The sequence below is a fragment of the Heterodontus francisci genome, chromosome 20 (genome assembly GCF_036365525.1).
Source record: "Heterodontus francisci isolate sHetFra1 chromosome 20, sHetFra1.hap1, whole genome shotgun sequence".
Taxonomy (NCBI): Eukaryota; Metazoa; Chordata; class Chondrichthyes; order Heterodontiformes; family Heterodontidae; genus Heterodontus; species Heterodontus francisci.
Genome location: NC_090390.1, coordinates 37677427 through 37749515, shown reverse-complemented (window position 1 = coordinate 37749515; position 72089 = coordinate 37677427). Strand labels below are relative to the sequence as shown.

General features: G+C 43.3%; 1 protein-coding gene across 1 annotated transcript; it reads left to right on the top strand.

Moving 5' to 3' along the window:
* Positions 1-11888: 11888 nt before the first annotated feature.
* cep55l (centrosomal protein 55 like) lies at positions 11889-53837 on the top strand. The gene is made up of 8 exons (XM_068052618.1): positions 11889-12161; positions 18281-18559; positions 30408-30461; positions 32186-32312; positions 33594-33907; positions 38881-38952; positions 49801-49926; positions 51284-53837. Exons 1-8 carry the CDS (start codon positions 11991-11993, stop codon positions 51470-51472), a joined length of 1332 nt encoding a protein of 443 aa, XP_067908719.1. The 5' UTR covers positions 11889-11990; the 3' UTR covers positions 51473-53837.
* The last annotated feature ends 18252 nt before the right edge of the window (positions 53838-72089 follow it).

The following is a 72089-nucleotide window of genomic DNA, read 5'->3' as shown; positions in this document are numbered from 1 at the left end:
GAATTCCAGAGGTGAGGTGAGCGGGACTGCCCTTGTCATCAAGGCAGCATTTGACTGTGTCTGGCACCAAGGAGATCTAGCAAAATTGAACCGCATGGGAATCGGGGTTGGGGGGGGGGGGGGGGGGGTGGGGAGCCCTCCATTGGCTGGAATCATACCTAGCACAAAGGAAAATCATTGCGCTTGTTGGAGGCCAATCATGTCAGCCCCAGGACATCACTGTAGGAATTATTCAGGGCAGTGTCCTCAGCCCATTTATCTTCAGTTGCTTCATCGATGACTTTACCTACATCATAAGGTCAGAAGTAGAGATGTTCATGGATGATTGCATTGCTCAACTCCATTTGCAACTCCTCAGATAATGGAGCAGTCTGTGCCCACATTCTGCCAGACCTGGACAGCATTCAGGCTAGCACTGATAAGTGGCAAGTAACTTCTGCATCACACAAGCGCCAGGCAATGACCATTTCCAACAAGGAAGAATCTAACCATCTCCCCTTCAAATTCAATGGCATTATCACTGACAAATCCCCCACCATCAACATCCTAGGGATTTTCATTGACCAGAAACTGAACTGGACCAGCCACATAAATCTTTTAACTACAAGAATGGGTCAAAAGCTGGATATTTGGTGGCAAATGACTCACCTTCTGATCTCCCAAAGCCTTTTCACCATCAAATAAGTGCAAGTCAGGAGTGCGATGGAATACTGTCTCCTTGTTCGATGAGTGCAGCTCCAACAACACTCAAGAAGCTCAACACCATACTGCACAAAGCAGCCTGCCTGATCGGCACCTTAAATATTCACTCCCTCCACCAGCAGCGCACAGTGCCTGCAGTGTGTACCATCTGCACTGCAGCAAATTGCCAAGCCTCCTTTGACAGCCACTTCCAAATCCGCAACCTCTACCACCTAGAAGAACAAGGGCAGCAGATGCATGGGAACACCACCACCTTCAAGTTTCCCTCCAAGTTACATATCATCCTGATTTGGAACTATATCACCATTCCTTCACTGTCGCTGGGTCAAAATCCTGGAACTCCTTGTTGTCAAATCCTCCAGTAATGACACTTAAGTCTGAGACTTAACTTGCTTCACAGACTTTATTCAGCCATCTTCACTGTACAGATAGTCCTTCAATATGTGCTATCTGACCTTTCACCCCCAGGTCAGATGACCTCCTAACTTGTACAGAAAGTACCTTATAGTATTGAATATGTGAGTACCATATTGTATCTAATATGCAAGTCCACATAACACTCAATTGTCATCATGACATCCCTTCCTTATCAGACTGAAAACATGTCCACCATTTTCTGGCATTACACAAATGAATACATTGTCATGCTCGGCCCCCACCTGCCAAGAATGAGGCACATTAATTTTGTCATGAACATTTATTTTAAACTGTATTGGAGTGAGGGGAGGACTTGTTGAACAGATCAGCCGTGGCTGGAAAAGACATTTGCATATTAACAGATGGTGTTTGGAATCACAAAGCAGTCATTCCCTGACATTCAACCCACAATAGACTTTTGATCATCAGACGTTGAAGGTGGGGGAGCTCGCATTCCAGGTTGACTGCTAAGATGGCCGAATACACAAATGGACATGCTCAAACCAGCTAGTCACATGACTAACCTGCTGGGCAACGTGAGTTTTTTGAATAGAAGTGACTCCTGACAACGCAGTGGCCCGCTGATGTCATCAGAGTGCTCCAAGCTGCGCACATGAGCAGCTACATCTTGCCAGGACTAAGTGGCGCATGCGTGCAATGACATCATCATGCAGCGCCAACATCATCGGGTATCCGCGCCAGGTTCATCTTCGCGCATGCGCGATAAAGTGTCATCGGGTATCTAGCACCCCCCCCCCCACTCAGGTAGAGGAAGAAGCTGAATGGGAGACTTTGAGGCTGGAACTCTCCCCTCTTGGCAGCTTGCTCCAGGCCTCAATGCTTCCTCCCCTCAGCTGCTCGTTCCAGACCTTACTGCTCTCCTGGCCAATTGTTCCTCGCTTTGTGCCACCCCGCTCTCCGGCTGCTCGCTCTCCGCTTCCCGCTCCCCCACTCCAGCCGCTAGCTCTAGGCCAAGCCGCTTCCCTCCTCTCGGCCACTCGCTCCTACGTCACCCCTTGCAGCCCGCCTTGCTTCTTCGGGCGACGCGAGGAGAACGATCAAACGTGGGAGTGAGTGGGCTAGAGGAGGGAAGGGGCGCCATCTATAACTAGTGGCTGGGGGAACGACCAACCAACCGGAGAGCAGGGTGGCGCGAGCAGGGAACAATCGGCCAGGGAAGTGGGGGGGGGGGGTGGAGGGGAGCAGCGAGCGGCTGAGGAGAGAAATGGCCGGTGGGGAGGAGGGGGAGAAAGTGAGTTGCCGAGGGGGGAGACCGGCCAGTGGAACAGGAGCTAGTAGCTGCATTCGGGTGAAATCAGTCTTGCTCAGTCATATAAACGAATCACAACAACAAATTGGCAGCACATTTTATACTCGGCCCGATTTCCTTTTCCATCGATAGGGGTGCCAATTCACTATCTTCTAATGGAAATTTAATCATAAAATTCCTTTTGTATTTAATAGGATTACTGGAATATTAAATGGATCTGAGGATTACAGTTAGTATCTTATAACTACATAGCATATTACTGGGCTTCCATCCAACTTAATGTAATGTTAGTTTGCTAGAACGATCCAGGCATAAGCATTTCCTGTGATAAATTGAGCAGTGCCATCTTTAATCCTGGCAGTTGCCTGAACGTCGCAGACACTGAAGTTCCAGTTGAAGAGCCTGCATTTGCGCATGTGCAAGTACTGCACCACCTAGTGGTTGCATTGTCAGCAAACTCTAATTCGGTTAACGCCTACAGATACACGCCGCACCCCACGCTAGCATGCATACGCGATACGCACATGGTATCAAACCTTTTGTTCATGAATAATGTCGCTGATTTCCGGTACCTTGGAGCAGATTTTACATCCAAGCAGCAACTCTGCTGGGTTCTTCCCAGTCATAGCATGTGGAATTGTTCTGTATGCAGCCATGGATGACAGAATTACCTCCTTCCAGTCTTTGCCTTCAACTTCGGCAATTCTCATCCGCTTCTCTAGAGATTGGTTCTGACTTTCCACCTCTCCATTAGCTTGTGGCCATTTTGGCGTCACCCTGTGATGATGATTCCTTGTAACCTGCAATTCGTCAGCAAACATCTGTGAGATAAATTATAGCCCATTGTCTGAGTACAATGTAACTGGCAAACCATGCCTTGCAAATATCTCAGTCAGTGCTGTCACTGTTTTCTCTGCTGTTGGAGGCTTCAGCACAACATACTCATAGTACCGACTATAATAGTCAATCACAACCAGAATTGACTCTCCTGATGGAAACAGACATAAAAAAAATCTATGGCTACATCTTCCCATGGTCCGAATGGTAGCAATATGCTACGTATTGGTTCAGGTAGGATGGGTCGGTTAACAACTTGATATCCATGACAGGATTTGACAAATTTATCTGCATCCTTCTCCATTCCAGGCCACCAAACTTTGGTTCTCAGGTTCTGCTTCATACCTACCACTCCTAAATAACCTTCATGAACCAATGCCACCATTCTATTCCTTAGCTGCCTTGGCACTACAAGTCTGTTGCCTCTGAGCACACATTTCCTCATTGTGGACCGTTCATACCTCACAGCAACATTGGACTTTCATGCACACTTCTCCCACTCTCCTGTCTGTATCTTCTGCCTGATGTCTTCTAGTTCTGGATCTCTGTCTGATTCTCTATCTGTCTCCCTAGTTATCATTGCTGTGGGTGTCCAGTGTACCACTACAAATTGTACAAACGATTCTGTTTCCTTCTCTAACGTAGACCTTTCATCCTGCCCACCTTCAGTAGTTTTGATAGCGAATCTGCAATGCTCATCTTCCCTGAAATGTGATCAACCTTGCACTTCTACTGCTGAAGTCTAAGTATCATCTTTTTCCTAACACATTGTTATGATCAGGTAAGAAAGGAGTCTAGGGCTCCCTCTCACCCTTCACCTGGTCTTACTGTAACAGGGTTTAATTTTAAACACACTGTGTTTTTAGCTCCCCTTGGTGAATCCTTGTTCATTGCTTTCCAATTATAAGGCAAAGGAACCAGCCAAACAGGTTTCTTAGGTTTAAAGAAGAAAGGTTGAAATTTATTAAACTTAAACTCTAATGCGGTTAACGCCTACGGATACATGACACACCCATGCTAGCATGCATATGCGATATACACATGCAGATAGAGAGAAAAGAGAAGAAATAAAGTGGAAAAGTTTGAGACAATATCTGAAGATGGTTTTGGTTGCTGTTCTTCAAGCTCGCTGTAGAATCCTTGATTGTAGGTCTTGCTTTTCATTGGAGCCCAGTATTCTTCTTAAACCTTGTTCGATGTAGCAGACCTTTCTCTCTTGAGGTTCACATCTTCAGTGGATTTGGAGTTCCATGAGAAAGAAATGGGAGCAGACAGGAGAGGCTGTGGCAAGCCAGCCAGGAGAGGTCATTACGGTCCAGGAACAAACAGTCTCTCTCTCTCAAACTGTCTGTACAATTCAAAAAAACTCAGGTTGCCCAGCAGGTTAGTCATGTGACTAGCTGGTTTGACCATGTCTGTTTGTGGATTCGGCCATCTTAGCAGTCATCCTGGAATGTGAGCTTCCTCACCTTCATTGTCTGATGATCAAAGTCCTGTTTGGGTTGAATGTGTCAGGGAATGGTCCTTTGTCTCCACAAGCACTGTCTGTTAGTATGCAAATGTTTTTTTTCCAGCCACCACTAATCTGTTTAACAAGTCATTTCCTCGCTCCAGCAACAGTTTAAAATCAATGTTCATATGACAAAATTAATATGCCTTATTCTTGGCAGATGGGGCTCTGCATGACAACATGGTTTTGACCTCAGAGAGTATATCGCTTCCAGTGGTTTATGCTCTGTCAGCAACTAAATTCATTGCCAAACAAGTATGCATTAATTCTTTTATGCACCCAGACCATTCCCAAGGCCTCTTTCTTTGTCTCAGAATATAGCCTCTCCACAGACTGGCTTGCGTAAGCAATGACTCTTGGTCCTCTGTTATGTCTGCACTAGCACTGCTCCTAGTCCCACTGGACTGGTTTCTGCAATTACCTTAGTTGGTGCTTGTGGTTTGTAATATCCAAGAGTGTAAGCGCTCATTAAACTTTCCTTCAGTGCTCTGAATGCATCCTTCTGCTCTTGGCCAAACACAAATTGTTCATTCTTCCTCATTAATTTCCTCAATGGATCAGCCATTGTAGCAAGTTTGGTATGAATTTTGCACAATCATTTACTAAACCAAGAAAATTCCATTCTCACTGGCATTTTGTGTTTCTCTTGCCTCTGCCACTGCCTCTCTTGCTGGATTAATGCCTTTGCTTCTCAACTTGTGGCCAACAAATACCAGCAATGACACTCCGAATAGGCATTTGTCTGCATTCACTGTTAGCACCACTGCTTGCAATCTTAACACTAGTCTCAACCTCTCGTCATGTTCCTCATGAGAGGCACCATGAACAATGATGTCATATGAAATATTGGCCCCTCCTGTGACACCTTGAATTATTTTATGGATCCCGTGCTGGTATATCTCAAGTGCTGCATTTATGCCAAATAACAGCTTTTTGTATTGGTACAGTCAACAGGGTGACAAAAATTGTCACCTTACTTGTCAACACCTCCTGGAGTATCTCATCTAAAGTTAGTATAGGATGGTGTTCTCTAGCTACTGCCTCATTAACCTGTCTCATGTCAATGCACAGACTTATGTCTCCATTTGGCTTGGCACTACCACTACTGAACTCACCCAAGGTGTTAGTCCATCTACTGGTTCAACAATATCTTGATCAATGACTCCTGGATCTTGGCTTCAACCTTGCTCTTCAAACCAAAAGATATTCTTCATCCAGGCTGAGCTTCTGGCTTGACATTGTCATCGATGGTCAGCTTCACCTGACGATCATGAAGCTTTCCTATTTCTTGGAAAACAGGTCCTCCTTCAGCTCAGGATACACCTTCACCAAGTTCACCTTCAATCCAATATGCAACACCCTTAAGACTTGAGCTGTCTCTCTGCTCATGAGTGGTTCCCCATTCTCTTCGATGACCACAAACTCTGCATCTCCCTTTTGAACACCTACTTGCACTGCAGCCTTGAAACATCCAACAGTTTGAAGTGGTATCTTGGATGTGTAAGGCATCATGAAGGTGCTTCCATTATTAATATTTTTTGAGGACTCATGTTTAAAAGATTGTGAAAATTGGTTCATTTGAAAGACTGAGGAGATGCCTGAATTTGTTTTTTTTAAAGGGTTACTGGAAGGACACTTTGGATTAAAAAAAACACTGGAAGAGACAATGAAGTGCTAAATAAACATAAGGAGTCTTGCTGGCTATTGGTGCTGTTATAGAGAGGTCACATGTCTAGGTTTATGGTTGTCAGGAGTTTTGGCTTGGACTGTTTGAGTGCTCAGTTGGTGCTAAGAGAGAAGCCACCCAACTCATCCTTTTCCACCTGTTTATGAAAAATCTTTTGAGAAGCTAGTGTGATAGCTGAAACCGCTGATGCAGTAATTCTCCTGAAAATCCTGCAAGACTACTCCTCGATGTCTCCTAAACAGAACTGCTCCAGAAAGATCAATCACAGCCGTCTACGTAGACCCAGACACCAGACCAAAGGCCATCTGGAACTTTATCCTTTTTCTTCAAGAATTGACAATATTTTGGCCAAAATATTTTTTTAAAGTTGATCTGCAAAGCCAGTTTTTTCATTTTTATTTTTTCCTGAACTGGTGTGTGTGCGCATTAGGTTATTTTAGAAGGGTAGATAGTTATACTTTCATATTTCAAATTTCTGTTAATAAGCTTTGCATCTTTATTGAATAAAGTCTTGTTTTATAATAAATCAATAATTTTGTTGTTTATTAAAGAAACCTGGTTAGCAGATTTTTATTCTGAAACTAATATAAAGTATATAATTGGCCATATCGGTAGCTGGGTAAAACTTTTAAACATATGTTGTGACCAGTGGAGTAGTGGAACTACAGAAAGACGGTGCATTCCTTCAACCTTTAGTCTTAACATGGGTACAACTTCTTCTCACATTCCCATGATGTGCACTCGATTCTCTTCTTCAATTCTTCCCACAATGTCATATCAATCACATTGCTGTCACTTCCAGAATGCACAATGATGTTCATCTTCACACCACCAAGCAGCACTGGAACTTTTACGTGTCCCTCGTCACATTCACTATCTTTGCCGCCGTCTTCCTTTACTCAGCATACATTTCTGCCTTGTTCATTCCTCTGTTTTCCTTTCCCAATGTTTGTCTCTTCTAAGTTTTGCTTCTGCACTTCCTACCTAAATGATCCTTTCTAAATTTCTACAGATCTCACCTTTAGCAGAGCAGTAAGAATCCTTCCTAAAATGTCCCAAATTTCCACCTTTGAAGCACTCTTTCTCCATTTTACTTGGGCTATCTTGCCCTCTGGAGGATCTAAGCTTGTTCACTTGGCTCGAGTTTGATTCAGGACACCCTGAAGCTTTGTATGACTTGGTCCCTGAGCTGATTATCCAAACCATTTCCATAATTACTTCCGTTGGATGCTTGGTGTAATCTAGTGATAAATTGCACAAGTTTCCCATTTCTCTGCTTCATCTGTCGAAAAACATGTTGCTGAAACGTTGCATTCATTTTCACCACATAATAATTGTTTAATGCATCTACGGCCTTGTCATAATCATCCCATTCTCCTGTGCCATTAAGTGTCTTGAATGTCTTTCTCATCCATACCCCAGCATGATAGAGCAACAAAACCCTCCAGTGCACTTGCTGTGTCGATGTCGCCCCATCGAGAAACAGGTCCCTACTGTGGCCTCAAATTCTTCCAGCCATGCGATCCATTGCACACTCACTACACTGGCTTCTCCACTGGAATCAAACAGATTTACACTTCTAATCCCAGCAGATTCCAATCCACCAAAAGCCATATCTGACTGCAACAGCTGAGCATCCTCATCCAATATTTTACTTCTCGTCGTCACCGTCTGGTCCTCCAGTAATGACACTTACTTGCTTCACAGACTTCATTCAGCCATATTCACCCTTCTAGGTACAGTCCTTCAACGTGTGCTATCTGACCTTTTACCCCGGGTCAGATGACCTCCTACCGAGCACAGAATGTACAGTATTGTATCTAATATGCAAGTTCACATAACACTCATGACACTTTCCTTACAACACTGTGGGTATACTGATACCACACAGACTGCAGCAATTCAAGAAGGCAGCTCACCACTACCTTTTGAAGGGTAATAATGGATGGTCAGTGATTATGTCCCCCGATTTAGATTTGAGGGGGGTGATCTTCTTGATGGTTGGCCCAAGAGCTCTCTTCATGCCATCATACATTCCTCTGATGTTTCCGGTGTCTGAGGCCAGCTGAATATGACTGCATAGGTGTTGCCAGTAGTCGTTTGCGCAACGCCTAGCTGTTCTTTGTGCAGTACTTCTGGCTGCTTTAAGTGCTGCGGATGTTAAATCGCTGGGGGCTTTCTTGTAGTTCAAAAGTGCAATGTGCTTAGCGGCTATGACAGGTTCCAGCTCTTCATTATGAGATTGAAACCAGTCTGCATTTCTCTTCGCACTTTTGCCGTAGGTGGTCAAAGCTGACTCATAGATGGCGTCTCTGATGTGGGCCCACTTGGTCTCAGCATCCCCTGTGGGAGTGTTTTGAAGGGCTGTTACAAGTGAATTTAGAAATTTTTGTAACAGCTGTGGGTGAGAAATTCTGCTCGTGTTGATGCGCGGGTGGCCCTTCTGCTTGGAATGATGCAACTTCTTTGGTCTGAGTCTAACCTTGCTGCACACCAGGGAGTGGTCGGTGTCGCAGTCCGCACTGTGGAAGCTGCGTGTGATTTGAACACTGTTTAAGGCGGCTCGCCTTGTGAAAATGAGGTCTAGCTGGTGCCAACGACGTGATCTTGGGTGCCTCCATGAAACCTGGTGACAGGGTTTAGTGTGAAAGAACGAGTTGGTGATGCAGAGGTTATGATAGGTACACAACTCAAGCAGTCTCTGCCCGTTCTCATTCATCCTTCCAACGCCATAGCGCCCAAGGCAGGAGGGCCATGAGTCATGGTCGGCCCCAACCCTGGCATTAAAGTCCCCCAGCAGGAATAGGTGTTCGGTGTTGGGGATGCTGCTAATGATGTTATGGAGTTGTTCATAGAACTGGTCTTTAGCTTCAGGTGCGGAGCAGAGTGTTGGAGCATAGATGCTGAGTAGGTGTACTGGACCAGAGGTGGTGAGCAGTCGGATGGACAGTATGCGTTCCGAGCCATTTGAGGGAGGCACTATCATGCTGAGCAAGGAGTTTCTGATGGCGAAGCCCACTCCATGCTGTCTTGGTTCTTCAGGATCCCTGCCCTGCCAGAAGAAGGTGTAGTCTTGCTCTGCTAGAGAGCCACTCGCGGGGAGGCGAGTCTCCTGAAGTGCTGCAATGTCCACATTGAATCTACTGAGCTCGTTGTTAATGATGGCGGTCTTCCGAGAATCGTTGATTTGTGTAAGGTCTTCCGACAGGCCAGGACACATAGTTCTGACGTTCCAGCTTGCAAAGCGAAGGGCTGGTACCTTCTTTCCTTTTTTCATGTTGTTTGGTGCGGTGTATCAGTCCACCTTTCGGGTGATCACTGACCAACGCAAACAGATGGACCGCTGGGTTGAGCACTACCTAGAACTGTACTCCAGGGAGAATGCTGTCACTGAGACTGCCCTCAATGCAGCCCAGCCTCTACCAGTCATGGATGAGCTGGACATACAGCCAACCAAATCGGAACTCAGTGATGCCATTGATTCCCTAGCCAGCGGAAAAGCCCCTGGGAAGGACAGCATTACCCCTGAAATAATCAAGAGTGCCAAGCCTGCTATACTCTCAGCACTACATGAACTGCTATGCCTGTGCTGGGACGAGGGAGCAGTACCCCAGGACATGCGCGATGCCAACATCATCACCCTCTATAAAAACAAAGGTGACCGCGGTGACTGCAACAACTACCGTGGAATCTCCCTGCTCAGCATAGTGGGGAAAGTCTTTGCTCGAGTCGCTCTGAACAGGCTCCAGAAGCTGGCCGAGCGCGTCTACCCTGAGGCACAGTGTGGCTTTCGTGCAGAGAGATCGACTATTGACATGCTGTTCTCCCTTCGTCAGATACAGGAGAAATGCCGTGAACAACAGATGCCCCTCTACATTGCTTTCATTGATCTCACCAAAGCCTTTGACCTCGTCAGCAGACGTGGTCTCTTCAGACTACTAGAAAAGATCGGATGTCCACCAAAGCTACTAAGTATCATCACCTCATTCCATGACAATATGAAAGGCACAATTCAACATGGTGGCTCCTCATCAGAGCCCTTTCCTATCCTGAGTGGTGTGAAACAGGGCTATGTTCTCGCACCCACACTTTTTGGGATTTTCTTCTCCCTGCTGCTTTCACATGCGTTCAAATCCTCTGAAGAAGGAATTTTCCTCCACACAAGATCAGGGGGCAGGTTGTTCAACCTTGCCCGTCTAAGAGCGAAGTCCAAAGTACGGAAAGTCCTCATCAGAGAACTCCTCTTTGCTGACGATGCTGCTTTAACATCTCACACTGAAGAATGCCTGCAGAGTCTCATCGACAGGTTTGCGTCTGCCTGCAATGAATTTGGCCTAACCATCAGCCTCAAGAAAACGAACATCATGGGGCAGGATGTCAGAAATGCTCCATCCATCAATATTGGCGACCACGCTCTGGAAGTGGTTCAAGAGTTCACCTACCTAGGCTCAACTATCACCAGTAACCTGTCTCTAGATGCAGAAATCAACAAGCGCATGGGTAAGGCTTCCACTGCTATGTTCAGACTGGCCAAGAGAGTGTGGGAAAATGGCGCACTGACACGGAACACAAAAGTCCGAGTGTATCAGGCCTGTGTCCTCAGTACCTTGCTCTACGGCAGCGAGGCCTGGACAACGTATGCCAGCCAAGAGCGACGTCTCAATTCATTCCATCTTCGCTGCCTTCGGAGAATACTTGGCATCAGGTGGCAGGACTATATCTCCAACACAGAAGTCCTTGAAGCGGCCAACATCCCCAGCTTGTACACACTACTGAGTCAGCGGCGCTTGAGATGGCTTGGCCATGTGAGCCGCATGGAAGATGGCAGGATCCCCAAAGACACATTGTACAGCGAGCTCGCCACTGGTATCAGACCCACCGGCCGTCCATGTCTCCGTTATAAAGACGTCTGCAAACGCGACATGAAATCGTGTGACATTGATCACAAGTCGTGGGAGTCAGTTGCCAGCATTCGCCAGAGCTGGCGGGCAGCCATAAAGACAGGGCTAAATTGTGGCGAGTCGAAGAGACTTAGTAGTTGGCAGGAAAAAAGACAGAGGCGCAAGGGGAGAGCCAACTGTGCAACAGCCCCAACAAACAAATTTCTCTGCAGCACCTGTGGAAGAGCCTGTCACTCCAGAATTGGCCTTTATAGCCACTCCAGGCGCTGCTTCACAAACCACTGACCACCTCCAGGCGCGTATCCATTGTCTCTCGAGATAAGGAGGCCCAAAAGAAAGAAAAGAAAAAAGAAAATGGATGGGCAATGCCTTAGCAGCCGTGCCCACACATTATTGAACGAATTAAAAATGAAACGTTTTAGGCTAGCTGCCGTCAGGCTGAAATAACACAACCTCCCACATGTTCGACGCCGACACTGCAACTGCCAAAGCTCCTATTCTGGCGCATGTGCAGTGCGGCAGACTCCCGAGATGCCCCGCAGTCGGGGACCGGAAGCGGGGGGAATTTGAAATTGTTTGGCGACATTTCCGCTTGGGGCGGCGGTTGGCCGCTGGCTGGGGTCAGTTAACCGGCAGCACAGGTTCGAGAAGGGCCCAGCGACAGATATGACTTCCAAGAACTTTATTAGTAGTCGTTTCGGCCTGCATAAAGCTGCTGTGTCCCGGTCAGAGGGTGACACGGACATAGTCCGGAAGGAGAATGCGTTGCTCAAAAAATCCCTGGAGGAGTTGAGCAAAGGCCAAACGTGGGAACGGGAGAGGAACCGGCTGTTGGAGGTGTGTTCAAGAACTTTTTTTTTATTTCCAAAATATACTTTATTCATAGAAATCTGTAAAAATTACATTGCCAAACAGTTTCCAAACAGCACCAAAAAATACAAACATTGCAAGGGAGATCAGTTTCCTTCAATACTGTCATGAGTTTCTTCCCAACCCTTCCGTTTCACAATTGTCATGTCAATTACAGTTTTACATTTGCATCAATTGAGAATATTAACGATACAGTTCAAGGGGTTTCCCATTGATCCAGCCCCTCAGTCCAGCTTGGTGGGGGAACCTTACACTGTGGTCTTTCCCCATTGAGCCTTTGCTGCGGCTGCCCCAAGCTTTAGTGCGTCCCTCAGCACGTAGTCCTGGACCTTGGAATGTGCCAGTCTGCAACATTCGGTGGTGGACAACTCTTTGCGCTGGAAGACCAGCAAGTTTCGGGCAGACCAAAGGGCGTCTTTCACCGAATTGATAGTCCTCCAGCAGCAGTTGATGTTTGTCTCGGTGTGCGTCCCTGGGAACAGCCCGTAGAGCACAGACTCCTGTGTTACAGAGCTGCTTGGGATGAACCTTGACAAAAACCACTGCATCTCTTTCCACACCTGCTTTGCAAAGGCACATTCCATGAGGAGGTGGGCGGCCGTCTCTTCCCCACCACAGCCAACGTGGGGGCACTGTGCGGAGGGGGCGAGACTTCGGGTGTGCATGAAGGATCTGACGGGGAGGGCCCTCCTCACCACCAGCCAAGCTACGTCTTGGTGCTTGTTTGAAAGTTCTGGTGATGAGGCATTCCGCCAAATGACTTTGACGGTCTGCTCGGGGAACCATCCGACAGGATCCACCGTTTCCTTTTCCCGTAGGGCCTTGAGGACATTCCGTGCAGACCACTGCCTGAAGGTGTTTTCCCGCAGAAACTGCTCCACGAAGGATAGGTGGTACGGCACCGCCCAACTGCACGGAGCGTTCCGCGGCAATGTGACCAGGCCCATCCTTCGCAACACCGGGGACAGATAGAACCTCAGCACGTAGTGACACTTGGAGTTTGCGTACTGGGGATCTACACATAGCTTGATGCAGCCGCACACGAAGGTGGTCATCAGGATGAGGGCCACGTTGGGTACATTTTTCCCGCCCTTGTCCAGAGATTTGAACATCGTGTCCCTCCGGACCCGGTCCATTTTAGATCCCCAGACGAAGCGGAAAATGGCTCGGGTGACTGCCACGGCGCAGGAGTGGGGTATGGGCCAGACCTGCGCCACGTAGAGCAACAACGTGAGCGCCTCGCACCTGATGACCAGGTTCTTACCCACAAGGGAGAGAGATCGCTGCCCCCACATGCCCAACTTTTGTCGTACCTTGGCTACTCGCTCCTCCCATGTTTTGGTGCACGCCCCGGCCCTTCCGAACCATATCCCCAGCACCTTCAGGCAATCTGACCTGACGGTGAAGGGGACAAAGGATCAGTCAGCCCAGTTCCCAAAGAACATGGCCTCGCTCTTGCCGTGGTTGACTTTGGCTCCCGAGGCCAGTTCGAACTGGTCGCAGATGCTCATCAGTCTGCGCACGGACAGCGGATCCGAGCAGAAGACGGCGACGTCATCCATGTACAGGGAGGTTTTGACCTGAGTGCCTCTGCTGCCTGGGATTGTCACCCCTCTTATGCTCGCATCCTTCCTAATAGACTCAGCAAAGGGTTCAATACAGCAAACAAACAAGACCGGGGACAGAGGACAGCCCTGTCTGACTCCAGATTGGATCGGGAAACTTTCAGATTCCCGCCCGTTGATTGACACTGCGCTACTGATGTTTGTGTAGAGCAGTTGTATCCAATTGCAGATTCCCTCCCCAAACCCCATTTTGGAAAGCACGTCCATCATGTAGGTGTGCGATATCCTGTCAAAAGCCTTCTCCTGGTCCAGGCTGATGAGGCAGGTGTCCACCCTCCTGTCCCGTACGTAGGCGATCGTATCCCTGAGTAGCGCGAGACTATCAGAGATCTTCCTGCCGGGTACAGTACAGGTCTGATCGGGGTGAATCACCAACTCCAGAGCAGACTTGACTCGACTGGCTATGACTTTGGACAGAATCTTGTAATCAACATTAAGCAGTGAGATGGGCCGCCAATTTCTGATTTCTGCCCTCTCCCCCTTCTGCTTGTAAATGAGGGTGATGATGCCTTTTCTCATGGACTCTGACATGCTGCCGGCCAGGAGCATACTCTCGTATACTTCCAGCAGGTCCGGGCCGACCCAGTCCCACAGGGCCGAGTACAACTCGACCGGTAAGCCGTCGCTCCCGGGAGTTTTGCTCGTCTCGAAAGACTCGACGGCCTTTGTCAGCTCGTCCAGAGTTAGCGGCTTGTCCAGTCTCTCCCTCCTGCTGTCATCTAGGACCTCTGTGATAGATGACAGGAAGGACTGGGAGGCTCTGCTGTCTGTGGGCCTCGCGTCATACAGCCCAGCTTAAAAGGATTTGCTGATCCTTAGTATGTCGGACTGCGAAGACGTTACCGAGCCATCTTCTTCCTTCAGGCTGCTGATAACAAAGCTCTCTCTGTGTACCTTTTGGAAGAAGTAACGTGAGCACGTCTCATCCTGCTCGATGGAGCGGACTCTGGACCGGAAGATGATCTTGGAGGCCTCCTTGGCAAAGAGCAAGGCCTGCTCTTCACCTCTTGGAGGTCCTCCTTGACCTCGACCCCCATTGACTGCAACCGGAGTAGATTTTGCATAATTTTCTGGAGTCGGGACAGTTCCCTCTGTCTCTCTCTCGCCTTCTGAACACCTTTGTGGATGAAGAACCTCTTAATGTTCTCCTTAATCGCTTCCCACCAGTGAACTGGAGACTCAAAGAGGGGTTTCACAGTCCTCCAACCTTTGTAATCCCTTTTGAGTTCCTCAACGTTCTCTGGGGTCAGCAGTGTCGCATTGAGCTTCCACGTCCCTCTGCCAACCCGCTGGTCGTCCTGTAAGTGACAGTCGGCCAGTAAGAGGCAGTGGTCGGAGAAGAACACCGGCTTGACGTCGGTGGATCCGACTGTGACAGCACGGGACACAAACAGGAAGTCAATCCTGGAACGGGCAGACCCGTCCGATCTTGACCATGTGTATCTGCGCTGCGCTCCGTCTGCAGGTTTGCTGAAGACGTCGTGCAGTTTGGCATCTTTAACTGTTTCTATTAGGAATCTGGACGTAGCGTTCAGTTTGCTGTCGTCACTGCCGGATCGTCCAGCCGCATCGATGATGCAGTTGAAGTCACCGCCTAGGATGACCGGCCTGGACGTCGCCAGCAGCAGTGGGAGCTGCTGGAAGACGGTCAGCCGCTCGCTGCGTTGTACCGGGGCGTACACGTTCATCAACCGGAGCGGAGCGTTGTTGTACATCACGTCTGCTACGAGGAGGCGGCCGCCCACCACCTCCTTAACTTCGGAGATGGTGAAGTTACCTCCCCGCAGCAGAATACCCAGGCCGAAGGAACGGCAGTCATTACCCCCCGACCAGATCGATGGCCCGTGGGACCACCATCGCGACCACTGCCTGTAGGTGCTGAGGTGTGGTATTCCACACTCCTGCAGAAACAGTAGGTCAGCTTTGACCTTGGCAAGGTAATCCAAGGTTGAAACACATCGCGTAGTAGATTTAATGCTACGCACATTAATGGAAGCAATTCTTACACCCATTTTTTACTAAAAATTAGTTGTTGCTTCCCATACCATTTGTCCTCGCTAGTCCCAGTCCTTCCCCTTCGGGATGTTCCTGCATACCCATCGTGTGCGCAAGCAGTTTCACGTTGGTTGGGCTCAGAAACCCCTCCTGATTTTTCCTGCAGGGTTTGTGCCGCTCGGGTGACATCGGGGGGGTCTTGTAGGCAGAGAGGATTGGGTTATCCTCAGCTGCTTCCATCTGCTCCTCCTCGAAAACATCACAGCTCCCGGTCTCCCGGAGCTCAGGTGCGCCAGACGTGCCTTTGCTCCCGGTGTCCCGGAGCTGAGCTGCGTTGGCCACGTCGTTACGTGTGGGGCATTGGGTTTGGGGCACGCCGGGACCATCACAGCTTCCAGTGCCAGGGGGCTGGGATGCTTTATCATCCATCTCGGGGTTCTGCCGCCTCTTTTGAAGGGGCTGTCGTTCCAGCATTTCCCCGTCCAGTGAAGAGGAGTTGTTGCAGTCTGATTCAGAAGAGAGCCTCCTCTTGCCACTGGTTTGGGTGGTGGCTTTGGGATGTTTTTTCTTTGTGGTTTTCCTCTGGACCACTTGCCACTGACCTGTTTGTCCATCTGCTGCCTCCTCCTCCATTGATTCTGTCTGTGGAGGAGGGGTTTCCGGGCGCTGGGTAGGTGCTGGGTCGTTGGTTTCAGCTGCCTCCCCTTCCTTCTCAGGTTGAAGTTCCTCACTGCGGAGAAAGTTGCTGGTCTCCTTTCGAACAGCGGACGCCTTCTTCGAACCTTCTCCCGGCCTATCCTTGGACCTTGCCGCCTGAGCATAGCTGAGGCAACGTTTGGGGCAGGTCTTGTAGAGATGGTCTGCCGCACCACACAAGTTGCAACACTTAGTCTGCTTACAGTCCTTGGTCTGATGGCCTTCCTCCTTGCAGTTCTTGCAAACAACCGTGCTGCAGTTGGCTGCCGTGTGACCAGATTTGCCACAGGTGCGGCAAACTCTGGGCTGCCCAGCGTAGACCAAGAAGCCTCGACTTCCCCCGATAGCGAAGCTGGAGGGAGGGTGGATGATGGCTCCACTGGGATCTACCTTCAAGGTCACCTTGACCTGCCGCTTGCTGGTCCAGATCCCAAAGGGGTCCTTGACATCAGTGCTGCTGCCAGCCACCTCGATGTACCTGGCGAGAAAGGTGAGTACATCTACCACCGGAACATGGGGGTTGTAGAGGTGAATGGTCACCACCCGGTCCCGTTGTGACGGAAGTGTGAAGAGCGGCTCCGCTGTGAGGATCGACAGTGGCGCCCGGTCCCCTTTCTATGATTAACCACCTTATCTACCTTCAGGGATCTGCGGACATTCATTCCAAGGTCCCTCACTTCCTCTACGCCTCGCAGTATCCTCCCATTTATTGTGTATTCCTTTGCCTTGTTTGACCTCCTTAAATGCATCACCTCACACTTATGTGGGTTAAATTCCATTTGCCACTTTTCTACCCACCTCACCAGTCCATTGATATCTTCCTGTAGTCTACAGCTATCCTCCTCGCTATCAACAAAGAGACTAATTTTCGTGTTGTCTGAAAATTTCTTGATCATTCCGCCTACGTTTATGTTCAAATCATTAATATATACCACAAAAAGCAGGAGATCTAGTACTGAGTCCTGCGGCACCCACTTCCAGTCGCAAAAACACCCGTCAACAATTACACTTTTGTTTCCTGCCACTGAGCCAGTTTTGTATCCAGTTTGCTACATTCCCCTGGATCCCATGAGCTTTTATTTTTTTTAAACCAGTCTGCAATGTGGGACAGTCTTGAATATAACAAGGTGAATGTAAAAGATTCCATGATACTATTTAAAGTGCTGGTGAGTTCTCTGTCCTGATCTGAGAATACAATAAGAAAATCTCCCAAATTTCTACAATGGCATCCAGTTGTACTTTAGGGCGGCACAGTGGCGCAGTGGTTAGCACCGCAGCCTCACAGCTCCAGCGACCCAGGTTCAATTCTGGGTACTACCTGTGTGGAGTTTGCAAGTTCTCCCTGTGTCTGCGTGGGTTTCCTCCGGGTTCTCCGGTTTCCTCCCACAGCCAAAAGACTTGCAGGTTGATAGGTAAATTGGCCATTATAAATTGCCCCTAGTATAGGGAAGTGGTAGGGGAATATAGGGACAGGTGAGGATGTGGTAGGAATATGGGATTAGTGTAGGATTAGTATAAATGGGTGGTTGATGGTCGGCACAGACTCGGTGGGCCGAAGGGCCTGTTTCAGTGCTGTATCTAAAAGAAAAAAATCCCAGTAGTTTTGCTTCTTTTACTTTTCTTGGTGGATAATTCCTACTATTTCAAAGAATACTCCTCCATTTGTGCATGTTCAATTGGAAGTAGAAATATTTTGCTCTCAATCCATTTTTATCATTTGCTAAAAATGAAACTTTCAAGGCATTATCTTTACAAACATTTTGTATGCAGAAAATTCTTGCACTTGAAACTACAAAACAGAAGCAGATCCAAGAACTTGACCAGAAAGATAGGCAGCTACAGACAATGAAAGATCAGCTATCAAAATCTGGAGGTAATGAGATGAATGCCCTGCGCAGTCAGCTTGCAGATAAAAATAAAGATAACAAAAGGAAAGAACAACTCTTCAAGTCCTTGAGTGAGGAAACCGAAAACCTGAAAAATAAACTGTCTGCAATCACTTTAAAATGCAAAGAACTTGAAAACAATGTTCCAACTCTTCAGCCTCAGGTAGAATGGTTTATTAAATCATCTCAATTTTATGCATTTCAGTGTTATGTAATGTGCACATTTAATTTTCCAACTTTGTTTTAAAAGTACCAACATTCTGCCAGAAACACGTTGGGTTTTGCATGATGAACTATTGCAATGGCATCTTTGGTGGTGTCCCATCTTTTGTAAAGGGCGTACTTGATGGGGAAATGTCCAAGATATTTGAATACAATATTCTTGTACACAAATTAAATATGGTCAGGTACAATACTTAATGTATGCAAAATATTCCATTATCTGACCACTGCACAACACTTTTAGGACCTCATCCTTTTTATTTATTTATGTCGTTTGTACCAATGTGTACCACGACCACTGGCTGTTCACCCTCCCCGTTCAGAATGTCCTGTAACTGCTCTGAGACACCCTTGACCCGAGCACCAGGGAGGCAACATACCATCCTGGAGTCTCTTTTTAGGGACTTCTGTAGTAACGAGGACCAGGGAAGAAGGGCCCTAGAGTAACCAATATTATTGGATATTAAGATCTTCCAGAAGGTTTAATTTAAAGGGTTAAGCCATGGCAGGAGAGCTCATAGCTGTGGTGTGCTCCTCATGCTCCATGTCAGAAGCCGGGAACATTTCCAGTGCCCGGGACCAGCATGTGTGCAGGAAGTGTCTCCAGCTGCAGCTCCTGGAAGCCCGGGTTTCTGAGCTGGAGTGGCAGTTGGGGACACTGGAGCGTCCATGCAGTGGAGAGTATCGTGGATAGCACATATAGAGAGGTGGTCACACCACAGGCAGGAGGGGAATGGGCGACCACTAGGCAGGCAGTTCAGGAATCGCCTGTGGCTGTTCCCCTGCAAAACAGGTATACTGCTTTGGATACTGTTGGGGGGGAAAGGCCACTCGGGAAAGCAGCAACAACCCAATTCGTTGCACCACAGTTGGCTCTGCTGCACAGGGGAGGAGTAAAAAATGTGGGGATTCAATTATAAGCGGAAGAGCTAGGCATTTCTGTGGCCTCAAAAGAGACTCCAGGATGGTATGTTGCCTCCCTGGTGCTAGTGTCAAGGATGTCTTAGAGCAGTTACAGAACATTCTGAAGGGGGAGGGTGAACAGCCAGTTGTCATGGTACAAACGACATTGGTAAAAAAAAAGGATGAGGTCCTAAAAGCAGAATATAGGGAGCTAGGAAGTAAGTTGAAAAGTAGGACCTCAAAGGTAGTGATCTCAGGATTACTACCACTGCCACGTGCTAGTCAGAGTAGAAATAGCAGGGATATATTGAATGAATACATGGCTGAAGAGATGGTGTGAGGGGGAGGGTTTTAGATTCCTGGGGCATTGGGACCGGTTCTGGGGGAGGTGGGACCAGTACAAACTCAACGGGTTACACTTGGGCAGGTGGGTATGATATAGTTGGGATTATGGAGACATGGCTGCAGGTTGACCGTGGATGGGAAATGAACATCCAGGGAAATTCAGTATTTAGGAGACAAAAAACAAAAGGCGGTGGAGTTGCATTGCTGGTTAAAGAGGAAATTAATGCAATAGTGAGGAAAGATATTAGCTCTGACGCTGTGGAATCTGTATAGGTAGAGCTGAGAAACACTAAGGGGCACAAAATGTTAGTGGGGGTTGTATATAGACCCCCAAACTGTAGTGGTAGTGTTGGGAATGGCATTAAACAGGAAATTAGAGATGCATGCGATAAAGGAACATCTGTAATTATGGGTGACATTAATCTGCATGTAGATTGGGCAAATCAAATTAGTCTCAGTACTGTAGAGGAGAAATTCATGGAGTGTATATGGGATGGGTTTCTGGACCAATACGTTCAGGAACCAACTAGAGAACAGGCCATCCTAGACTGGGTATTGTGTAATGAGAGAGGAATAATTGACAATCTAGTGGTGTGAGACCCCTTGGGGACGAGCGACCATAATATGATAGAATTCTTCATCAAGATGGAGAGTGAAATAGTTGATTCTGAGACTAGTGTCCTGAATCTTAGTAAAGGAAGCTACGAAGGTATGAGGCGTGAGTTGGCCATGACGGATTGGGAAACGTTACTTAAAGGGATGACGGTGGATAGGCAATGGCAAACATTTAAAGAGCGCATGGATGAATTGTAACAATTGTTTATCCCTGTCTGGCGCAAAAGTAAAACGGGAAAGGTAGCCAAACCATGGCTTACAAAGGAAGTTAGAGACATCATTAGATCCAAGGGAGAGGCATATAAATTTGCCAGGAAAAACAACAGACCTGAGGATTGGGAGCAGTTTAGAATTCAGCAAAGGAGGACCAAGGGATTGATTATAAGGGGAAAATAGAGTACGAGAGCAAGCTTGCGGGCAACATAAAAACTGACTGTAAAAGTTTCAATAGGTATGTAAAGAGAAAAAGATTGGTGAAGACAAATGTAGGTCCCTTACAGTCAGAAACAGGGGAATTTATTATGGGGAATGAAGAACTAGTTGACCAACTAAATGCATACTTTGGTTCTGTCTTCACAGAGGAGAACATAAATATCATACCAGAAATATTGGGGAACACCGGGCTTAGTGAGAGAGAGGAACCGAAATAAATCAGTATTGGTAGAGAATGGTGTTGGGGGAATTGATGGGATTGAAGGCCGATAAATCCCCAGGGCCTGATCGTATGCATCCCAGAGTACTTAAGGAAGTGGCCCTAGAAATAGTGGATGCATTGATGGTCATCTACCAAAAATCTACAGACTCTGGAACAGTTCCTACAGATTGGAGGGTAGCTAATGTAACCCCACTATTTAAAAAGGGAGGTAGAGAGAAAGCAGGGAATTATAGACCAGTCAGCCTGACGTCAGTAGTAGGGAAAATTCTAGAATCCATGATCAAAGATTTTATAGCAGAGCACTTGGAGAACAGTGGTAGAATCAGGCAGTCAGCATGGATTTACGAAAGAGAAATCATGCTTGACAAATCTAATAGAATTCTTTGAGGATGTAACTAGTAGAGTTGATGAGGGGGAGCTAGTGGATGTGGTTTATTTGGACTTTCAGAAGGCTTTCGACAAAATCCCACATAAGAGATTAGCGTGTAAAATTAAAATGCATGGATTTGGGTAGTGTATTGCGATGGATAGAAAATTGGTTGGCGGAAAGGAAACAAAGAGTGCATATAAATGGTCTTTTTCCAAATGGCAGGCAGTGACTAGTGGGGTACCGCAGGGACCGGTGCTAGGACCCCAGCTATTCACAATATACATGATTTAGATGAGGGAACTAAATGTAATGTCATCTGCAAATTTGCAGATGACACAAAACAGTAAGGCTTTTGAAAAGGTCCCGCATGGGAGATTAGTTAACAAGGTTAATGATTTGGAGGAAAGTATAGGTGGACTGATTAGCAAATTTGCAGACGACACTAAGATTGGTGGAGTAGCAGATAGTGAAGGGGACTGTCAGAGAATACAGCAGAATATAGATAGATTGGAGAGTTGGGCAGAGAAATGGCAGATGGAGTTCAATCAGGGCAAATGCGAGGTGATGCATTTTGGAAGATCCAATTCAAGAGTGAACTATACAGTAAATGGAAAAGTCCTGGGGAAAATTGATGTCCAGAGAGATTTGGGTGTTCAGGTCCACTGTTCCCTGAAGGTGGCAACGCAGGTAAATAGAGTGGTCAAGAAGGCATACGGCATGCTTTCCTTCATCGGACGGGGCATTGAGTACAAGAGTTGGCAGGTCATGTTACAGTTGTATAGGACTTTGGTTCGGCCACATTTGGAATACTGCGTACAGTTCTGGTCGCCACATTATCGAAAGGATGTGGATGCTTTGGAGAGGGTGCAGAGGAGGTTCACCAGGATGTTGCCTGGTATGGAGGGCGCTAGCTATGAAGAGAGGTTGAGCAGATTAGGATTATTTTCATTAGAAAGACGGAGGTTGAGGGGGGACCTGATTGAGGTGTACAAAATCATGAGAGGTATAGACAGGGTGGATAGCAAGAGGCTTTTTCCCAGAGTGGGGGTTTCAATTACTAGAGGACACGAGTTCAAAGTGAAAGGGGAAAGGTTTAGGGGGGATATGCGTGGAAAGTTCTTTACGCAGAGGGTGGTGGGCACCTGGAACGCATTGCCAGCGGAGGTGGTAGATGCGGGCACGATGGAGTCTTTTAAGATGTATCTAGACAGATACATGAATGGGCAGGAAGAAAAGAGATACAGAACCTTAGAAAATAGGCGACATGTTTAGAGAGAGGATCTGGATCGGCGCAGGCTTGGAGGGCCGAAGGGCCTGTTCCTGTGCTGTAATTATCTTTGTTCTTTGTTCTTTGTAAGAACTCATTGGATCCAGGGCAATTTGGCAAATTACATCCAAAATTGGCTTGGTGGCAGGAAACAGAGGGTAATGGTCGAAGGTTGTTTTTGCGAGTGGAAGCCTGTGACCAGTGGTGTACCACAGGAATCGGTGCTGGGACCCTTGCTGTTTATAGTGTACATTAATGATTTAGACGTGAATATAGGCGGTATGATAAGTTCGCAGACGACACGAAAATTGGTGGTGTCATAAATAGTGAGGAGGAAAGCCTTCGATTACAGGATGATATAGAGCGCCTGCTAAGATGGGCAGAGCTGTGGCAAATGGATTTTAATCCTGAGAAGTGTGAGGTGATGCATTTTGGGAGGATTAACAAGACAAGGTAATATACAATGGATGGTAGGACCCTAGGAAGTACAGAAGGTCAGGGGGCCTTGGTGTACTTGTCCATAGATCACTGAAGGCAGCAGCACAGGTAGATAATGTGGTTAGGAAGACATTTGGGATACTTGCCTTTATTAGCCGAGGCATAGAATATAAGAGCAGGGAGGTTATGATGGAGCTGTATAAAATGCTGGTTAGGCCACAGCTGGAGTACTGTGTACAGTTGTGGGCACCACACTATAGGAAGGATGTGATTTCACTGGAGAGGGTGCAGAGGAGATTCACCAGGATGTTGCCTGGGCTGGAGCATTTCAGCTATGAAGAGAGACTGAAAAGGCTAGGGTTGTTTTCCTTAGAACATGATGGGGAACGTGATTGAGGTATACAAAATTATGAGGGGCATTGATAGGTTAGATAGGAAGAGACTTTTTTTCCCTTAGCGGAGGGGTCAATAACCAGGGGGCATAGATTTAAGATAAGAGGCAGGAGGTTTTGAGGGGATTTGAGGAGAAATGTTTTCACCCAGAGGGTGGTTGGAATCTGGAACGCACTGCCTGAAGATGTGGTAGAGGCAGGAACCCTCACAACATTTAAGAAGTATTTAGATGAGCACTTGGCCTGTAGCCTTGTATGCTATGGCGTTTCAAGTGCTGGAAAATGGGACTAGAATAGTTAGGTGCTTTATGGCCTGCACACATGATGGGCCGAAGGGCCTGTTTCTGTACTCTGACACTATGGGTGAGAGGCTAGTTGTGAGGAGGATGCAGAGATGCGTCCGGTTGATTTGGACAAGTTGAGTGAGTGGACTAATGCATGGCAGATGCAGTATAATGTGGATAAATGTGAGGCTATCCACTTTGGTAGCAAAAACAGGAAGGCACATTATTATCTGGCTATAAACAGAGAGGGGAATATGCAGCGAGACGTGGGTGTTTTCATACACCAGTAGCTGAAGGTAAGCATGCAGGTGCAACAGGTGGTTAAAAAAAGGCAAATGGTATGTTGGCCTTCATAGCGCGAGGATTCGAGTACAGGTTCAGGGATGTCTTGCTGCAATTATACAGGGCCTTGGTGAGGCCACACCTGGAATATTGTGCAGTTTTGGTCTCCTTATCTGAGGAAGGATGTTCTTGCTATAGAGGGAGTGCAGCGAAGGTTTACCAGACTGATTCCTGGGATGGCGGGACTGACATGAGGAGAGATTGAGTCGGTTAGGATTATATTTGCTGGAGTTCAGAAGAGTGAGGGGGGATCTCTTAGAAACCCATAAAATTTTAACTAGGAAGGATGTTCCTGATGGTGGGGGAGTCCAGAACCAGGGGTCATAGTCTAAGGATACAGGGTAAACATTTCAGGACTGAGATGAGGAGAAATTTCTCACCCAGAGAGAGAGTGGTGAGCCTGTGGAATTCGCTACCATAGAAAGCAGTTGAGGCCAAAACATTGTATGTTTTCAAGAAGGAGTTAGATATAGCTCTTAGTTCTAAAGGGATCAAAGGGTATGGGGCGAAAACGGGAGCAGGTTACTGAGTTGGATGATCAGCCATGCTCATAATGAATGGCGGAGCAGGCTCGAAGGCCCGAATGGCCTACTCCTATTTTCTATGTAACACACTTAGGACCTTCACTGGTAGGTTATGTGCTTGGATAACCATGATATAAATTGTGTATCTTGAGTTGACCATTTACCCATCTACTTATCCTGGGATCCATGATGTAATGTTAAGCACTCTGGTCTCTGAATCCAGCAACCTAATTTCAATCTTGCTGAGACATGAATTTTGCTGTCCCATGATTCCCTTTAAGTGCAGCAGTGCAATGGTTTTGATATTGGGTTAGCAGTCCAAAGATTGAGATGAAATTCCGTGTTGCCATGTCTGTGGGCCTGCAGTTGGATTATTGTACAGGAGTGTTTTAATTTTCTTCTTAGACCAGAGCTGCTCATGTGAAACTGAATTCAGTAGATTCTACTAATTTGTGGGCTCTCACTATGAAAATTGCCAGCCTGTTGTAAAAACACAACTAGTTTAGCAATGTATTTTAGGAAAGTACTTGGAATTATTGCCTAAGGTAATGGAAACTTTTGGAACAGGAAAATTTCATTGGGCCTAAGTAAGTCTGTCCCTTTTTTTCCCCCCCAAAGATCAACCCACCTTCTCCCCATATCCTGCAAATATTTGACTTTCTGCAATTGAATCCAATTTTTTTTTTAGAACTTTATGCTGTCTCCTTCAAAGGCCTTCACTGATATCTAATTCTGCAACCCTACCACCATTTGGGTGGAAAAGGTTCAGCTCAATATATTTTCATCAGCTTCAAAGTTTCAATTGTGCATAACCTCCTTTTCTTGCAAAGAAACCCAATCCAATTTCTTTGAGCTTTCATCAAAAATTGAATTCCTGGTAGATATGTGCAATCCAAATGTGTACTTTCCAAGCAATAATGTCCTTCCTATGAACAGGTTACCAAAACTTTATTCAGTTCTTTGGGTGGAGTCTGGCCACGTCTTAACAGTACAACCTTTCCTCTCTAGGTTTGTATCCCTCTGGTGATGCAACAAAATGCCTTTACTGCAGCTAAACACTGGTGACATTTCACAGATTTATTCATTATAACCCATAGACTTAACATATTCTGTGTACCACTGTTTCAAAGCATCCTTTTGTTTTGGTTCATTACTTCCATACCTATTATACATATCTACAATGAATTGCATATATGCTTCTTTAGTCTATTTACCTAAAGATCAAAATTCTTCTCATCTGTTGCTTTGTTCATTTGTCCTGCCTGATGGTTCTCATTTATTGCTGCCCTGTGTTTTCTGCTTTTAAACCAGTTTTCTATTCAGCACCATACTCTGCCCACCCCTCAATTCTATGAGTCTTAACTTTTGGCAAGATACATCAGTAATTAGTTATGTCAAGTGCAGTTTCCACAGTTGCTGTGTCAATAAATCTTAGAAAAACGCCACTTCAGATAGGCAGTGCCTCCCTTTGCTGAACCAATCCTAACAGTCCTTTTAACAAGTTACTTTTCCAAGTGTTCACTCACAAGGCATATTCGATCAGTTCAAAGATTTTCCCTAATTCAGTTACGAAACTTACTTACCCATATCTGTTAGACACAGGAAAAAATCCTCATACTGGTGTTAGTGTTAAATTGTATTATTTCAAGGACAGCGTAGTCTGCCGTCCGTACTTTTCGTGTTCTATTATCCCAAATCTCCACATGGATACACACAAGGGGCAGTAGGATAGTTGGGTAACTAATGGTCCAACGATCTGCTGTGAAAGTACTTTTGTGATGTCGTTGGCTCAGTTGGTAATGCTCATGGGCAGTTCTTCTGGTGTTCTGACCAAAGTTATGCATCCAGCACTAAAACAGATTAATGGGTCATTTTATCTCATTTGCTGTATGCAAGTTGGCTGCCATGTTTGAGCAAATAACAGTGACTGCACTTGCAAAAGTAAGTTGTTGGCAATGAAGTGCTTTGAGACATCCTGGGCGTATGAAAGCTATATTAATAATAGACTCTTAGGGGCCATTCGGCCCATCGTGCCTGTGCCGGCTCTTATATTTCCATTGTTTGTATCAACCGCAATCTCTGGATGCTCAACTTCATGTTAATGTATATCAAAAAAAGCAATGGTCCTAATACCAACCCCTCGTGGTCACCACTATGCTTCTCTCCAGTCTGAAAAACAGCCAGTCACCATCACTCTCTTTTTGTCTCCACACTACCACTGCTCTTTTAATCCCATGGGCTTCAATTTTGCTAACTAGTCTATTCAATGCCTTTTGAAAGTCCGTGTACACATGAACCATACTACCCTCATCAACCTTCTTTGTTACTTCAAAGAACTTAACCAAATTAGGCAAACACTATTTGCCTTTTACAAATCCATGCAGGCTGTCATTTCTTAGTCCATGTTTTTCCAAGGGACTTTTTTTTTTGCTATCATTGTCTCTCAAAATCCCACCACAGACATTCTGCTGACTGCAAGCTTCCCCCAGAAAGTAAACAACTAAAACACTAAGATAACTCTTGGAGCCCTGCTAAGTGAATCTTAGTGCAGATTTGAGAATAGAACTGTAGATTTAGAATTTGATTCATGTGCTCAATGTAAAGTTTTAGTTTTTTCTTTGTTTAGTATAATCAACTTTATATAGATAGAAATTATCCTTTTAAATACATAGGCTGGTATATGCTGAAAAAATAATGGCCTGTGAAATGAGCACAATTTGCTGAATGTGCAAATTGACCAGCAACTTGTTGCAGGGAAGAGATAACCCCTGAACTGTGCATCGGCACAAGTTACTGAAGGGTTTGTGTTGCTTCACCATTGGCTTCATGGAAACAGCATCTCGCTCTTAATCTCCCCACGAGTTGCATAGATTTTCTGCATTTGCTCACCAGTTGCCCATTAAACTTGCCACAGGAAGTTAAATCTAGTAATTAATAGTGCATGTACCCTTTTAATGAATGATTGCAACCAATTTCTCTGACCCAGAAAGTGAACAATTAAGTGTGATGTCTCATTCCTTCCGGCCGTGAATAATTGGAGATCTTAAACTTTAAATTTTTTTACTTTTTTAACATTTTTTTCTCCTCTCTCCTGGACCCCCCCCCCCCCCCCCCAAATTGAATCTATCTTCCCCACCCCTTTCCCTTTCTGTATTTTATTTGACATTGAATTCATCCACTTTTTCAGTCTCAATCATTACTTCTCAATTATTTCTCAATCATTAAAGCTCATTGATTAAGGCACTGTTGGTCCTGTTGTTCAGAGTTCCGGATGTCTTGTTGCCCTTGCCACGCCGTTATCAGTCATAGTCATAAGAGCCATTGCGGCTCAAGGAAGCCGTTTGGTCGGCTCTCGAGCAATCCACTAAGTTCCATTTCTCTACTCTATCCCCTTAGCCCTTCAAGTTTATTTCCCTCAAGTGTCCATCCAGTTTCCTTTCGAAATCATTTACATCTCCACTTCTACCTGCCTCATAGGCAGCAAGTTCCACTAACTCTTTTTTTAAAAGAGTTCTTCCTCATATTCCCCCTTGCATTTCTTGCCCAAAACCTTCAATCTGTGCCCCCTAATCCTTCTGCCATCATGGGAACAGCTTTCTTTGTCTACGATTTCTAAACTTGTCATAAATCTTGCACACCTGTATCAAATCTCCCCTCGACATCCTTTGTTCCAAGGAGAACAACCCCAGCTTCTCCAACCTAACCTTGTAACTAAATTCCCACATCCCTGGAACCTTTATGGTAAATCTCCACTACACCCTCTTGAGGGCCCTAACATCCTTCCTAAAACGTGGTCACCAGAACTGGATGCAGTACTTGTTATGGCCTAACCAGAGTTTTATGAAGATTCAGCATAACTTGCCTGCTTTTGTACTGTATACTATTTTTGAATCCCAAGATCCCATTTGCTTGGCTAACTACTCTCCCAATATGCCCTCCTACCTTCAAAGATCAATGCACATGAACCCTCAGGTCCCTCTCTCCCTGCACATTCTTTAGAACTGTGCCATTAAGTCTGTATTGCTTCTCCCTATTCCTTCTGCCAAAGTGCATCACCTCACACTTGTCTGTATTAAATTCCATGTGCCACTTGTCTGCCTTTTTTGCTAGCCTATCTAAAAACAACCATTTACCACATCTCACTGTTTTCAGATTCTCCTATTCAGTGAGCTTCAATTTTGTTAACCAGCCTTTAATGTGGTACTTTGTTTACATGAATTTTAAGAAAGCGTTTGACGATATCCATTGCATTCCCCTCATCAATCTTCTGTAACTTCATCAAAAAATTAAATCAGTCAAACACAGTCTGCCTTTTACAAATCTGTGCTGTCTCACCTTAATTAACTCAAATCTTTCCAAGTGCTTGTTAATCCTTTCCTTGATTATTGTTTCTAAAGCCTTATCCACCATTGACATTAAACTGTTTGGCCTATAGTTACGAGGAATCTCTTTCCAACCTTTCTTGAATAAAGGTGCCATATTTGCCACTCCAATCCTCTGGCACATCCCCTGCATCTAGCAAAGACTGCAAGATTTAGGGCAAGGCCTTCCGCTATCTTCACTTCCCCCAGCCACCACCACCACCCCCCCCCCCCCCCCCCCCCCAATTCCTGTCGCAACTTGGGATGCAAGCCATTTGGACCAGGTGACTTGTCCACTCTAAGCATAGCCAGCCTTTCCAGTGCATCTGCCTATGAATTTTCACCACATCCATTACCTCTACCATCTCTGCTTCTAATATTTTGTCAGCATCCTCTTCCTTAGTAAATACCAATACAAAGTGCTCATTACGTAAATTAAAATACTGCAAATGCTGGAAATCTGAAATATAAACAAGAAATGCTGCAAGTACTCAGCAGGTCTGGCAGCATCTGTGGAGAGAGAAGCAGAGTGAACGTTTCAGGTCAGTGACCCTTCATCAGAACTGCTAATTAAGCATCCTAACCTTGCTCGGCGCCTCTAAGCATGTAACACCACCTTTGTCCCTAATAGACCCCACTGTCTTACTACCTACACGCTGTTAGATTTTTGGGCTCCCTTTTATGTTAACTGCCATTCTATTCTCATATTCTCTCTGCCAGTTTTCATCTTCACTTTCACTCTTAACTTGTTGTATTTAGCTTGGTTCTTGAAGAATTCACCTGATGGCCATCATGCACCCTCTTTTTTTTTAAGTTTCATCATACTTTCTATCTTTCTCGTCATCCAAGGAGTTCTGGCTTTTGTTCCCCGACCTTTTGCCCTTGTCGGCATGTACCTAGCCTGTAACTGAAACATCTTTGAAGATCGCCCTTTGTTCCGTTAGCGTTTTGCAACTTATAAGGCAAACACATTTTGAGCTGAAGGGTGCAGGGCAAAAACCTATCTAACTGTGCACATCACAAGATGCACAGTGCCAGCAAATTTCAACCCATAGTTTTTGACTGTTTCCAATGAGTTTTGTCAAATCTCCCTCATCAAGGTTATTTATCTGAAATTATGTCTGGCAGGTGCATCAAATAGAGAAGAAACGAAATGAAGTATCATTATTAATTTTTGAAGAGGTGCTGATAGATTTCACGTCATCATGTTCTCACTTTAAACTTTTGCTGTAGTTTTGTTTGTTTTTGTTGTGGCCTCAATTAATACAATAACTGTGTTTTCATTTCTTTTAGAGTCAAAGTGGATCATCACATGAAATTGGAACACTCCAGGCTCAACTAAAAGATGTAAGTACTTTGGTCATATTGATACAGAACAATATAAAATACTACTTGGGCTGTTGGTTGTATTGCTGTGAAAATAAATTGAAAAATGAGATGAATGGAAGATTGGGTAAAGCTTGTAAGTGGTGCAAAAACAAATTATTGGTATATTATGAAAATAAGTTAAATATAGTACCCACCAGTTAACAGTCCACGTTTAAAATGGGAAGCCTCTTATTGTCCAAAAAGCGATAACCATTATCCATTTGCATTGACTGGATATCAAAGTTGCCAGTTATAGTGTCTCAAGTGCTCCATTTATTATGAGCTGAAATGGCTATATTAAGGAATAATTTAATGGAAAACAAAAATTGGAAAAAGAGAAAACAAATTGATGAATTTCAGAAAATTCCTGAAGATTTCCTCTTCTAAGGCACCCAGAAGAAAATTTTTCATTAGTTTCAGCATCTGCCCCCCTGTAGAAATTATTCGGAAGTCCAATAGATTCTCCAGCCATCCCACATTTCTTTCATGCGCCTGAGGAGAGACCACGAACATCCATTGCCTGCGTCCTGAAGGTCACAGAAACTTTAGCTGCATGTGTTAGTGGATTGGGAAGTACTGTGCTTTCTTACTACTGTCAAAATTGCTGTGTCTCACCACTTTCCCTCTTTTTTGTTTTAAAATAAATTATTTGTTTCATTAACAGACAGAATTGCCACAGCTCCCTACCATATCGCCATTACTCAAAGTTTATGTGCCTGCTATAATTGGTGGTGACTGCACTGATAGAAGAGATCATGCTTCTTTGTGGCTGGATAAGTGTGAAAGATAAAGCTGTTTAATGACTGGTTACAGCAGCATTTAAGTTCTCCACTAGATGTCACCAAAGGATATCACAAATTGTTTTATACAAACTGTAGCTGGTCTTATCCAATTATTTGTAGTGTTGAATGGTACAGCTTTTGTTGTATGGTGTGGTAAAAGAGGAAGTGCAAGATGACTGAAAACTTTTCATATAAATGCAAGTGACTTTCTAGGCTCTCTTGGCAAGATGTCTTTAAATGGCCAATTAAATTACTATTTGGTTACAAAATATTAATCCTTCCCATCACAGTTTATATATTTTCACAGCTTGTTAAGCTTTATTTCCCTAACCTAAGGCAGGTATGTTCCCTGTTCTTCTTTGGTAAGCTATCTTTCCCTGAGACAGCAGGTATGCACCCTGTTCCCATCCGTATATTCCAAATGACAGCTGGGTGTTGTGTGAAGTGGCTTAAATGTGTCCATTCTTCAGTTCTCAGCTCCGAGGCTTCACTTGCTTCTTCCACTTGTCTGACTCATACAACTAAGAGAATCTAAACATTCTTGATGTGGAGTGGCATCTCACACCCAGTCAGCTTGTTTGGCTTCATAACATTAATAGATATTGAAAAATTCTACTGCTTGACACAGCAGTTGTTGATCACATAACAAATATTTGTGACTGGGACCTAAAACAACAAATGTAGAAAAATCTTGACCATGTACATGTCAGCCTCAAAGAGAAATGAAGTACTGTTTTCAGTTGGATCTTGTCTTTCAAGTATTAACATCTGGATTTCTTTTTTTTTAAAGATTTCCAGTATTTGCAGTTTTCTTATTTAAACCCAAAGTCCTCTATGAGTATGCATGTTTTTTGTAACTTAATAAAATGCATATGGTTAGCTAGTAATGCGTGCCATAAATAACTGCTTTTCATTTTCTAGGCCCTTGAGAAAAACCAGCAGTGGCTGGTTTACGACCAGCAACGGGAGGTCTACGTCAGGGGGCTGCTGACTCGGATATTTCAACTGGAGCAACAAAATAGTCAATGTTGTGACTCGAAAGCAGAAAGTATGGAGCTGCATCATTCCTAAATACAAATAAAGTAACCATGTGTAACAACACACAACTTCTTCAATGCATCTTTGTAATGTGCATGCAAGATAGGGTATTTTCTGTTCATTTCAAGTTAGGTGCTGGTAACATTGTAAGTCGTGTATTGTATTTTAAGGCCTGTACAAGAAGGCTGGTTTATCTTCGGGGCCTAAATTTGACTAGCTTTTTCTGTTTCATATGGCACTTTTTTCTTCAAAGGAAAATGTGACCTGCAACATCTTATTCAAAGAAAATTTACAGCCTTGTAAATACCAAGTAATACATAACTCCCCATGAATAACAAGACGATAAGCCAATAGATTTGGGACGGCCAGTACAAATCACTGAGCTTTCTAATCTGTGATTTTGAGGCATCTTAATCACTTGACATGTATTACTGCCCCATTATTTACTGTGAAGTATAACTTGATTCATTGTCCTCTACGTTTATACTAGGTCCATTGTCAAAAAGATCTTTTAAATGCTTTGCTTGTAATGTGTGTTCTCTTGCTCTTGCTGTTTTTTAAAAACATTTTTATTTTCGAGTTACAGCACTGAAACAGGCCCTTCGGCCCACCGAGTCTGTGCCGACCAACAACCACCCATTTATACTAACCCTACAGTAATCCCATATTCCCTACCACCTACCTACACTAGGGGCAATTTTTATAATGGTCAATTTACCTATCAACCTGCAAGTCTTTGGCTGTGGGAGGAAACCGGAGCACCCGGCGAAAAACCCACGTGGTCACAGGGAGAACTTGCAAACTCCGCACAGGCAGTACCCAGAATTGAACCCAGGTCCCTGGAGCTGTGAGGCTGCGGTGCTAACCACTGTGCCGCCGATTCTTAACCAGAATCTTACTCGCTCTTAAAACTTGGCTTCAAGTGCTCTGCCTTAGTTATCATTCTGCCATTAAAGTAGTCTCACATTTCAGTAAGAACCTTTGGTATCATCATCTTCATGAATTTGTTGTTTTCTTTATAGCCATGTCTCTAATATTGTCACTGATCTGAAGGTTTGGGATTAATTTGTCTTGCTATATACCTGTAATCATCTGAACTAATTCCAGTCTCCCCTTAAGTATGTGTTTTTTGCATAACTTGCAGCATATTCCTTCAAGTATTTATCTAGGGATAAATGTATTATAGGAGTGGTGGCTATTTTGGTACCTGTGGCGATTATATGAACCTTGTTCTTAAAGTTTCTTTCTCATGTACCTCAGTCTCAAATTACATGTTTTGATGTTCATGCAGATCAACTACTGGAAGATAAACAGAAATACTATGACCAACTTCTGTTATCTGCTAAAAAAGATTTTGAAGCAGAGCATGAAATTGCAGAGAGACTTAAATCAGAGCTTTCTGATATGAAAAAGCATTATGAAGAGAAGAGCATGGAAATCAGTGCCTTAAATATCAAACTACAGGCAGAACAAGGCTGCAGGAAATGGAAAGCTGATGAAAATAAATGCTCAGCTGAAAAAATACGGAAACTTCAAACAGAGTTGGAAAACTTAAAAACTCAATATGAAGAGGAGAAAAGAAGATCAGCTGAGCTATTGTATCAGGTAAAAAATTCAATTGATTTATTTTTGAAGATGTACCGTCAATGTTTTTGCTATACGTATACTATTAAAACTGGTATGAACCAGTACTATTTTTAGAGAGGAGTGCACAGTATGGAGTGGTACTGTCTATGCACACCTCTAACATGGGTTGACAATTGCATTCCCTAGAGTATTGCTCTTGAACCATTGAGCATGCAACCCATCACTACTGGCATTCTCTAACAGCTGGATGTATATTTTATGGGTGGGTGTGGGGAGGATGCATGTGTCTTTAGTACATACAAACTCCGTATAAATGTGACTAATTTCTCATAGGCTGAAAATAGTGAAAAACCAAGCAATGAGAATATTTTCCTAAAATTAGCTCTCTTCAATCCTTTGCTACCAATTTGATTTCTTAAGGCCAGTTTGTGGTGCGCAATGCATGGTGGATTGTGGGATGGGTCTCCACCAATGTGGGCTCTTTTGTACTGTAGTTGGCGCACACTGATAGTGGTGCAAAACATCTGGGGGCCAATATTCCACCAAATTATTTAGGCATTAAAGAGATGGTCAAGATCAGATCTTGAGCTGATATGCCATTTTAGCCTGCATTTAACGCAAGAATGCAATCTTGGTAATGGAGTTGAAATGAGCAGTAGGAGTGGGTGTCTAGAGGCTTGTTAAGCAGATGAATACCACTTAAAGTGCCTGCTAGTGTTCGTTAAAGAGGCATTTTGGTGGCCAACTAATGCCCCCTCCTAACAGCAACCAGCTGCTTATGAGTAAACACAGCACTGACATCAATTTCAAATGCTACTTAAAGGAATACTTTCTATTTCATGGTCATTGTTCCTGGAACTGTAAAGTGGACTTCTGAAACACATTGGGGACTTTCTGGGACACATTGTCAAGACTTCACTAACATTCAAGCAACATTTTATTCCACAACTTCTGTGAGGATTTTACCTTTTTTAAAAAAAAACAGTAAATGCAATGCTACTACACCTTACTGGACACCTTTTTGTAGGAGCCACCTGATCATGAACAGCACGTCCCCCTTGCTCTGGATAAGGAATGGGAGGAGAACAGGAGGCCAGGAAGAATGGCAGCAACTGCTACAGGAGAGAAGGACAGGAGGACAAGGTAGTGTCCTGTCCTTACCACCCTCCCTGCCCCGTTCAGGACATCCCTTCTCCTCCTGGACCTTCTCCACCAGGATCTCCTGTGCCACTGTGCGCCAGCCAGAGCACTCAACACCTTCAGTGGAAATGGGTGCAAGGAACCCACAAATACTAGTCATGAAAGTTGCATCTGATCAACATTTGAGTGTTAAACCTGCAGGCGAGTTGAAATTATAGTAATCAGCAATTGGGGACAAAGCTGTGTGCTAAATCCAAACTTTCAAACAGTCACATCTTTTTAGCACTGCACCCATTGAGTGCCTGTTTTCAGCCATTGGCTCAAATACTCTCCAGGATCTTTAAGCAATGGACACTCAGCTTAACAAGTCAGTTTCTTTTTCATTAATTCTAACTACCCAGCTTGCTATGCTCTCACACCTCATTTCTGCAGAAATGCCTCTTGAACACATTTTTACTGTTCAGTGTTGCAACATATTCTACAGTTTGGTTAACCTTTTGTTGAAAATTTCCTCCGACTTGCTTTCTTAATATCTTCGTTTCGGTGTTTGAACCCTTCATCACAGTTGAAGCTAGGAACTTCTTGTGGCGCATGACGCTTTCAGAATGATTCTTCTAATTTCACAAGTAAGGACAGCTGAATGCTGTTGAAATGCACCACTGCACCTACCACTAGAGAACTAGTAATTTACAAAACACTGAGTAATCTTGCTATCAAAAATGATTGCTCTACATTAAAGATGCAATTTAGCATCACATTCAATTGCCTTACTGCATCAAATTAAACTGTAGTATGGTATGCCGATACAGTGCAGTCCTGTCACTGAACTACAGCTGATTATAGCATTTGCATTTCTACTATATTAAGCAGAATTAACAAATTTAGCAGGAAATCAAAAAAAAATTAGGATAGTTATGCTAATTTTCTGTCTGTTTTTGAAATATGTTCTTAAGCTATCAGTAATTGTTATAAAGTCATAGAGAGATACAGCACTGAAACAAACCCTTCGGCCCACCGGGTCTGTGCTGACCAACAACCACCCATTTATACTAATCCTACGTTTAATCCCATATTCCCCACCACATCCCCACCTTCCCTCAATTCTCCTACCACTTATCTACACTAGGGGCAATTTACAATGGCCAACTTACCTATCAACCTGCAAGTCTTTGGCTGTGGGAGGAAACCGGAGCACCCGGCGGAACCCCACGCAGTCACAGGGAAAACTTGCAAACACTGCACACGCAGTACCCAGAACTGAACCCGGGTCGCTGGAGCTGTGAGGCTGCGGTGCTAACCACTGTGCCGCCTGTTGAAATATACTTCTTGCCAGTAGAAAGCTGGCAATCGTCCATTGATGGCCTTCTCTCTGAAGAAATGCTTCCTCGTATCTAATGGATGTGGTATGTATGGATATATAGTCCTTTGGTCTTAGATTCCTGAGTGAGAGGAACATTGAAGCATAAATAGAGCGGTACGAAGTTGTGCATTGTTTGGAAGATCAGCTAAGAGAGGTGGTCCAGAAAGATCATAAAATAGATTTAGAGGCTGTGGTGCATAAATGTATGAGCCTATTGTCATGCAGACCCCACCTGCCAAGAATGAGGCATATTCATTTTGTCATATGAACATTGATTTTAAACTGTTATTGGAATGAAGAAAGGACTTGTTAAACAGATCAGCCGTGGCTGTAAATAACATTTACATACTAACAGTGTTTGCGGAGACAAAGGACCATTCCCTGACGCATTCAACCCACAATGTACTTTGGTCACCAGACGTTGAAGGTGAGGAAGCTCACATTCCAGGATGACTGCTAAGATGGCCGAATCCACAAACCGATGTGGTCAAACCAACTAGTCATATGACTAACCTGCTGGGCAATCTTAGTTTTTTTGAATTGTACAGATAGTTTGAGAGAGAGACTGTTTGTTTACTCCTGGAATGAGAAGACCCCTCCTGTCTACTCCCATCTCTTGCTCACAAGCCTCTGGACCCACTGAGGCCACGTGAACCTTGAGAGAAAAGTCTCCTACATCGAACCATGTTTAAGAAGAATGCTGGGCCCCAACGCAAAGCAAGACCTACCTACAATCGAGGACTCTACAGCGAGCTCAAAGAACAATAACCAACACCATCTTCAGATATTGCCTCAAACTTTTCCACTTTATTTTTCTTCTCTTTTCTGTCTGTACCTGCATGCGTGTATCGCGGATGCATTCTAGCGTGGGCACGTCACTTATCTGTAGGCCTTAACTCAATTAGAGTTTAATAAAGTTCAACCTTTCTTCCTTAAACCTAAGAAAACCTGTTTGGCTGGTTTCTTTTGCCTTACAATTGGAAAGCGGTGAACAAGGATTCATCAAGGGGAGCTAAAAACAGTGTTTAAAATTAAACCCTGTTACGGTAAGATCAGGTGAAGGCTGAGAGGAAGCCCTAGACCCTTTTCTCACCAGGTCGTAACACTATTAACATTTAAATGTGACACGTATTTAGTTAATAGGAAGCACCTCTAGTCCTATTTGTTATGATCCTGTAGTTTTTCAAGAAAAATGCGGTGTGCCTTTAAGGCTGGAAAGGGAGCAGTACTGCTTTAAAGCAGCAAGCTCTTAAAAAAAAAAAAGTCAAAGAATGCATTCTCATTGCCAGGATACAGCCATTCAGGATCCGAGTTCGAGATATATTAATATAATTTTGAACTGGCTTATAGTGGAAACAGACTGCTCTAACTCAGACAAGACATCTCTTGTTAACACTTGAAAGGAGAGCACTCAGACCATTTAAACTGAAGGAAGAGAATTTAGTTGTGTTTGTTCACTCTCAAAATTCTTTAAAGGCAAGCCAAAGCAGAGATCTCTGAGAAATTAAACTGAAGGAAGGGAAGTTAGACTGTGACCATCTTTTATCCCTCAAAATTTCTAAAGCCAAATTGATTCATTAAAAAGTGTTTGCAAGTTGTTAATTGTTGAACTTCATCGCTGGAGAAGGAAAGCATCAATTTGAACTTCTGAATTAGACTATGGACTGTTCTACTGTTGAACTTTTTTCCCCCATCGGATGGCTGTGAGGACTTCAAGCAACCTTGGACTGTTCCACATCTGGCAGGAGTGTAAATCTGCAAGGACTCTAATTTTTTTCTATTTTAAATGTTGTTTAGATCTTATTGTTTAAGAATTTAGTTTTTCTAATTAAACAGTTAATTTGTTGATTTAAAGACACCTGGTTTGGTTAGCCACATTCCGGGGGGGGGAGTGGGGGGGAGGTGGTTAATGGTACAATTTGGCTGGATCTTTCTTTAATTTGTAAAGTTTTAAAATGATATGTTCGGCAATCTGTGGAGGGACGGGATTGAATTAACAGTGCGTTTCTACCGCCACTATCAGAATCGTATATTTTGACTGGGGGCTTTGACTGGAGTTGGTCGTAACATATTATTTCTGATATCTTCAGATATTTTGCATTTAATCCTTTAAAAACCTCAACTGTATCTTCTATGAGTTTACATTTTTTTTGAAGTGGATAACCCTAATAGAACTATTAATGTCCTCGTCAAGATGGTTAATAAATAGTAAATGGCCCAGCACCAAACCATGAGAAACGTGGCTTATCACCAAGCCATGGTTTGTGATTTTCCTTTGGCCACCTTCTATTTACAGAACTTCAGCCAAAAGCCTTAAAAAGCAACAATACTGTTGTGGAGACAATCTGCAGATCTAAAATATTTTCAGTTGCTTCTTGGATATCTTCTACTTGAATCCAGTATAGATGTATGTTTTAAGACTACTTTAAACTGAAATTTCAGTTTAAAGATCAACCATTTAACATAAGTTGTATTTTTAATGTTTTTATAGCTGCAGCTCCTTCAAAAGTCGTCTATAAACCAGCAAGAAGAACAGACAAGAAATAGAATGATGGAGCAACAGGTATGCTAATGAACAGTGCTAGTTTTAGCGCAAATATACTGAGGTTTGATCCACTGAATGCATTTATAAAATCTCTTCAAGTCTGAAATGTTTATCAACCGTTTCCATATTTGGAGTATTGAACTATTCTGTAACTTTAGTTTGTTCTACATTTTTTCCCCCTATTGTATCAACTTGCGATTTGACACCAATCAAACTCCCTAGTGTTGCAAATTCTCGACTGATTTAGGGGTTAGTAGACAAATGGATATTATTGACTTGTATAACATCTGTATTAACAAATATTGATGGATCCTCCTAAATTCAATTAAAAAGAGATTTCAGAGAAATAAAGTAATAAATTTAAGTTGCTCAACAGCAGCTGAACCGTCTACTCAAGTTTGACCACGCCTTGGCTATAATGAAGACCAAGGGGTGAAATGTCTATAAGCTGGACGGGTTGCAATTCAACGGGGCTGGGTCCTATATTGTGGGGAGCTTGTCTAATGCCGTTGTGGGGTGGTTTAAGCTCGCTTGACAGGGAGATGGGAACCTGAGCATAGATTCAGAAGTGAGAAGCAAAGTTGGACATGGAAAGCAGAAAATTAGTAAGAAAATATGGCAGGCAGAGGCAACAAAGGCTAGGAAATAGACAGCAACAGAGTTATTCAGTGTTATATACTTTGAGGTAATGACTCTAGTGAATAAGGTAGATGAGCTGAGGGCACAGATGAACACTTGGAAGTGTATCATAGCTACCAGGGACATGGCTGAAAGAAGGGCAGGAATAGCAGCTCAATATTCCCAGTTACCAGGTTTTTAGACAGGATAGAGAGAGGAATAAAAAGGAGGAAGGGTTACAATATTGGTTAAAGAAACAATCACCGCTGTGGAGAGGGATGATATGCTAGAAGGAGCATCAAATGAGGCCCTATTACTTGAACGGAGAGCAAAAAAGGGGCAATCACGCTGTTGGGACTATACATATGAACATATGAATTAGGAACAGAAGTGGGCCATTCAGCCCCTCGAGCCTGTTCCGCCCCATTCAATAAGATCATGGCTGATATGTTACTGTTTCAAATTCCATAATCCCAGTTACTCCAATAATCTTAGGTTCTGGTTAGGCAAGGGAATCAATCTACCTCCGCCTTAAAAAATATTCAAAGACTCTGCCTCCACCACCTTCTGAGGCAAAGTGTTCCAAAGTCGCACAACCCTCAAAAAAATTCTTCTCATCTCTGCCCTAAAAGGGTGACCCCTAATTTTAAAACATTGCCCCATAGTTCTGGACTCGCCCACAAGAGGAAACATCCTCTCCACATCCACTTTGTCAAGACTGAAGTTTATAAGATCCTGAACAATCAAGTCTCCCTTCACTCTTCCAAACTCCAGTGAAAACAAGCCCAGTCTGTCCAACCTTTCCTCATAAGACAACCCGCTCGTTCCAGGTATCAATCTAGTAAACCTCTGAATCACCTCCTATACTATAGACTTCCAAACGTTCACAGGGAGATGGAGGAGCAATTTGTAGGCAAATTGCTGAGAAGTGCAGAAACAATAGGGCAGTAATAAGGATTTTGACTATCGCAACATTAGCTGGTATAAAATCAGTGTGAAAGGTATAGAGATCACAGAATTCTTGAAATGCATTCATGAGCATTTTTTTTTTTTAGCCTGTATGCAGCAAGCCCAACAAGAGAAGGGGCAGTCTGGGGCCGGGGCAGTGGTGGCGGGGGGAAATGCTGGGTAAGTAGAAGGCTAAGAGAGGGAGTTACTTTTGGTTGTAGTGATTTTAATTGTTAGATTTAGCTCTGTTATGGAAATGAATTAAGACCAAGAGCAAAAGTTTTAAATTGAGGAAAGGCCAATTTTACACAGATGTGATTTGGCAAAAGTGGACTGCAACCAGCTGCTTGAAAGTAAATCAGTGTCAGAGCAATGGGAGGCCTTCAGGAAGGAGATAGAGGGTTCAGAACAAGTATGTTCCCACCAAGAAAAAAGGTGTGACTCTCAAATCTAGACCTCACTGGATTTCAGAGCATACAGGTAGGATAAAGCGAACAAGAACACAGAACAGTACAGCACAGGAACAGGCCATTCGGCTCTCCAAGCCTGCGCCGATTCGAGAGTCGGATGTCTTGTACAAACTAGCGATCTTTTATTATGAGCATGCGAGGAGAAGTCCTACTCTGTCAAATGATAGTAGGCATTCTGCTAGTACATTGTTCCGATAGTCATTTTATACAGTTTTACAGGAGGTTTACTTGATACAACTTTTTCTTAATTACATCTCCCATCTGTTTCCTTCCCTGATCTCATCCTGCCTTGGTTATATTATTCACCTTGTCAACCTCTTGATTACCCTATTCATAGGATTCGGGTGTCTCCCTCCTGAGCTCGTTATCTTCTGATTAGGTCTTCATATAATTTGGTGTCTCCCTCATAGCCTCATTACCTTCTGATTAGGTATTCAGATAATTGACTAGTCTGTGGGACAGCTCTCCCAACTTTGGCACAAGCCCCCAGATGTTAGTAAGGAGGACTTTGCAGGGTCGACAGGGCTGGGTTTGCCGTTGTCATTTCCGGTGCCTAGGTCGATGCCGGGTGGTCCGTCCGGTTTCATTCCTTTTTTATTGACTTTGTAGCGGTTAGGTACAACTGAGTGGCTTGCTAGCCCATTTCAGAGGGCATGTAAGAGTTAACCACATTGCTGTGGGTCTGGAGTCACATATAGGCCAGACCAGGTAAGGACAGCAGATTTCCTTCCCTAAAGGACATTAGTGAATCAGATGGGTTTTTACGACAATCGATAATGGTTTCATGGCCATCATTAGACTAGCTTTTAATTCCAGATTTATTAATTAAATTCAAATTCCACTTTCTGCTGTGGTGGGATTCGACCCATGTCCCCAGAGAAATACCCTGGGTCTCTGGGTTACTAGTCCAGTGATACCACTACGCCACTGCCTACCCTTGGGAAGCTTCAGTCAGATACTGAGAACTCCATACTACAGAAAGCCTGGAGAAGTATAGAAAGTGGAGGAGTGAACTTACTGAAATGAGGAAAGTAAGGGAAGGCATGAAAAAATATTGACAAGACCAACGAAAACTTATCTTCTAGATTAAAAATATAAAGAGCAAGAGAACTATGGAAAGAGTAGGACCTATTAGAGATGAAAAACAGAATCTCTGCGGGGAGGTGGAATGATCATCTGGTTATTTACAGGCTCTGGAGGATAGATCTGGAGCCTGGTCTTTACGCAATTAAGATTTATTTATAGAGCCACACATTACAAGCGTGCACCTTCAAAGTTGACATGAAGATGTGGCCATGGTTCTTAAGGACTGCTTGTGTCTGCCTTCACAAAAGAGGGGGCATTGCAGACATTGTACTTGAATGTGAAAAATTGGATGGGATAGACATAGTGAGAGAAGAAATATTAAGGGGTTTAGCATCTTTTGAAAGTAGATAAATTGCCAGGTCCAGATGCAATGTATCCCAGGCTGCTACAAGAAGCAAGGGAGCAAATGGTGGCGGCTCTGACCATCATTTTCCAATCCGGTCTGGTTACTGGTGTGGTGCTGGAGGATGGTTAACATTGTATATTGTTCTGACCACAGACCTGAAATGTTAACTCAGGTTCTCTCTCCACAGATATTGCCAGACCTCTACAATATTGCAAGCATTTTCTGTTTTTATTTCTGATTTCCAGCATCCGCAGTAGTTTTGCTTTTGTAACATTGTACCATTTGTCTAAAAGGAAAGAAGGGACAGACTGAGAAATTACAGGCCTGTCAGCCTAACCTATGTGGTGTGAAACTTATTGGAAAAAGTTCTGAGGGGAGTGTAAGTCATCATTTTACATAAGCATGCATTAATCAAGGTCAGTCAGTATGGATTTGTTAAAGAAAGGCCATGTCTGACTAACCTGATTGAATTTTTGAGGAGGTAATAAGGAGTGTTGATGAGAATAGTACGTTTGATGTAGTCTACATGAATTTTAGCAAGGTCTTTGACAAGGTCCCACATGGCAGACTGGTCAGAAAAGTAAAAACCCATGGAATCCAAGGGAAAGTGACCAGCAGGATCCAAAATCAGAGGCTGGAAGCAAAGGGCAGTGGTCAATGGGTGTTTTTGTGACTAGAAGGCTGTTTCCTGTGGTGTTCCGTAGGGCTCAGCACTTGGTCCCTTGCTTTTCGTGGTGTATATATCAATAATTTAGACTTAAATGTAGGGTCGTGGTTAAGTTTGAGATAGGAAGAATGCTGTAGATTGCAGGAAAATATCAATGGATTGTTTGGGTGAGCAGAAAAGTGGCAAATGAAATTCTATCCAGGGAAGTGTGAGGTAATGCATTTGGGAAAGCCAATAAGACAAGGGAATACACAATAAGTGGTAGGATACTGAGAAGTGTAGAGGAACAGAAGGATCTTGGAGTGCATGTCCATACATCCCTGAAGGTAGCAGGACAGGTCGATAAGGTGGTTAAGAAGGCATATGCGATACTATCCAATATTAGCCAAGGTGTAGAATATAAGAGCAGGGAGGTTGTGCTCTAACTGTATAAAACACCAGCTAGCTACAGCTAGAGTCTGTGCAGTTCTGGTTGCTGTATTACAGGAGGGATGTGATTCTACTAGAGAAGGTACAGAGGAGATTTATAAGGATGTTGCCAGGACTGGAGAATTTTAGCTATGATTTAGCTTTAGAATGGATAGGCTGGGGTTGTTTTTCTTAGGCACAGAGGAGGCTGAGGGGAGATTTAATTAGATGTATAAAATTGAGTGACCGAGAGCGAGTGGATAGAAAGGACCTATTTCCCTTTAGAGAGGTCAATAAGCAGGGAGCATAGGTTTAAAGTAACAGATGGATTAGAAGGGAGTTGAGGGGAAGCTTTTTTCCACCTAGGGGCTGGTGGGGATCTGGAATTCACTGCTTGAAAGGATGGTAGAGACAGACCTGTGGCCAATCCTACCAATACTGTCGTGGACAGATGCATCTGCAACAGGTAGATTGGTGAGGCCGAGGTCAAGTAGGATTTTCCCTTAGTTCCCTCACCACCTGCTGCAAACCCAGTCTCACAGCTATGTCATTTAGGACTCTACTAGCTCGGTCAGTAGTGGTGCTACCGAGCCACTCTTGGTGATGGACGTTGAAGTCCCCCACCCAGAGTACATTCTGTGCCTTTGCTCCCCTCAGTGCTTCTTCCAATTGTTCTTCAACATGGAGAAACACTGATTCATCAGCCGAGGGGGAGCAGTAAGTGGTAATCAGGAGGTTTCCTTGTCCATGTTAGGCCTGATGCCATGAGACTTCATGGGGTCTGGAATCAATGTTGTTGATCCCAGGGCAAATCCCTCCTGACTGTGTACCAATGTGTCGCCCCAGGAAATGATGGCATCCCACCTGAAATCATCAAAAATGGAAAACTGGCACTGCTGCAACATCTCCACGAACTTTTGTGTCACTGGAAGGAAAGATCTGTGCCTCAAGAATTGCGTGATGCAAACTTAAGTCACCTTATTCAAAAACTAGGAGGATCACAGTTACTCCAAGAATTGCCAAAGCATCTCCTTGCTATGTATTGTGGGGAAAGTCTTTGTTCGTGTTGCTCTGACCAGGTTGCAGACCCTGGCGTCACGCATCTATTCTGAGTCTCGGTGTGGCTTCAGAGCTGGCATATCGACAGTCGAATGATCATCTCACTTCGGCAGTTACAGGAGAAGTGCCGTGAACAGCGCAGATCACTCTACGTTGTTTTCGCAGACCTCAACAAGGCCTTTGATCTCCTCAAGAGAGACAGACTGTTCAAACTGCTGCAGAAAATAGGCTGCCCTCCTGGGCGCCATTTCTTCCTTCCCCGCGAACGTCCACAGTTCTGTTAGTTACAGTGGAGCAATATCAGATGCATTAAAGATCAGCAAGTGGGCAAAGCAGGGTTGTGCCCTGGTGCCAACTCTCTTGGCATATTTTTCTCCATGTGGCCCTTTTGGCGACTTGAATGAGGGTGTCTATCTCCATGCCAGAGCTTATGGCAAGCTGTTCCACTTGGCAACATTGTGCTCCAAGACCAAAGTGTGTAAAGTCCTAGTCGGTGAGTTGCTGATGATGCCACGCTGGCATCTCATACTGAAGTTCACTTGCACCAGTTTGTAAATCGGTTCTCCTGGGCCTGCATGGAGTTTGGACTGATGATCAGTGTCAGGAAGACCAAAGTTATGGGCAAGGATGTAGAGAATCCACCTTCCCATCGACACCACCCACCTCACTCTGGAGGTTGTCAACAGCTTTGCATACCTTGAATCAACAATCACCAGCAAATTGTCCCTTGATGCTGAAATCAGCACCAGGATTGCCAAGGCCACAGCTGCCATCTCAAAGTTGAGAAGGTGAGTGTGGACCATCAGCAAACTAACCGAAAATACAAAGCTCCATGTATACCAAAGTGCTGGAAATACTTAGCGGGTCTGGCAGCATCTGTGGAGAGAAACCGTTAACCTTTCAGGTCTGTGGCCTTTTCATCAGCACGCTCCTTTACAGTAGCAAAGTATGGATAACTTATACAAACCAGGAAAAGCGACTGAACAGCTTCCACTGCCTAAGATAAATATTGGGCATCTTCTGGCCGCACTGAGTGCTGAATACGGATGTACACCAATGTGCAGGGATCCCCAGCATGTTCGCTCTGGAGTCAGTGGCAACTCTATTAGCTGGGTCATGTGAGCTGAATGGGGATGAGGCCGTCATCCAAAGACGTGCCAATAGCAAGCTCGCCACAGGGTGAGGCCAACAGATCACCTACGTCTGCGATACAAGGATGTCTGCAAGCGAGACCTCAAGTTGACTGGATCAGAGTCGATGCATGGGAAGTCCTTGCTGCTGACCAGAGTGCTTGGATACAAGCAGCCAGGAAGGGTGTGGAGAAAGCAGAGGACAAAAATGACAAGGTGGCAGAAAAGAGCCCAGTGGAAAGATAAAAGTCAACCTCGGGCCAACGTTATTCATCTGTACCAGCTGTAGAAAGGGTTGCCACTCATGAGTCAGCATCTCCATTCACAACACAAAATGTTCAATACACCCTGAACGCAGTCCATTGTCTTCCAAGACGGATGGATGCCAACGATGGAATTCATTTTGGAGCAGATTTCAGTGACAGAGCTCCAGGTTGACCCTGTGAATGAATGCTTTACTGTTAAACGCCATAAAACATATCCATGGGAGTTGTTCCATTCTCTGAAGATCAAATGGGAAAAGAGGTTATTATTGAGAATTAAAATTATTTAAATTTATTAGCGTTGATGCTAATTACTTTTGGATCCCAGTGCTCTTTCTGGATATGGTTGAACTTGCCCCAAAAAGAACAGCCACTTGCCTCCTCTTATACATGCACAGCATCTCTGCTTTATGCGCAACTTCAGCCAGAGTCAGTAAGTTATTTTAGAAGTCATAGCTCTTCATAAGCTCCAAAAGATTCTAGTGCTTAAACCAGCCTTCCGAATTTATGCCAGGAGCTTAAGAGCTGCTGCATTCTGTATGTGTGCAAGGAGTCAATGTGGAAGCTTTACACCCAGCTTCCCCTATCTGTGATGCTCTTCCAGACACACTTCTTCAAATAGAGCTTTTGTCCTTTTTTTAATACAATTTCAAATGCAGGGTTGAGCACTTGCTGAGCCACAGTTGTTGAGTATTTGTTATGGGATTAGACTTCCTTGTTGACTATTCAGAAGAGTTTTTTTTTTGCTGCAGCAACCATCAGGGTCAAATTAATGCAACAGGTATCCTTGTTACAGTTGGTATGCTCTTTTCTCCTCTAGTATTCCTTAAAAAAAAAACAATGTTCCCAAATCGTCAAGGTTGTTCCAAGGCTAATCTTAACAGATGACACGCCTAAGTGTAGCAACGGTAATAGATCTTTGTGAAAGTGGAGCTTTTTGATTTTTTTTTCTAATGCACCTCACAGGAGGGTTCAAACACTCTTGCATCAACACAATCAAACAAGATGATTCTTGCTGCCATTTTACCAGATCTCTGTATCTCTTCCTTTGCTGCTATCCTCTGCTAGCATCATGGCAGTCAGGTGGTTATTTGCATAAATCAATAGTAGTATCAGTGTTTTAACTCTATATATCCTATAAAGACTAAGCCTTTACTGAGAATAGATTTCTCTGATACACAATACATGTGTACTACAACAGTGAAATAGATGGAACGTATTTTCCAACCCTCTTAATCTAACTGCTGAAAAAGCACCTCGTTTTGAGAAGGAGCTGTTTGAACTTATTCTTATTTTCAATATCCTCACAAGCTTTTACTGTCTTGTTAACTTAGTCAAAAGAGGTGCTGTTAAGCATGCTAAACTTAGAGGGTTGGATTTTATGCTCCGTTCGGGGGTGGGGGGAACTGCTGAATCGGCGTCGAGTTACCCTCCACGGAACCAGACGCCATAATGCTGGTTTCTGATTTTCTTAGGCGGTGAAGATCTGTGGCGGCACTTCCGATGTGCCAGAATCGTAATTTAAGTCTGTTGCATACTGTGTTGCATGAATTTGTGTCTAATTTACCGTGATCCTGCTAGGCATTCGCAATCTTATGCATGCTGTGCGACACTCGTGTGCCTTCACTTTCTGGTTTTTGAAAGGCTGGCGCCACTGAGGTGCGGGTCATCGAGGCCTGCAAAGGTTAGGTAAATTATCCATTGTTATCTTGAGGAATTTTTTTTCACATCACCATTGCTGCTGAGCTCAATCTGCAGATGAGGGAAGGAGGGAACTCTGCAAGTGGATACTGTTGCTGGGAGGTGGGTGGGTGGAGCGGTGTGATGATGGATGAGAGTGGAACTCTGCAATCCAACATCAGGAGACGCTGTTAACTGTGTCGCCAATGTCACCCCCACCATATGATTGGGCAGGTTAGCTACCATTATACTAAAATAAAAGCGAAATACTGCAGATGCTGGAAATCTGAAATAAAAACAAGAAATGCTGGAAATACTCAGCCGGTCTGGCAGCATCAGTGGAGAAAGAAGCAGAGTTAACGTTTCAGGTTAATGATCCTTCATCAGAACTGGCCATCATTATACTAAATGGCCACCCGCAGCGTAATCGCCACAGCTGCCGCCATTTTGCACACTTGCCGTCGCTCTTGGCGAAATAATAAAATCCAGCCCAAAGTGTGGAAGAGAGGCTTATGTAAAATAAGATGCAAGACCTTAACAGGATTGGTGTCCTCTGAAATCACTTGAACTATTTACAAAAAGGATGGAACGTAGTTGAATTAGTAATCTGATTTTTTTTCTAACTTGAAGTGTGGAGGAGAGGAAAGCATAGAAAATAGGAGCAGGAGTAGGCCATTTGGTCCTTCGAGCCTGCTCCGCCATTCATTATGATTGTGGCTGATCATCCAACTCAGTAGCCTGTTCCTGCTTTCGCCCCATACTCTTTGATCCCTTTAGACCCAGGAGCTATATCTAACTCCTTAAACATACAATGTTTTGGCCTCAACTGCTTTCTGTGGTAGTGAATTCCACAGGCTCACCACTCTCTGGGTGAAGAAATTTCTCCTCCTCTCACTCCTGAAAGGTTTACCCCATATCGTTTGACTATGACCCCCTGGTTCTGGACTCCCCCACCATCAGGAACATCCTTCCTGCATCTACCCTGTCAAGTCCTCTTAGAATTTTATAGGTTTCTATGAGATCCCCCCTCACTCTTCTGAACTCCGAATACAATCCTAACCAACAAGAATCAGTCTGGTAAACCTTCGCTGCACTCCCTCTATAGCAAGAATATCCTTCCTCAGATAAGAGGACCAAAATTGCGCCCACACCTCCCTGTTTCTGTACTCCAATCCTCTTGCTATGAAGGCCAACATACCATTTGCCTTTTTTTAACCACCTGTTGCACCTGCATGCTTACCTTCAGCGACTGGTGTACGAGAACACCCAAGTCTTGCTGCATATTCCCCTCTCTCAATTTATAGCCGTATATTCCGTAAAGTGTGAGAAACTCGTCCAGTTGGTTTAGTCTGAAGCGGTTTCATCTTTGGATACTATTTGTACTGCAATATCTAAACTTAAACACAAGTATTTTAAGAAATATAGCCCATTCATAATAGCTGCTGCAGCTGCATGCTGTGAAATTGGCTGCTATTATTTAGTCCTACATGAAGTACATCAAAAAGAAACCAGTCAAACTAATACTGTTGAAAGGTTAAAATACTGTAGATACTGGAAATCTGAAATATAAACAAGAAATGCTGGAAATACTCAGCAGGTCTGGTAGCATCTGTGGAGCGAGAAGCAGAATTAACATTTCAGGTCAGTGACCTTTCATCAGAATGGCTTATTCTACTATGAGCGCTTGTAATTGTCTTTTGATGCGATGTGGCCTTGTAGTGGCAGGGCTCGCTCCAGGTTTACCTGTGACAGTTGAGTTTTATGTCGGATACGAGAGAAAATATTCACAGAAGTTTGCATCATTACCATCTCCTCTTCCATGAATAATTTTGTTAGTCTACGTTTTATTGCAATTGGTCACAAGTCTGCAGCACAAAATTACCAATTAGTGGAAGTCACGCAGGTCAGAACAATGATTAGTATGGGCATTCGTGCTCTGTTACTCACCGCTAGTAGTCTTCACCTTGATCACCAAAAGTATAAGTTGAGAATTTTTTTTGTGCTATGACTGTATATTTTAAGCTTTTTTCAAAAGCTATTTCTTCGCCATACTTGGAAAACTTGAATTCTCTGCTTTTTTGCGAGACTTAACTGATCAAAGCACATGTAAACCCTGCTGCTGTATTGTAAATTAATTTCATTGTGAAGTTACTGATTTGCTTTTTATAACCACATTTTGCAACTTTTATAGATGCAGAACCTTACTTTAGATTTTGAGAATGAAAAACATGATCGCCAAAAGCTGCAACATCAGTTGGAGAAAGTCTTGAAAGAGCTACATAAGGCACGAGAGCAGATCACAAGGCTGGAGAATACAGTAAGAATTGATCATTTTGTTTGAATAGAAACCATTGTAAAGATTATGCAGTTGATTTTCATATGTGCGCATCAGGCAGGCAGTGAGAGGAACAATCAGGAGATGTGCACCAAGGTATTTTGTAAACTAAGTAGGAACATAGAATTGTTAGAAGATGAAAGATCATGGTTCATCTACTTTGTGTTTTACCATCTTGATAAGTCAATGTGCTGCAATTTCATGGAATTATTGTGGGATCAATTTGTCTTATTTTTAATGTCTCGATTTTTACAAGTACCATCCATCCATTAAAGTTTTCCCAGATTATTTTTCTCTGAAGGTAGTTTTAGCTGGTGCTATTTTAACAAAAATTTGCAACTAATAGGATGGTGAAAGATGATTTTGCTGTCATTTCTTTATCTAGATGGGACCTTTTGGACAATTTAATGTACAGCTGATGGTCAATACACTTTTTGGTCAATACACTTGCAGAGGAAATAGCATTCCCTGTGAATATACTGTCTTGAACTTTTAGCCCCTTTGAGAGAGGATTTTGATGATTTGTAGGAACTTCATGGATAACATTCTGCACCCATCAAGGTAGACAAACGATCTATTCATAAGCTATTCGGCTAAAATTAACAAGGATTTTATGTTTTATGTGTGGGGTTTTCATCACATGTAAATGCATGAGCTTTCCTCAACACATCCTGCACAATTTGGTCATTGTGCTACCAACAACGCAACCGTCTGCAACCTCCTGGGCAATGCGATCCCCACAATTTATTTTAACCTGTCTCATTATGCGTCTAGCATGCAGTTTATGGTTTTCTTATGGAAACCGCTGCAGTTTATTGTCAGCTTCACTTGGGAAAGTCAGCTGAATTTCTGTCCAGCTTTGTGAAAGGTACTAGGAAAATAAAACCATTTATTAGTTAGTTACTTGGAATTTGAATCTTGCTCTTCATCTACTTTGTTCATTGACATACATGTTTTTCTATTGTTTCTCAGTGTTTGCTCTTGTTTTTCCTTACTGTGTTGGTGGGCCCAACTCAAATATTTTGCAAATTTGAAGTGATAGCTAATTTGTAGAGTACACTAAACAATATTTAGCTGGTATGATATGACTTATAAAATTTTTTCTTAAAAAAAAAATCACTGCAGTCTTGGCATCCAGGTCTAAATGGGTAGTATTTCCTAAAACTAATGTGATGTGGTTTCTGACTTGGTTTTCAATTCATATAATCCAAATTGAACATTCTTTTTAATGTGAAACTAGCTTTAAACTTGTGAAATACTTGACTTCTTAAGACTGCTGGAGTGCTTTTTATACAAGTTTGAATAATTGATTTTTAAAAATACATATTTTCTGTTTCAGCAAGTACAAGACATCTGCCTCCCCAAGCCCGTGCTGTACAGAAATGGTGACGACGAAGACAGATTGCCTTTGTCAAAATCCAATAATCCTCTTGATGAGAGTTTCTTGGAATGTCCGAAGTGCAAAGCTCAATACCCCACTAGTCAGCACCGTGACCTGTTGAACCATGTTGACTATTGCAATTACTAAAATCCGCACTCTTTCTCTAATTCCACTCAACAAAATATTTAATGTGAAAGCTGTGACATTGGGAGAAAATAAAAAGTAATTTGGGATGTTAAATGAGTTTGGTCTTGGGTAAGAATATAATTCAGAAGGCTGAGTAACTCATCACTCTGACTCAACTGATTTTTTTCCAGTTTAAATATATTTGGGAAGGGTTAACTTAATTTTCACTTTTGAGGCGGCATTGAACACCTCATAAAACTTTTACAGGATTGAATCTACATTTGTCTTGAAATGCTCACTGTATTAATCAAATGGGAACTGTCTATAGTATATCATGCGTAAAAAAAAAAAAAAAATTCCTGCCCTTTTTATAAAAAAAAAAGTCTGGGCATTTAAGACTATGGAATTCAATGCCCCTATCTAAACTACATAAACACAACTCACTTGTGACCTTTTTTAGGCTTTGTTGGGTGGTCCAGTGATGTCATTGGTAAAGGCTTTGATCCTGCGGGTCAGTGTAGTCTTGAAATGTAGTCAATCAGTTCTGTAATTAAAGCAAGGTAATAGGGTAAAGTAAAATTGGGGCAACAGGTGTTCTATTATGTCCACAATAAAGCTACACTGAATGATTAGAATTACAGAGCTTTGCTGCCACTGAATATATCTTTCGACAGAATAAAGGGGCATGCAGATTTGCTTTCTTCCCCCCACCCCCTGTATTTTGCTATTTGATTTGCACATGAAAGTAGAACTGTGAAAGAGTTCATATTATTTACGGTAAATTTGCTGTGCATTTAAAATCTAGTCTGTTTTGCTTGTTTTCCTATTTTTGAATATAATGTTTTGATGGAATGTATTCCAATAGTTTATTGTAACTTAAAGCTGCAGTACTGTACCTTCTGTTCCTCCTTAAACCTGTTTTAACCTAGACAAACCTCGCCCCAAACAGTGATGCATTCTCTGCCTCCATGGTTCCACGTTAGGGTTCCTGACCTCATGCAAACCTATCTAAGAAGCCACAAAATCTGCCTATATCGCTTAGTAGCTAGTTCAGATGCCTTATCTAAAGTGACTCATATGGCTGACTGCGTCTTGGTAAGTGAATGTTATTTGGAAGCCTTAATGAATATCAAATTTGCTTTTTCTTAAACAAATCTGTACATTACCCATCCATTTGCAGTAGATAATCACCTTATAAAAGGAATAAGTTTGGCACACATGCATATAGTATATAGTTTCAATGCACCAAAAGTCAACTAAAGTGTGGATGTAAACAGTGTTGCAGAAACCTTAAATGTTGGAGTTCAATTAGTATTAGCTCAGAATGAAGAACAGATTGCTGAGTACAACTCAGTTTCAAATATATGGTTTTATTGCAGGTAGCACTGATGGAAGGCTTACTGCAGCTTTTTCAAATTACAGCAAGCGATTGAGACAAAGTACTGGATAAGTACTACTGTTGAAAGTATTTTAATTATTTCAGAACAATTTATTTAAGACTTTATCTTTGGATTTCAAGGTGTTCAAATGCTTTTGGTTTCACATACAAGCATATAACCTTTTGGGAAAAGGGCTCAATTCTAAGAAGGTAATAGTACATGTACTTTCCATATTCATTCATCTTTTCGGTGATCTACTTATTCTATGGATATATCAGAATTTGAATCTTCTACTTTGTTTGCACTGTACATTAAGCCTGAAGTAGGCAATGTGTAGAATGACTTCAAATTTAGCTTGTATCTATGACACACATTGCAGGGCCAGAGCAGAAACTACAATAGTTTCCTTCCTTTCCATTGTTTATAATTTTATAAACATTTTGAAAGATGGATACTCCTGAGGATTGTTTTCATCCTGAAGCTTCTTCCAGTTTCTTGTATAATATTGTAGGGAAGCTCCTGGTCTCTGGAACCTCAGTCAACGCAGCTAAGGCAAATAACTCTCTTGGATAAAGTGGGGAGGCGTTGCATATGTGAATTGTTATTTCCAGTACACTATGCTGCCGAACTATTCCTTCCTCTGAAGAAATTTTCAAAGACCTTTCCCAAATTCCCCTTTCTAGAGCAGCTATATGAGAGTGTGGTGCTAGTAAATTGGTATGAATTCATGATTAAAGCTTCAGTACTGAAATTTGAACCCACAAACCAGTAACATCTGAGAAATCCAATATTTTTACAACACTTAAATTATTTCAGGTGAAGTCAGAACAAGTTGTTGAAAGCTTTATTTCCCACTTTTTAGTGCTTTTTTATATAGCTATATACTTAAAGTGGTGGAAATTCCAGCCAATTTCTTTTTACTTAAAGGGAATCCGTTTATTTGTAAGACCAAATATGGCCAGTCCATTTTATATGTAACTTTTAATAAATGTCAGATGTTTCAATAAGCAATTTTGCCTCATTTTATTTCATGTCAATGTAGATATTTACAACCTTTTTGATCATTCCCAGGCACTCTAAAATACTGAAAATATGTTCTATGAATCTGCTGTCTCTAGCTATTTTATTCAAGATTTGGCTACAAATAAATGTGTAAGTAAACAACTTAGACTTACAGAATTTCCATTTTTTGTGTTGAAACTTGGCAATCTATATTTTTGAGGACTGGGGAAGGATTTCATGGACATTGAGGCATCTGGAGATAGCTGAACTTTATGAATGCTTTTAGGGGGGAAAAAAAAGGAAGGTCAACAAGAGGTTCCAGGCTTTGACCAGTAAACAAATACTGGAAACCAGGTGATTTCAAGTAAGCACCACAGGAGAGTGGACTTGAGAGCTATTCTTTGTTGTGACAAGAGAAATTTATGATAGTGTGAGACTTGCTTGGAAAAGAAGTTTCATTTTGAACTGTTAAAAACCAGTGGGTTTGGACTAAGGCAGGCAGTTGGAATTTGAGATGGACCTGCCAGGAGTTCAGAAGAAAACTATTTCTTCTCTTTGAAGAATCCCTGCTATTGAAAAGCAAAAGCCTGCATGAAGTGGTACTCTTGCCTCCTGCATTTTTGAAGAAACCCTGAATATTTGCAGAAATCTTGCATTTTCAAATTAATTTTTGTGTTGCATTTGTGAGAACACTGACATCTATTGCTGCACACCTGCTGTAAGACCTATGTGAAGCCTTCTGCAGTTGAATTTCTTTGCCTACTTAAACAGACGACTTCAACCTCACCTGGAAAACTCCTCATGGCAGCCAACTACTTGACTTTGAGACACTTCGCCAGGAAAAAAGGATTTCTATCTCTTCAGTAAAAGTGTTTTTTTATTCCTTCTATTTCTTGAACAGATGTGAACAAAACTCCCTTTTATTCACGATTAACCGGTTTTTGTGTGAGGGCTAGGATATAAAAAATTACAGGGCTTTAATATTTCAATATGTGTAGATATTTATTTCATTGCTTAAGATGTAGTTTTATAATAAACAGATAATTTTGTTTAAGAAATCTGGTTGGTGTGCTTTATTTTTGGGGACAAATAGAGTATCTAATTGGCTGTTTAGGTAAGTGGGAAAATTTATTGATATGCTGTGACCTGTGGAGAAGTGGGACTGTATTAACAGTGCATTTCTCCCGCATCGGTTGTAACAACTGGTTTAACCATCTACTGTTCAGACTTCTAGCAACATTACTAATGAAACCAGTGATAGACTCCAGCCTGTCTGTTTATTTTGCTAGCCTGAAATATACATCAAAAAAGGATGACTGTAATGAATGTTGGACTTTGGGATATGTTTTTTTTTTCAAAAACTTTAATCTTTAATGTACTGTAAATTCTGCTCAGACAAGCCAGAGATCTTGGTTACCATGGAAACAAGGAACACAGATCAAAGACCCTTTTGAAAGCAGGGTGCAAGGTTGTAACACCAAAAGGACAATGGGTTTCGCTCTTCCAGACTCAGATTGTAAACGGTCGCCGGGGCGCTCAAAGTGCAAATAAGAGTTGCAGTTTTTCACACCCGAAAAGGAAGGCCCAGATGGGTTTATGATGGCCAGGTTTATGACATCTGAGGATTGTAAAAGGAAAACGACTATTGACTTTTGTCCTGGATAATTTTGCCAGGCTTTCCTAGGGCTGGAGGCTGAAAGGAAGAACCAAAGACCAGCAGGCAGCAATGCAGCCAGAAGAGAGAGAAAGGTGGTTGCCCTCTAAACATAGATACAGGAAAAGGCTGCTAAGATTTGAACTCATTTTGACTGCTCGAGGTTTGCAGAGGAGAAAAGGCCAACAGGGATACCGGAGATTGCCATATTAACAGGATACTAGTCAAGTGCACTTGGAAGAAGTGAGTGAAGTGGATACTGGGAAGTGTTTTGGACTGCAACCCACTGCAACTGCGAAGAATTTTGGACTTTTAACTGTAAGGATACCTTTTTGGCTGAGAATACTGTAATGTATAAATGTGGTATGGGGTTTTCGAGTGTATTAAGTTAATGGGAAATACCTTTCTCTAATTTAATGTATTAGCTACCTACTAAGTACTGTTTAGTTTTTGTTGTATAGCTGTGTAATTCTTTAATTGCTCTGGGGAGCTTATATCTCTCGTTTTAAACTTAACGGTCTCAACTGAGGTTGTAATAAATTGGGTTTCTGGTCCGGGATATGAATGTTGAGTTGATGGCTTGGCATTTAACCTTGAGGAAAAGAGGGTTCTTGATAGCACTGAGATTAGAGTCATAGAGTTTTACAGCACAGAAACAGGCCCTTTGGCCCAACACGCCTGCGCCGACCATCAAGCACCCATCCTAACTAATCCCTTTTCCCCGCACTTGGCTCATAGCCTTGTATGTTATGGCGTTTCAAGTGCTCATCTAAATACTTTTTGCATGTCGTAAGTGTTCCTGCCTCTACTACATCTTCAGGCAGTGTGTTCCAGATTCCAACCACCCTCTGGGTGATAAAATTTCTCCTCAAATCCCCTCTAAAGCTTCTGCCCCTTACCTTAAATCTATGCCCCCTTAGTTATTGACCTCTCCGCTAAGGGAAAAAGTTTATTCCTATCAATGCCCCTCATAATTTTGTATACCTCAATCAGGTCCCCCCTCAGCCTTCTCTGCTCCAAGGGAAAACAACCCCAGCCTATCCAATCCGTCTACATAATTGAAATGCTCCAGCCCAGGCAACATCCTGGTGAATCTCCTCTGCACCCTCTCCAGTGCAATCACATCCTTCCTATTGTGTGGTGACCAGAACTATACACAGTACTCCAGTTGTGGCCTAACCAGCGTTTTATACAGCTCCATCATAACTTCCCTGGTCTTATATTCTGTGTCTCGGCTAATAAAGGCAACTATCCCTTATGCCTTCCTAACCACCTTATCTACCTGTGCTGCTGCCTTCAGTGATCTATGGACAAGCACCCAAAGGTCCCTCTGACTCTCTGTACTCCCTAGGGTTCTACCATCCATTGCCTTGTTAGACCTCCCAAAGTGCATCACCTCCCCCTTCTCAGGATTAAACTCCATTTGCCACTTCTCCGTCCATCTTACCAGCCCATCTATATCGTCCTGTAGTCTAAGGCTTTCCTCCTCACTATTTACAACGCAACCAATTTCCGTGTCGTCTGTGAACTTACTGATCATACCTCCTATATTCACGTCTAAATCATTAATGTACACTACAAACAGTAAGGGTCCCAGCACCGATCCCTGCGGTACCCCACTGCTCACCGGCCTCCATTCATAAAAACAACCCTCGACCGTCACCCTCTGCCTCTTTCCAGTAAGCCAATTTTGAATCCAATTTGCCAAATTACCCTGGATCCCATGGGCTTTTACTTTCTTAACCAATCTCCCATGCGGGACCTTATCGAAAGCCTTACTGAAATCTATGTAGACTACATCAACTGCTTTACCCTCATCTACACACCTAGTCACCTCCTCAAAATTAAATCAAATTTATTAGACATGATCTCTCCCTGATAAAGCCATGCTGACTATCCCTGATTAATCCCTGCCTCCTCTCCAAGTGGAGATTAATCCTGTCCCTCAGAATTATTTCCAATAATTTCCCTACCACTAATGTTAGACTCACCGGCCTGTAATTACCTGGTTTATCCCTGCTACCATTCTTGAATAATGGTACCACGTTCGCTGTCCTCCAATCCTCTGGTACCTCCTGTGGCCAGAGAGGATCTGAAAATGTGTGTCAGAGCCCCTGCTGTCCCTTCCCTTGCCTCACATAGCAGCCTGGGATACATCTCATCTGGACCTGGGGATTTATCCACCTTTAAGCCCACTAATAGAGCCAAACCTCCTCCTTTACCATGCTAATTTGTTCAAGCATATCACAATCCCCCTCCCTGATCACTGCACCTACATCTTCCTTCTCCATAGTGAACAAAGATGAAAAGTAATCATTTAAAATTTCACCTATGTCCTCTGGCTCCACACACATTGCCTCTTTGATCCTTAATGGGCCCCACTTTTCCCTGGTTATCCTCTTGCCCCTAACATGCTTATAAAAACGCCTTGGGATTTTCCTTTATCTTGTCTGCCAGTGATTTTTCATGCCCCCTCTTCACTCTCCTAATTACCTTAAGTACTCCTCTAGGGCCTCTGCTGTTTTCAGCACTCTGAATATGCCATAACCTTTTTTTTTTCCCTTATCCAATCCTCTATAATCCCTTGACTTCCAGGGTTCCCTTGACCTGTTGGTCCCACTCTTCACCTTTACAGGAACATGCTGCCCCAGAACCCTCTCAATTTCCCTTCTAAATGACTCCCACTAGTCTGATGTAGACTTTCCTGAAAGAAGCTGTTCCCAGTTCACTTTGGCCAGATCCTGTTTATCATATTGAAATCTGCCTTCCCCCAATTCAGTACTCTTATTTCTGGTCCCTCTATATCCTTTTCCATAACAACCTTAAATCTTAGAGTTATGGTCACTATCCCTGAAATGCTCCCCCCACTGCCACTTCTACCACTTGTCTGGCTTCATTCCCTAGGATTAGGTCCAGTACTGCCCCTCCTCTTGTAGGACTCTCTACGTGCAGGCTCAAAAAAACTCTCCTGCATGCATTTGAAGAATTCCGCCCTCTAAGCTTTTCGCACTAATACTGTCTCCTCTAATATAGAAGAATTTGAAATCCCCTACTATTATTATCCTATTATTTTAGCACCTCTGAGATTTGCCTACATATCTGTTCCTCTACCACTGCCTGACTGTTTGGAGGCCTGTTGTACACTCCCAGCCAAGTAATAGCTCCCTTATTGTTTTTAAGTTCTACCCATATGGCCTCATTAGAGGAACCTTCTAGGATATCATCCCTCCTTACTGCAGTAATTGTCTCTTTATTCAACACTGCAATGCCACCTCCTCTTTTACCCCCTCCCTTATCACGTCTGAAGATTCTATACCTTGGGATATTAAGCTGCCAGTCCTGCCCTTCCCTCAACCATGTCTCAGTGATAGCAATAATATCATATTCCCATGTGTTAATCAACGCCCTCAATTCATCTGACTTACTAGCAAGACTCCTTGCATTAAAATAGATGCAATCCAGCTTTGCATTATTTGCCTGAGCCTTAACAGGTCTATATTTACTCTGTCCTCCGGACTGACTTAGCTTCACATTTATATTTGTTTGTACATTTACCCCCTACTGTGCTTCCACTCTGTATCCCATCCCCCTGCCAAATTAGGTTAACCCCCCCCCCCCCCCCAAACAGCACTAGCAAATCTCCCAGCAAGGATGCTGTTCCCGTTCTGGTTCAGGTGCAACCCGTCCATCTTGTACAGATCCCACCTTGCCCCAAACAGGCCCAGTGATCCAAGAATCTAAAGCCCTCCCTCCTGCACCATCTCCCCAACCATGCATTCATTCATCTGCTCTAACCTCCTATTCATATACTCACTAGCCCATGGCACCAGATGAAACCCAGAGATAACAACCTTTGAGGTCCTACTTTTTAATCTGCTGCCAAGTTCCGTAAATTCTTTTTGCAGAACCTCATCCATCTTTCTACCTATGTCATTATTACCAACGTGGACCACGACCTCCAGCTGTGCACCCTTCAGAATACTTTACAGCCGCTCAGTGATATCCAAGACCCTTGCACCATGGAAGCAACATACCATCCTGGAATCACATCTGTGACCACACATGTCTATCTGTTCCTCTAACCATAGAATCCCCTACCCCTATTGCCCTCTTATCCCTTTTTTCCCCCATCCCAGCACAGCTGAGTCAGCCATGACATTCTGGTCATGACTCTCTGTGCATTCTCCAGAGGAACCCTCTCTCTCATCGGTACTCAGAACTGAATACCGGTTAGAAAGTGGGATGTCCTCTTGGGGACTCCTGCACTACCTGCCTTGACTTCTTTGTCTGTCCGACAGCCACCCAGTCACCCCCTTGTGCTTGCTTAGGTACCGGCTTGACTACCTCCTGAAATATGCCATCCACATAGTCCTCCACCTCGCGGATACGCCACAGTGACTCCAGCCGCCACTCGCGCTCTGAAACCCGAAGCTCAAGATTCTGCAACCGGAGGCACTTTCTGCAGACATGTTTGCCAAGGTCACATGGCACGTCCACGATTCCCCACATTTCACAGGAGGTACATTCCGCTTACTTTTGCAATGAAAAAAAGAACTTGCTCGTGTAATATCTTGCCAGCTATTTACAATCAACTTTTATCCCCTGTACCTTTTGAGGTTGAGAAAGAAAAAGACCAAAGGGCACCTTCCATCGCCCCCTGCCAACGAAAATACCCACACTTAACTTACAGCCTCACTCCATGCAAACAGCACTAGTATAGCCAGTAAAAACTAAAACTTTACAGGTAGCTATCCTAGGGCTTTAATTTAAAAGGAACTTTTTTTTAACTCCAATCAATCCGTTATCCCCAGGCAATAACCGCTGCCGCCCACCGACCAATCAGTGCACAGAATTTCAGTGATGTCACTTTTTTTTTTACACTAAATCCAAACAGAGCACGTGCAGAGACAGTCAGAGTCCGCTGCCACCATCCCCTGACTTCAGGTTAGTGAAGGGCCTCGAGCCCCACTCTTTTATAGGTCTGATTCCACTCCCGACTCCTTCCAGGTCCGCTGCTGCCATCCCCGACTTCAGGTTAGATTGAGTTATCTAAAGTTTAGTTACAAATGAAGCAACTGGAACTTGAAAAAGAGATGAAATTAGAAATAAAGGAAAGGAGACAAAGAGGAAAGGGAAAACGTGACGAGAACAGTGAAGACAATTTCAACGTGAAGTGGGAACTTGATTTCGAAAGGAGAGAAAGGACAGAAAATTTGAACTGGACAAAGAAAAGCTTAGATTACGCAAACAGGGATGGCAGGAAGGCTTGAAAATGAATCTGATTTAACTCCTTGTTTTGACTTGACTAGGAATATTCACTTAGTGCCTAAATCCTGTAAGGAAGCAATTGAAATGTACTTTGTGTCCTTTGGAAAAAATTGCTACCAAATTGCCATGACCATAAAGTTGGACGATTTTATTGCAAAGTGTGTTAATGGGAAAAGCAGAGGTATATTCAACACTCACGGAGGAACAGTCAAGTGACTGAAATGGTTAAAACTGCAGTTCTCAATGGCTGAGTTGGTAGCAGAGGCGTACAGATGGAAATTTGGGAATTTAACAAAGAAATAGGATGTGGGCGTTGCTGGCCAGGCCAGCATTTATTGCCCATCCCTAATTGCCCTTGAGAAGGTGCCTTCTTGAACCGCTGCAGTCCATGTGGGGTAGGTACACCCACAGTGCTGTTGGGAAGGGAGTTCCAGGATTTTAACCCAATGACAGTGAAGGAACGGCGATGTAGTTCTAAGTCAGGATGGTGTGTGACTTGGAGGGGAACTTGAGGGTGGTGATGTTCCCATGCATTTGCTGCCCATGTCCTTCTAGTTGGTAGAGGTCGCGGGTTTGGAAGGTGCCATCTAAGGAGCCTTGGTGCATTGCTGCAGTGCATCTTGTAGATGGTACACACTGCTGCCACTCTGCGTCGGTGGTGGAGGGAGTGAATGTTTGTAGATGGGGTACCAATCAAGCAGGCTTCTTTGTCCTGGATGGTGTTGAGCTTCTTGAGTGTTGTTGGAGCTGCACCCATCCAGGCAAGTGGAGAGTATTCCATCACACTCCTGACTTGTGCCTTGTAGATGGTGGACAGGCTTTGGAGAGTCAGGAGGTGAGTTACTTGCTGCAGGATTCCTAGCCTCTGACCTGCTCTTGTAGCCACAGTATTTATATGGCTACTCCAGTTCAGTTTCTGGTCAATGGTAGCCCCTAGGATGTTGATAGTGGGGGATTCAGCGATGGTAATGTCAAGAGGAGATGGTTAGATATTCTCTCGTTGGAGATGGTCATTGCCTCACTCTTGTGTGCTGCCAATGTTACTTGCCACTTATCAGCCCAAGCCTGGATATTGTCCAGGTCTTGCTGCGTTTCTACACAGACTGCTTCAGTATATGAGGAGTCACGAATGGTGCTGAACATAGTGCAATCATCAGCGAACATCCCCACTTCTGACCTTATGATTTGAAAGAAGGTCATTGATGAAGCAGCTGAAGATGGTTGGGCCTAGGACACTACCCTGAGGAGCTCCTGCAGTGATGTCCTGGAGCTCAGATGATTGACCTCCAACAACCACAACCATCTTCCTTTGCGCTAGGTATGACTCCAGCCAGCGGAGGGCTTTCCCCATGATTCCCATTGACCTTAGTTTTGCTAGGGCTCCTTGATGCCATACTTGGTCAAATGCTGCCTTGATCTCAAGGGCAGTCATACTCACCTCACTTCTGTAATTCAGCTCTTTTGTCCATGTTTGAACCAAGGCTGTAATGAGGTCAGGAGCTGAGTGGCCCTGGTGGAACCCAAACTGAGCATCACTGAGCAGGTTATTGCTAAGCAAGTGCCACTTGATGGCACTGCTGATGACACCTTCCATCACTTTACTGATGATTGAGAGGCTGATGGGGCAGTAATTGGCCGGGTTGGACTTGTCCTGCTTTTTGTGTACAGGACATACCTGAGCAATTTTCCACCTTGCTGGGTTGATGCCAGTGTTGTAGCTGTACTGGAACAGCTTGGCTAGGGGCGCGGCAAGTTCTAGAGCAAAGGTCTTCAGTACTATTGCCGGAATATTGTCAGAGCCCATAGCCTTTGCAGTATCCAGTGCTTTCAGTCGTTTCTTGATATCACGTGGAGTGAATAGAATTGGCTGAAGTCTGGCATCTGTGATGCTGGGGACTTCAGGAGGAGGCCACGATGGATCATCAACTCGGCACTTCTGGCTGAAGATTGTTGCAAATGCTTCAGTCTTATCTTTCGCACTGATGTGCTGGGCTCCCCCATCATTGAGGATGGGGATATTTGTGAAGCCACCTCCTCCAGTTAGTTGTTTAATTGTCCATCACCATTCACGGCTGGATGTGGCAGGACTGCAGAGCTTAGATCTGATCCGTTGGTTATGGATTTGCTAGGTGGTATAGATCAATGAAGATTGAGCAAGACTTTGAGAGCTTAGGAAAGTAGTCCTAAAGGAAGAATTCAAAAATCGTGTTCCTCCTGAATAAGGTTCCACATGGAAAAACATAAAGTTGGTAAAATAAGGGATGCTGCAGTAGTAGATGATTACAAATTGACCCATAAAAGCAGTTACACGCCCCAGTTTGGAAACTTTCAGAGAAGTTGGAGAGATTGGAAGGTTGAGAATGAAAAGACATTGTTTGTTTTACTGAGTGGGTAAAAGAGAGTATACAGGCAATCCTCAGTAGTAAGAAAAATAATCAGGAGACTAGGGTTGAGTCAAAAGGACCAATGTCTTTTTGTAATAAGAGGGCATATAACATCAGAATGCTGGAAGTTAAATTCCCACCGGTAATTGTAGGTTTACCAAAAGCTTGTCTTTAAAAGGATGCCCCAATAGAAGGCACTGCTGACAAACCAGTGGCCTTGGTGATTTTGAATAATGAGCAGAGGCGTTCTCTTGTGTGTGCTGTTAAATTAAATCAGGTCCCTGAAGGTTATCAAAGTTTTGTGTTCAACGGTAAGGTGTCTCCATGTTTGTCTGAGACAGGCAGATCAGTTGTTCTGCTTGGAGATACAGGGGCAACTCAGTCATTAAAGGTAGCAAAGGATGTGAATTTTCCTTTCAGTAGTGCAATTAGCATAAAAGTCATAGTGCGGGGCCATTGAGGGATGTCATTTACCCGTTCCATGGTATAAGGTTAATTTACAATGTGATTTAGTCACTGGTCCTATAACAATGGGAGCAGTCCCTGATTTGCATGTTGAAGGGGTGGATTTATTGCTAGGAAATGACTTGGCAGGGGATAAGGTATTGGCTTCTCCAAAATTTGGAAAAGCTAGTTAAGGTTGCTGAAACTGAAGTTTTGCAGGAAGAATTTCCTGGAATATTTCCGGATTGTGTAGTGATTAGGTCCCAGGCTCATCGTGCTGGGCATGATAAGGCAGATTCAATAGTGTAAAGGACAAGCTGCGTGTCTGGTTGGTTGAAACGTTTCTCAGGAATTTGAGTGGCGAGGCTGAATTATTTAGCAGATCCTCTTTGAGGCACAACTTCGATTTAGAGAAAATATCTGTGTGTTCTGCGATGGAGGCTGAGAAAATCCCTGAGTGCTATTATGTTAAGAATGGCATTCTAATGAGGAAGTGGAGATATTCCCAGAGGCCTGCTTATGAGGATTGGGTTGTAGTCCATCAAGTTGTTGTTCCTTGCTCCCACAATGAAATTTTGGGAATTGCCCATGAGATTCCAGTAGCAGGTCATTTGGGTATTCGGAAGACACCGGCTAGGGTTAAGTATTTTTTACTGGCTGAAGCTGCGTAGGGATGTGGTTGACTTGTGTAAGGCATATCACACATGCCAGATGATTGGGAAGCCACGGCCTTTGATTAAGCCAGCCCTATTAATACTGTTACTTGCTTTTAACAAATGTCGTGAGGTTCTTGTGGATTGTGTCGGATCCTTAATCACAACTAAGTCAGGTCATAAGTTTCTGCTAAATGTCATGAATTTGTCTACTGTTTTGAGAGGCAGTACCCTTGAAAAAAATCACCAGCGAAAGTTGTGATTGAGAGGTTGATTCATTTTTCACTCTATGGGTTGCCAAAAAAGCTTCAGCCGGACCAGGGGTCAAGTCTCATGCCAGGTGTAATCCAACAGATCGTGTAATTTGGGAGTGAAGCAGCTCAAATTGACTGCTATCATCTGCAGTCACAAGGTGTTTTGGAAAGATATCTCTCAGTCTTAGAACATGATTAAGGCCTATTATTTTGAATATCCCATGATTGGGATAAGGGGATATCATTTTTATTGTTTACCATCCTGGACCCCAAATGAATCTACTGGTTTCAGTCCATTTGATTGGTTTATGGGCATGAGGTTAGGTGTACCCTTAAATTCACTGAGATTTTTGGCACAGGAGAATTAAACTGCTCTTAGATGATGTCAGAGTTTTGCGAGTCACTGAAAAGCTTGTGAGATGGCCAGAGAACGTCAAGTTTTTGCAGCAAGTGATGAAAACCCAAGCGTACAGAACAGTTAAGGCACATACTTTTCAACCTGGAGACAAGGTGCTCATTTTGTTGCCTTTGCCTGGTGAGCCATTAAAAGCTAGGTTTAATGGAGCTTACTTCATTGAGCAGAAACTCAGTGAGTTGAACGATTTGGTTAGTTCCCCAGATAGACACAAAAGTCAAAGTGTGTGTCATGTGAATATGTTGAAAAGGTACTATGACCATGAACATTGTCAGCCAGTAAATATATGCCATATGATAGCAGATGAGGATAAGGATAGTGTTACATTTAATGAGCTGGATGAAAAGAGAGACACTAAACTCTCAAATTGAACCCTCTGCAGTGAAACTGGCAAACACAAGTGTTAGAATGTTTAGACATGATCTGAACAACATAAAAGGGACAGGGCTGAGCTGTTAAGTTCTTAAAGCAGTATGTGCAGATAGGCTGGGCCAAACTCTTCTGGCTATTCATGGGGTTCAAGTAGGGACAACTAAAGGTCTGCTCAGGTCGGGAAAAAGAACCCGACCCGAACCCGACCGATCCACAGCGGACCCGCGCCCAGCCCGACCCGACCATCCCTTTTCTTAACTTCCAACTGGGAAGCTCCACGAAGCTGCAGCGCATGCATGATGATGTCATAGTGACATCACTCACACTGTGCAGACCCCGTTTCGTCCCGGACTCCCAGCTCACGTAAGTATTTTTTTATATGCTTTCCGGCAGAGCACTTACCGTGTGTGTCTGGCCTGACCCGACCCGATCCGAGCCCGAAAGCTGGACATAGAAGAGGGGCCCGACCTGGCCCGAACTTGACACATGCTGTCGGGTTCAGGTCGGGTAGCAGGCTTTCAGGGACAACTACACCCATTAAACAGAACCCTTATCAACTCAATCCTGATAAATTGGCTCAGGTCAAAGATGAGGTTCAATATATGCTAAAGAATTATATAATTGAATCAGTCAAAGTAGCTGGTGGAGTTCTCCTGTTGTGCTGGTACCAAAGCCAGACTGTTCCAAAAGATTCCATATTGATTATTGGAAAGTCAATAAGAACTAGGAGCAGGAGTAGGCAATTCAGCCCTTCGAGTCTGCTCTGCCATTCAATAGGATCATGGCTGTTCTCGTCCCTGCCTCAACTCCACTTTCCTGCCCGTTCTCCATAACCCTTCAACCCATTACTAATTAAAAATCTGTCTATCTCCTTAAATTTACTCAATGTCCCGGCATCCACTGCACTCTGGGGTAGTGAATTCCACAGACTCACAACCCTTTTGAGAAGAGTAATTTCTCCTCATCTCTGTTTTAAATCTGCTACCCCTTATCCTAAAACTATGACCTCTTGTTCTAAATTGTCTCACCAGAGGAAACATCCTCTCTACGTCTACTTTGTCAATCCCCTTAATCATCTTTTTTACTTAATTAGATCTCCTCTCATTCTTCTAAACTCTACAGAGTAAAGGCCTAACCTGTTCAATCTCTCAAGACAAACCCCTCATCTCTGGAATCAATCTAGTGAACCTCCTCTGAACTGCCTCCAATGCAACTGCATCCTTTCTCAAGTAAGGGGACCAAAACTGTACGCAATATTCCAGGTGCGGTCTCACTAATGCCTTGTACAGTTGCAGCAACACTTCCCTACTTTTATACTCTATTCCTTTCGCAATAAATGCCAAAATTCCATTTGTCTTCCTTATTACCTGCTGTACCTGCATACTAGTTTTCTGCGATTCATGCACGAGGATACCCAGATCCCTCTGCACCGAAGCACTCTGAGGTTTCTCTCCATTTAGATAATTTGTCTTTCTATTCTTCTGACCAAAATGGATAACCTCACACTTATCCACGTTAAACTCCATCTGCCAAATTTTGGCTCTTTCACCTAACCTATCCATATCCATGTGTAAATTTCTTTATTGCAATTTACTATCTCACCTATTTTAGTGTCATCTGCAAATTTGGCTATAGTGCCTTCTATCCCTGCATCCAAGTCATTAATATAGATTGTCAATATTTGGGACTTGGGGACCGAACCCTGTGGCACCCCACTAGATACATCTTGCCAACCAGAAAAAGACCCATTTATCTCGACTCTGTTTTCTGTTGGTTAGCCAATCCTCTATCCAAGGTAATAAATTGTCCCTAACCCCACATGATCTTGCCTTGCGTATTAACTTTTTGTGCGGCACCTTATCAAATGCCTTCTGGAAGTCCAGATGTACTACATCTGCAGGATCCCCATTATCTACTTTACTTGTTACATATTCATAAAACCATGCTGACTCTGATGGATTGCGTTTTGACTTTCTAAATGTTCTGTTATTACTTCCTTAATAATCGATTCTAATGATTTCCTAATGACAAATGTTAAACTAACTGGTCTGTAGTTTCCTACTTTCTGCCTCCCTCCCTTTTTGAATAAGGGCGTTATATTAGCATTTTTCCAATCCACTGGAACCTTCCCCGCATCCAGGGAACTTTGGAATATTATAACCAATGGATCCACTATCTCCGCTGCCCCTTCCTTTAAGGCCCGTAGGATGTAGGCCATCAGGCGCTGGTGACTTGTCTACCTTGAGTCCCAATAGTTTGCTCAGTACTTTTTCCCGAGTGATGATTGTTCTAAGTTCCTCCCTTTTTATAACCACTGCATTACCTGTTACTATTGGATTGGTACTAGTGTCCTCCACCATGAAAACTGAGGCAAAATACTGATTTAGTATCTCCGCCATTTCTATGTTCCCCACTATTAACTCCCCAGTCACATCCTGCAAGGGGCCAACATTCACCTTAGCTACTCTCTTCCCTTTTATATACTTATAGAAGCTTTTGCTATCCGTTTTTATATTTTGTGCTAGTTTTCTTTCATAATTTACCTTTGCTCTTTTTATTACTTTTTTAGTAACCCTTTGTTGATCTTTAAAAGTTTCCCAATCTTTCAGCCTGCCACTGGCCTTTGCAATATGGTATGTCTTAGTTTTTGTCTTTGTTATCCTTAACTTCCTTGCTTAGCCATGGATGTTTTTTCCCCCTCTTTGTTTAACTCCAGAACACTAGTGTGGGACTATGCAGCAAACCAGACTCTTATCCAATCTCACGACTTGAGGATTGTATTGACAGAGTGGAGAATTCAATCTTTATTAGAAAGATTGATTTGCTGAAAGGATATTGCCAAGTCCCCTTGGCCGACCATGTCAAAGAAGTTTCCATCTTCATGACCCCAGATGGCCTAAGTCAATGTAAGGCCATACCATTTGGTATGAAAAATGCCCTGGTCACATGTCAAAGATTGACTAATGAGATAATTGATAGACTAAGCAATTGTGTTGTGTATATTGATATCTATTGGTATACAATGACACTTGATCATATTGAACACTTAAAGGCTTTGTTCAACAAATTACAGAAAGCCAATTTGGTAATGAACTTGACAAAGAGCAAGTTTTCCAAGGCCAAGGTAACCTATTTGGGGCAAGGTTAAGTGTTGCTCAGGTGATGATATGCCTTCCAGTCCCCAAGATACAAAAAAGGAAATACTACAGTTCCTAGGGATGTGTGGGTTCTACTGGAAGTTTGTTCCCAAGGAAAACGTAAAATGGCATTTTAGAAATTAAAGAGCATTTTGATAAATGATTCCATTTTAGTGGCACCAGATTTTAGCAAGCCCTTCAAAATGTTTATTGATGCCAATGATGTAGGAGTGGAGCAGTGTTACTCCAGGATGATGCCTTTCAGTTACTTTTCTAGAAAACTGATTAAGTAGCAAAAGAAATATCCACTATTGAAAGGAAGGCTTTAGGTCTTGTATTGGCTCTTCAACATTTTGAAGCATATGTCAATAATGGTCAAGGAGAGCGATCTGTTTATACCGATCATAATCCACTAAGGTTTTTAGAAAAATTCAGGACCAACAATGCCAGATTATTTGGTGGAGTTTAATGTTGTAACCATTTACCCTAAAAATTGGCACGTTACAGGAAAGAGCAATGTAATTGCCAATGCTCTGTCCAGAGTTTAAAGAAAGGGTATAATAGAAGAAAACCGCTTGGAATTATTATACTGTTACATGTATGATATGTAAAATGTTAGTGATTGAAATGTGTATATAATGTTATGTTGATGTAGAAAAATCATTACTACTGTAATGGTTTTTCTATTTTTAGGGGGAGGTGTTATGAACGCTGAACTTTGTAGTATGGTTATATTTTTCTTTTAAATTGTTTACCTTTAATGCAGTGTAAATTCTGCCCAAAGCCAAGCCAGAGGTCTTGGTTACTGTGAAAACAAGGAACCCAGATCAAGACACTTTTGAAAGCAGGGTGCAAAGATGTCTCCTGCTCTCCACTCTGTCACAGACCATCCCTTTTTGTTCATGTTGGCACAACTATACCCATCACCCCCCCACCCCCACCACCATCACCCCCCCCCCCCCCCCCCCAACTCACTTTATTTCTTCAAAACCTATTATGTTTCTAACTCTTGCCAGTTCTGATGAAAGGTCATACAGACCTGAAACGTTAGCTCTGTTTTTTTACTCCATAGATGCTGCCTGACCAGAGCATTTCCAGCATTTTCTGTTTTTGTTTCAGATGTCCAGCATCCGCAGTATTTTGCTTTTGTATCATCTTACACATATTGCGTTGGGAAGTTCCATCTCTCGCACTTGGAAAGTATTGTCTGGCATAGGCCTTTATCTCTCTCTGAAGCTGGAAAGAAAGGCAGACTTGCATTTATATAGCAATAATCACAACCACCTGTGCTTTACAGCCAATGCAGTATTTTTGAAGTGTTGTCACTATTGCAATGTTGGGAATGTGACACCCATTTTGCACACAGCAAGCTCTCACAAACAGCAATGTGAGAATGACCAGATAATCTGTTTTGTAATGTTGATTGAGAGATAAATATTGGCTAGGACGCTGGGTAGAACGCCCCTGCTCTTCCTTGAAATCGTGCCATGGGATCTTTGGCAGACACCTGCAAGGGCAGACTGGGCCTTTCTTTGTTTAACATCTCATCCGAAAGACAACAACACCGGCCGTGCAGCACTCCAGTAATCAGTATTGCACCAGAGAGTCATCCTTGATTTTTTTTTTGTGCTCAAATCGTGGAGTGGGAATGGATGGAGTCCTGGATGGAAAGAGATAAATAGGGGAAAGCCCTGCTCACAGGCTTTTAAATATAAATGCTACTAGGGTAGACTTCCACCAGATTCTGAAAGTTAAAAGGATTTGTTTAAGGTGAGATGACACACTGCATCAGGTGTGTTTATTATTTTGTATTATACAGTGGATTATACTACCCTAAATGGAGTAGTTGAGACGAATAACATAGATGCATTTAAAGTGAAGTGAGATAAACAGATGATGTAGAAAATAATAGGAAATGTTGATAGGGTGGGAGGAATTTCATGTGGCGAATAAACATAGGCATAGTCCAGTTAGATCGAATGGCTTGTTTCTGTACTGTTATGTAATTATGCCCAGAAAAGTCATACTTGTTCAGTGAGTCTGATAACTTGCTATGTTTAATGATTTATAATCTGGTCTCATTTTACCCAAGTATTTTCTCATCTGTTTCCAAAACAGTTGGAGAGGCATGAGGGAAGGGGCAAGCAGAAATCCAATCTGAAGTTGAGAACAGGGGTCACTTTCTACTTTTGGGGGGGTGGTGGGTGCAGAAAACTAAAGGTCAAATTAGCCATATGTTATGCACCCAGCTCAGTTTCCCTTTATGTTGCCGAAATCAATTCTAGACTTTGCTTTTATTACCCAAACAAAAAAAAAATCATTTCACACCAATTTAAAATATTCCATGAAAATTCATTGACTTGGGTTTTGCATTGAGCATAATGGCAAAGTTATCAGCGCTCGCTTATTATGGAGTAAATCGGAGCGCAATTTCTTGAGTTACATGCAGTTAAATACAGAAATCCAGAAGTTGCTATCTGCTTTGCCCTACTTCACCACAGCCTGTGCTATATTAGTATCTGGCCAATTGACTCGCCATTGAAATCCATGTGTGTCTGTGAAATTGCTGTACATTGGCTCCCGGTTAAACAGCACCTCACTTTTAAAATTTTCATCCTAGTTTTCAAATCCCTTCATGGTTTCGTCCCTGCCTAGCTCTGTAATCTGCTTTAGCCCTACGTCCCTCAGATATCTGGAGTCCTCCAGTTCTGGCCTCTTGAGCATCCTAGATTTTAATTGCTCTACCATTTGGTGCCCAGCCCTTTCAGCTACCAAAGGTCTAAGCTCTGGAACACACTCCCAAAACCCCTCTCCCTCTTTTTTTTCTTCCTCCTTTAAGATACTCCTTTAAATTCTAGCTCTTCAGCCAAGCTTTTGGTGATCTTCCCTAATATCTCCTTATGCCGCTTGATGTCATAGTTTGCTTTATAACCCTCTTGTAAAGTCCCTTGGGATATTTTATTTTGTTCCTGTTGCTATATAAATGAGTTGTTGTACTTGCCCACTAGTTACCAACTAAACATACCAGAAAAAGTTGGGGCTGCTGTATTCAGGCATAAATTACTTTTTAATGTGATGATAAGTCTTAATTACTGCAAAGCAACCTCTCTGGCACTGAAAATTTAATTTCACAAATATAGCGCCTCATTCCTTCAGAATTTACTTATCATTGGAGATATAATTTTTCTTATATTTTCTTTGTCTCTTACCTCTCAATCCTATCATTCATTCCCCCTCTTTCACTTATGAACATTATTTTATAATGAATTAAATATTCTAATTTGTGCATTTTGGTTTACACTTTGCATGTCTTATTGAGGATTCTTCAATCTGGTGGAACCATGCTGTTGCTTGCTTTGTTCATGTCACAGATTCCCTCTAGAGGACACCTCACTTGATTCGATGCCTAATGACAGCAAGTTGCTCCTCATAAGCCCACAAATTTGAGTGTATCTGTAAGCATAGTGAACAATGAACACTTTTCCTTTGCCACTGATCACCAAATCCTGGCTATTGTTTTCAAATTCAAAATATTTGCCTGTAAAGTTTTTCTTAATTCTAGCAAGATAAAGCATAGGTGGTCATAAAGCCTCTTCTTCTGTGTGTCTCTGATGAGTTGTTTGTGACTTAGGCTTTCTTTCTGAACTAAAAAATTAAACAGTTGAAAATAAATATA

Bases quoted from the DNA above. Each gene is read 5' to 3' on its own strand.
- cep55l (XM_068052618.1), top strand. From the start codon at position 11,991: ATGACTTCCAAGAACTTTATTAGTAGTCGTTTCGGCCTGCATAAAGCT. The intron at 12,162-18,280 runs GTGTGTTCAAGA...TTTTGTATGCAG, and splicing joins AGAGGAACCGGCTGTTGGAG to AAAATTCTTGCACTTGAAAC. The intron at 18,560-30,407 runs GTAGAATGGTTT...CATTTCTTTTAG, and splicing joins TTCCAACTCTTCAGCCTCAG to AGTCAAAGTGGATCATCACA.